At 37.7% G+C, this 72,089-nt stretch overlaps 1 pseudogene; it reads right to left on the bottom strand.

The window, feature by feature from the left end:
* Positions 1-28,054: 28,054 nt before the first annotated feature.
* Positions 28,055-51,205, bottom strand: LOC135230438 (olfactory receptor 14C36-like; annotated as a pseudogene).
* Between the last annotated feature and the right edge of the window lie 20,884 nt (positions 51,206-72,089).

Below are 72,089 nucleotides of genomic sequence, written 5' to 3'. Positions count from 1 at the left end.
ATATTTCACTGAAATGTTAAGGTAGGTGTGTTATGCCAGTACCTACACACAGTTTTATTTTCAATTCCAATTCATAATGTTTTTGAAACAAGACAGGAAGGGAGTGGAAAGTAGTTAGGGGAAGCATCAATGTGGAAGCAAGAAAAGGTGTCAAAATATTAATAATCATAAAAAAATACTCACTAGGTTGTAACCTGAATAGAAGAACACTTTTATAATGGTAGTTTCTCCCAAAGAGGCAGTCAACTGTAGCTTATCCAAATGTGCAAAGTACTGGCTTAAACATCAGTTTTATTGACTACAGTAGGAATATTGTAGTTTAAGCATGGCCATGTGGTTCCCACTTGCATAAATATGGCAATTACCAGGCCAGCACAATCAAGGCTTTTGGGATCTCAGCCCTGAACATGTAGTCATCCCCAGAGTCTTGGGTAGAGCTCAAGAGATCACTAATAAATACAGATCTCAAAAAATACCTTTATGGTAAATGGCCTTTTACCAGTCTAGTATTTTAGTGTATGAAATCCATGGAAATCTTGATTATCTCACCACTCAGAAAGTTTATAAGGACAAAATTTACACATTATGAAGGCTTTGTGGTAAACTGTAGCAAAACTACATCTGCTGCAAATTGGAAAAAATCTAATCTCTTAATCTTTTCTTCTAGAAGCCCAGATTATGCAGAAAAGAGACAGTGAAATGTGTGTATGCTTTTGTTTCTCTTCTTTATCCCTCCCACGTAGCTCCATAACTCATTTTAGGCCACAAAGGAACCCTCAATAAAATTCAAAATATCTCAATAATACAAAGCATTCTCTCTGATCACATTGCCATAAAAGTAAAAATTAACAACAAGAAAAACAAAGAAAAAAATCAAATACATGGAAACTGAATAACACCTTCCTTTAAAATCACTGGGTATTAGAAGAAATCAAAGATGGAGTAAAAAAATTCCTAGAGGTGGAGCCAACATAATGCTATAGACAGAAGCAACAATTCATCCTTCCACAGCAAAGACCCAAAAAGTTAAGTAAAACAGGGACATACGCTGGAGCCGTAAGTGTCAAATAAAGGGATAAAGAACTGAACCAAGCACCGAATGGAATAAGAAACTGACAGAGAAGATTGAGTGAGGAGAGCTATAGAGTGGAGGTCCCCATCAGCTAATGTGGCATGGATTTGCAATCTTGGGCCCCTCAGCCTCCAAGAACTGTGGACAGGGAGTAGGGACAGGCAGCTTTATGGAGCTCCCAGCAGGGTAACCAGCAATACACTTTCCCACACCTCACTCTTCTTCCCCCTGCTTGGCCTTTGCTGCTTTCCAGTGGGCCACAGTCACTAGGCAAAGGAGACGCCAACTGCTTCCCACTTGGATTTGCCCCACTCACACCGGCCAGTTCATTCGGTGCCATCTTGTGTTGCTGTTTTTGCTCCCCCCCCCCTTATTTTGATTTCTTCTCTCTCTCACCTCCTTCCTTTCTTCTCTAGAACACCTGGGTCTGTGTGCCATCTCCACTCCTTTTTCACAGGCTGTGCAGTGCTGCTCGACTGGGGAACCACTTCCTTGTTCTGCGCCACCAAGCCAGAGGGCTCCTTGGGGCATTTTTTTTTTTCCTTTTCTTGTTTCATTGTCTCTCCCTATCTCCCTTCCTTTCCTTTCTCATGGACACCTGGTGCCATATACCATCTTCACTCCTTCTTGAGCTGTGCAGTGCTGCTTGGCTAGGGAGCCCCTTCCCCAGTCCATGCCACCATGCCATTGGGCTCCCTTCAGGCATTTTTGTTTGTTTCCTCTTTTAGGTTTCTCGTCTCTCTCTACCCACCTTCCTTACTTTTCTCCTGAACACCTGGAGTCGTGTGCCATCTCTGCTCCTTCTTGATGGGTTGTGCAGTGCCACTCAGCTGGGGACCTCCTTCTGGTGAGCTCCATTGGGCCATTTTTTCTTGGTTTCTTATCTTTATCTTTCTTCCTTCCTTTCTTTCCTCCCAACTACTTGTCCTCTTTTTTTTTCTCAGTTTCTTGTCTCTCTCTCCCTTCCTTCCTTTCCTTTCTCCCACCACATAACTGCAGGTGCCATATCTGTCCCTTCTTGACTGGCTGTGCCACTCTTTCTGGCTAGAAAGCCACCAGCACACAGCTTCTCCAGGTCTATTCCACTCCAACAGCAGACTCCCTCAGCACTTTTTTTTTGGGCCTTCTGTTTCTCTCTCTTTCTCTTCTTTCCCACGACCACTTAGCTTGACACATCACATACCTACCCTCCCCCACCACCTATGGGTACTGTGTGCTAAGCATCACATCCCCAAGCAGCACAGGCATGGTCTACTGGAAACAGCCTTGCACTTCCCTCTGGCCCAACCCTGTCAGCCCCAATGTGCACTGAAAAAAAAAAAAAACAAAAAACATCACAACCCTTTCCCCTCTGCTGGACTTGCACTGCTGCACCATACCTGAGCAACTGACCGTGCCTATTGGACAAGTTGATGAGAAGTATTGTGCCCACAGACTAGCAAACAACAAAGAATGCCCAGGCTGCCTACTCAGACAACCAAATTAAACAAAAAAGTAGCCCCCCCAAATACAAATCTGCAATCAGAAAGTGAAGAAAGTAATTACTGAATGTCCTGAAGACAGCAGATAGTATCCAAACATATATATGAAAAAGCAGGACAGGATGGTTCCAGGAAATGTCCAAAATAAAACATCAGATGACATTTCAGTAGAAGAACAGGCATTGAAACTACCTGTTATGGAATTCAAATCTCTAATATTCAGGGCTATCCAAGAGAAGAAGGAAAAAGCAGACAAAAAGGAGGAAAAAAATACACAAAATCATGGAAAAGACAGACGAAATCATGAAAAAGAGAGACAAAATGATGGAAGAATTCAGGAAAATAACACAGGAACAAAATGTGAAAATAAACTCAGTACTAGAAATCTATGAAAACAGCAATTAGACATTCAAAATGTAAACAACAAAACTTCAGAAATGGACAATGTCATAGAAGGTTTGAGGAGCAGATTTGAAAAATGGAAGAAAAAATCAGCCAAACTGAAGACAAATCTTTGGATATCGCATTGTTTGAGGGAAACTCAGTGAAAAGAATGAAAAATAATGAAGACACCTTGAGAATGATGTGGGATACAATCCAAAGCAAAAACTTGTGAGTGATTGAAGTTCCAGAAAAAGGGAGAAAACAGGAAATGCAGAGAGTATCATTAAAGAATTGCTGACAGAAAAACTCCCAAGTGTTATGAAAGATGAAAAGCTTACCATCCAAGAAGCTCAAAAACTCCATATAGGATAGACCCAAAAAGAAAATCACCAAGACATATCATAATTACACTCGCTAAAACCAAAGACAAAGAAAGAATCCTGAGAGCAGCTTGAGAAAAACAAAAAGTCACATACAGAGGGGAAACAATACCAGGAAGCTCTGATTACTCAGCAGAAACCATGCAGGCAAGAAAGCAATGTGAGGACATATACAAAACCTTGAAAGAGAAAAAAAATGTTAACGAAGAATAATATATCCTGCAAAACGTTTGCTCAAATATCATGGTGAATATTTGAGGACAGTTCCAGATAGACAGAAATAAAAGGAATATGTAAAAACCAAGTGAAACTTGTGAGGATTATTAAATGATACCCTTTGGTTAGAGAACCAACAATATCAGACAACAACCTGAACCTAGAATGCAAGGCCACATCAGCCAGACTAACCTAGGTAATGAACTCTCAAGGATAAAACAATACTAAAAGATTTACAACAGGGAACCAGAGAGGTTAATCTGTAAAAGACAAAAATGTCAGACAATAAAAAAGGGAATAAATGGTGTAGGTATAGAACTTTCAAATGGGGAGGAAGTCAAGATGATATCAAGTAATAAAAGATTGGTTCAAATTTAGGAAGATAAGGGTAAATTTCAAGATAACCACAAAAATTAACATATCTACTCATCAAAATTAAAAAAAATATATATATATTTTTTTTTTACTCATCAAAATAGAGAGGAAAAACATAAAATCTCAGTAAACACAAAATCTACAAAAACGAAAGAAATGAAAAAAATTCCCCAACAAAAGGAATTCAGCACAGGAGAGTAAAATGAACAAAGAAAAATGTCAGCAAGACAAAAAAAAGAAAAGAAACCTACAAAATGACAGCAATAAACTCACACCTATCAATAATTACACTGAAAGTAAATGGCCTAAATGAACCCACAAAGAGATAGTGACAGATGGATTAAAAAACAGGACCCATCAATATGCTGTCTACAAGAAACACACCTCAGAAACAGAGATATAAATTTATTATAAATCAAAAGATGGAAAAAATATATACCAAGCAAATAGCTATGTAAAAAGAGCGGGAGTGGCAATACTAACCTCAGATAAGACAGATTAAAAAAAAAAAAAAAAGGAACTACCATAGAAGACAAAGAAGGGCATTATATAATGATTAAAAGGAGAATCCATCATGAAGATATAACCTCAGTAAATACCTACACATTCAATGACAGGGCTCCAAAATACATAAAACAAACTCTAACAGCACTGAAAAGAGAAATTGACAGTTCCACAGGAATAGTAGGAGACTTTAATACACCACTCTCGGTAAAGGACAGAACATCTAGAAAGAAACTCAACAAAGGTACAGAAGATCTAAAGGCCACAATCAACCAACTTGATCTCACAGGTATATACAGAACACTCAACCCAACAGCTGCAAAGTACACATTCTCTTTCAACTCACATGGAACATTCTCCAGAATAGACCACATCTTAGGCCAGAAAGCAACCCTAAATAAAATCAAAAACATTGAGATAATGCAAAGTGTATTCTCTGATCACAATGGCATCAAAGTAGAAATTAACAATAAGAAGAGCAAGGGAAAAAAAAATCAAATACATGGAAAATGAATGACACCTGCTTAAAAACACCGGGTAATAGAAAAAATCAAAGACAGAATTGAAAAATTCCTAGAATCAAACAAGAATGAAAACACATCATACCAAAATCTTTGAGACACAGCAAAGGCTGCACTTAGATATCAATTTATAACAATAGATGCACACATCAAAAAAGAAGAAAGGGACAAAATAAAAATATTAGCTACACAACTAGAACAAACTGAAATAGAACAAGCAAAAAAGCCCACAGTCACCAAAAGAAAAGAAATAATAAAGATCAGAGCAGAAATAAGTGAAATGGAGAATAGAAGAACAACAGAAAGAATCAACAAAACCAGAATTTGGTTCTTTGAAAAGATCAACAAAATGGACAAACTATTGGCTGCATTGACAAAAGAAAAACAGGAGAGGGCAAAAATAACCCATATAAGAAATGAAATGGGGGGCATTATGACAGACCCAACTGAAAAAAAAAAAAAAGAATCATAACAGTATTATGAAAAATTGTACTCCCAAATTTGAAAACCTAAAGGAAATGGAAATCCTGGTGACATAGTGGTTAAATGCTACAGCTGCTAACCAAAAGGTTGGCAGTTCAAATCTACCAGGCAATACTTAGAAACTCTATGGGGTGGTTCTACTCTGTCTTATAGGGATGTTATGAGTTAGAATTGACTCAATGGCAATGGGTATTAAAGGAAATGGACAAATTTCTAGAAAAACACTATGTACCCAAACTAACACAACTTGATGTTGAAAATCTGAACAGACCCTTAAAAACAACAAAAAACCCTGGCCCAGACGGCTTCGCTGGAGAATCCTACTGAACATTCAGAGAAAAGGTTGTATCAGTCCTACTCAAATATTTCAGAACATAGAAAATAGATACTTCCTAATTCATTTTATGAAGCCAGTATAACCCTGATATCAAAACCAGGCAAAGACACCACAGAAAAAGAAAATCACAGACTAATCTCTCTCATGAATATACAACAAAATTCTAGCCAATAGATTTTGGCATCATGGCAAAAAATAATACAACCAAATGAGATGCACACCAGGTATGCAAGGATGATTCAACATTAGAAAATCAATCAATATAATCCCCCACATAAATAAAAGAGTCACATGATCATCTCAGTTGATGTAGAAAAAGCATTAAACAAAGTTCAACACCGTTTTCTGATGAAAACTCTCAATGAAATAGCTATAAAAGGGAAGTTCCTCAACATAATAAAGGGCTTCTATCCAAAACCAAAGGCCAATGTCATTCTTAATGAAGAGAAGCTGAAAATATTCCCCTTGAGAATAGGAGCAAGACAAGGATGCCCTTTATCATCACTCCTGTTTAACATTGTGCTAGAAGTCCTACCTACAGCAATAAGGCAAGAAAAAGAAGTAAAGGGAATCCAAATTGGTAAGTAAGAAGTAAAACTGTCCCTATTTGTGGAAGATACGATACTATACATAAATAACCCAAAGGACTTCACAAGAAAACTTCTGGAACTAATAGAAAGATTCAGCAGATTAGCAGGATACAGGATAAACATACAAAAATCTGTTGGATTTCTAAACATCAATAAAAAGAACTACAAAAGGAAATCAGGACAGCAATACCATCTTTAATAGTCCCTAAAAAATAATATGCTTAGGAATAAATAACCAGAGACATAAAAGACTTATACAAAGGAAAGTATAAAAAAACTGCAAGAAACCAAACAAAACCTAAGTAAATGGAAAAAAAAAAAAATCATGCTCATGAATACGTAGATTCAACAACGAGAAAATGTCAATTCTGCCAAAAGTGATCTACAAATACAATGCAATCCCAATCCAAATACCAGCAACATTCCCTAAAGAGATGGAAAAATTAATCTTTAACTTTATATGGAAAGGAAAGAGGCCTGGATAAGTAAAACACTACTGAAGAAGAATAAAGTAGGAGAACTCACACTACCTGATCTCAGAACCTACTATACAGCTACGGTAGCCGAAACAGCCTGGGACTGGCTAAACAGCAGGCACACTGACCCAGAATTGAGAACCCAGATTTAAATCCATCTAACCTGACCTTTGACACAACCTGACCTTTGACAGAGGCTCAAAGTCCATTAAATGGGGAAAAGACTTTTTTTTAAACAAATAGTGCTGGCAAAACTGGATGTCCATCTGTAAAAATTTATAACAGGACCCATACCTTACACCATACACAGACACTAATGCAAAATGGATCAAAGACCTAAACATAAAACCCAAAACTAGAAAGATCATAGAAGAAAAAATAGGATCAAAGCCAGAGGCCCTAATACACTGAATAAATAGAATACAAACCATAACTAACAATACAAACTCCAGAAGATAAACTAGATAACTGGGATCTTCTAAAAATTAAATACTTATCAAAAGACTTCACCAAAAGAGTAAAAAGAGAACTTAGAGGCTGGGAAAAAACTTTTGGCTATGACAAATCTGACAAAGATCTAATCTCCAAAATTTACAAGAAAATCCAACACCTCTACAACAAAAAGGCAAATAATTCTATTAAAAAAAATGGGCAAAGTTCATGAATAGACACTTGACCAAAGATACTCAGGCAGCTAAACAGACACATGAGGAAATGCTCGCTGTAATTAACCATTAGAGAAATGCAAATCAAACCCAAAATGAGATACCATCTCACCCTGACATTGTGGGTGAATCAAAAAAACAGAAAATAGCTAAAGTTGGAGGGGCTGAGGGAAGACTGGATCTCTTATGCTCTGCTGGAGGGAATGTAAAATGATACAACTATTTTGAAAAAGGATATGGCACTTCCTTAAAAAGCTAGAAATAGAAATGCCATAAAATCCAGGTTCAGCAATCCCACTCCCAGGACTACATCCTAGAGAAATAAGAGCCATCAAGTGAATAGACATATGCACACCCATGTTCATTGCAGCACTATTCACAATAACAAAAAGATGAAAACAACCTAAATCCCATCGACAGATGAATGGATAAACAAACTATGCTACATACACACAAGGGAATACTATGCAACCATAAAGAACAATGACGAATCTGTGAAACATCTCAGAACATGGATGAATCTGGAGGACATTATGCTAAGTGAAATCAGTCAATCACCAAAGAACAAATAGTGTATGAGACCACTATTATAAAAACTCATGAAAAGGTTTACACACAGAAAGAAACAATCTTTAATGGTTATGAGGGAGGGGAGGAGAGGGAAAAACACAAACTAGACAATAGAAAAGTGGTAACTTTGGCGAAGGGTAAGTCAATACACAATACTGGGGAAGTCAGCACAATTTAACCAATGCAAGGTCATGTACGCTTTATAGACACATCCAGACTCCCTGAGGGACTGAATTATTGGTCGCTGGGGACATCTAGCTCAATTTGTTTAATATAGTTTATAAAGAAAATGTTCTACATTCTACTTTGGTGAGTAGCATCTGGGGTCTTAAAAGTTTGTGAGCGGCCATGTAGAATACTCCGCTGGTCCCGCTCCATCTGGAGTAAGGAGGAGAATGAAAAAAAGCAAAGACACAAAGAGCTAATAGAACATGATTGTCGCAGTCTCCACTAGACTGAGTCCAGTCCAACTAGATGGTGCCCAGCTAACACCAGTGACTGCTCCGAAAGGGATCTCAATAGAGGGTCCTGGCCAGAGCTGGATAAAAACACACAACAAAATTCTAACTTACAAAAAAGATCCGACTTATAGGTCTGACAGAGACTGGAGAAACTTCAAGAATATGGCCTCTGCACAACCTTTTAACTCAGCACTAAAATCACTCCTGAGGATTACCCTCTAGCCAAAGATTAGGCAGACACATAAAACAAAACACGACTAAACAGACATACCAGCCTGGGGGCAGGGACAAGAAGGCAAGAGGAAACAGAAAAGCTAGTAATGTGAAACTCAAGGTTGAGAAGGGGAGAGTGTTGACATATCATGGGGTTGGCAACCAATGTCACATAATTAATTGTTTAATAAGAAACTAATTTATTCTGTAAACCTTCATGTAAAGCAAAATAAAAAGAATTAATGTTCCAAAAAAAAAAAAAATCAAACCATGCATTGCATTTTGCAAATTTGCTGGAAAAGATCACTTTAAAGTATTAAAAAAGCAAAGATGTCACTTTAAGGACTAATGTGGGCCTGACCCAAGCCATGGTGTTTTCAATCGCCTTATATGCATGTGAAAGCCGGGCAATGAATAAGGAAGACCAAAGAAGAACTGATGCCCTTGAATTATGCTGTAGGTGAAGAATATTGGATACACTATGGACTGCCAAAAGAATGAACAAATGTATCTTAAAGAAATACAGCTGGAATGCTCCTGAGAAGTGAAGATGGCAAGACTTGGTCTCACATACTTTTGACAGGTTGTCAGCTTGGATCAGTCCCTGGAGAACATCATGCTTGGTAGACGGCCAGTGAAAAAGAAGATGATCAATGAGATGGGTTGACACAGTGGCTGCAACAACAGGCTCAAGCATAACAATGAGGATCGTGCAGGACCAGACAGTGTTTCATTCTGTTGAACAGAGGGTTGCTGGGAGCTGGAACCTACTCTACGGCACCTAACGACAATAACATGAGTCGGGGTGACTTGATAGCAACTAACTACGATAATGACAATAATACTACTAATATATCTGTTTGTTTTTCTTTCTCTTTTCATTATCATTTAAGTTCCACAGAGGCAGAGATGTAATGAGTAGTATTCAATAGATTCTTTTTGAATCCAGGCTGTTTATTATAGTGAATTCCTGTGTTTTTTTATTTTGTTGCTCAGATTTCATACTTTCTGCCCTAGCCTCCTCCTGAAAAGCAGAAGGCTGACTTAAGAGCTCTGTACTTGAATGACAGGCTAAGCTTTATGTTGTGGTAATGAGGAGCCAGTTGTTACCTGGTAAGGCCAAGATTCAAAAGATGTAGATTTCAGCACTATTGCCAATTGTTCTTTTTTGAAAAATTGCCATTATGGTTACTCATTTTTGTTCTACTACTAGTTGTCTTGTTACTCATCCTCAAATACTATATACTGTGTTAGTTTTCTGTCCATGAAATTAATTTTTCTCTCAATATATTTAGATATGGCTTTGTCTTTCTATTTGACACATACTTATGATCACTGCATTTGTATATTTTCACTCAATACTTGTTTTTATGGATCTCAGATGCTACCAAATGCCTACCGTTTACATATACATTGATACTCCTTCTTCACCTCATATTCCCTGTGCTCAATTTTTAACCCATTATCGCCCACTGAATATGTCACTGTTAGGTGACCTTGAGTCGTTTCTGACTCAGAGGACCCTGTGTATTACAGACAGAAACATTGCCTGGTCCTGTGCCATTCTTACCCTAATTGTTATGTTTGAGCCCATTGTTCAGTCACTATGTCAGTCCATCTTGTTGAGGATCTCCCTCTTTTTTGCTGACCCTCTACTTTACCAAGCATGATGTCCTCCTTCAGAGACTGGTCCTTCCTGAGCACATGTCCAAAGTACATGAGATGAAGTCTTGCCATCCTTGCTGTGCTTATTCCAAGACAGATTTTTTTCATTCTACTGGCAGTCCATGGTATATTCAGCATTCTTCACTAACGTCATAATTCAAAACTGTCAATTCTTCTTTGGTCTTCTGTCATGGATTGAATTGTGCCCCCCCAAAAAATATGTGTCAACTTGGTTTAGGCCATGATTCCCAGTATTGTGTGGTTGTGCTCCATTTTGTGATATTAATTTTATGTTGAGAGGATTAGGGTGGGTTTGTAATACCACCCTTCCTCAGGTCACCTCCCTGATCCAAGGTAAAGGGAGTTTCCTTGAGGTGTGGTCTGCACCACCTTTTATCTTTCAAGAAAGCAGCACTAGGAGGTGAGCACATCCTTTGGGCCTGGGTTTCCTGTGCTTGAGGAGCTCCTTGACGAGGGGAAGATTGAAGACAAGGAATCCTCCTATAGAGCTGACAGAGAGAGAAAGCCTTTGCCTGGAGCCGACACCTTTAATTTGGACTTGTAACCTACTAGACTGTGAGAGAATAAATTTCTCTTTCTTAAAGCCATCCACTTGTGGTATTTCTGTTATAGCAGCACCAGATATCCAAGACAGAATTTGGTACCAAGAGAGTGGGGTGCTGCTCTAACAGATACCTAAAACGTGAAAGTGGTTTTGAAACTCTGAATGGATAGATGACTCAGAAGGGAGAGATGAGAACTTTTAACACCAGAGAAGGCACAGATGGTGAGAAAGAGCAGCAGAAGACCAGCGACAGCAGCAGTGAACCAGTAGCAGCAGAACCAGGAGACCAGTGCCAGACAGCACTGGAGCCAACCCACAGAGTAAGAGACCGAGTGCCTGTGCTCAGGAGGCTTCCTGGCAGAGCAGAGTGCCTCTGGGCACTTATTGGTGGAGCTACTGAGCTTTAGAATACTTGGCCCAGGAGGGCAGGTGTGGGTGTGAGGTCCAAGGAGTCCAGAAGCTAAGAAACCAGGAAACAGAAGCTGAAGAGACAAGGAACACCAGAAGCTGAGCTGCCTCAGTCTCAAAAGGCAGGGCCATGGTCTCAGGGGTTTCAAAGGGTGGAGTCATGGCCTCTGGTGTTTCTAAGGGTGGAGTGGCCACTCAGATGGACCAGAAGAATGGTGCACCTAAAGCCAAGGGGGCAGAGTTGCTGCCCCAGTGGGCCTGGAAGGTGGAGCTGAAGCCCAGGGCCAAGGGGCCCCACTCAGAATCCAGAGAGTATGGCCAATACCTAGAGGCTGGAGGGTAGGGTTGTTTTGTAAGACTTTTGCTATGATATGATGGGGTGAATATGTTTTGCATGTTACAAGGATGTGATTTTGGGGGAGCCAAAGGGTGGAAGGTCATGGATTGAACTGTGTCCCCCCAAAATATGTGTTAACTTGGTTAGATCATGATTCCCAGTATTATGTGGTTATCCTCCATTTTGTGATTGTAATTTTATGTTGAGAGGATTTAGGGTGGGACTGTCACACCACCCTTCCTCAGGTCACCTCCCTGATCCAAAGTAAAGGGACTTTCCCTGAGGTGTGGTCTGCACCACCTTTTATCTCTCAAGAGATAAAAGGAAAAGGAAGCAAGCAGAGAGGTGGGGACCTCATACCACCAAGAAAGCAGCACCAGGAGGAGAGTGCATCCTTTGGACCTGAGGTTCCTGTGCCTGAGGAGCTCCTTGAACAGGGGAAGATTGATGACAAGGAATCTTCCTCTAGAGCTGACAGAGAGAGAAAGCCTTTGCCTGGAGGTGACACCCTGAATTCAGACTTGTAACCTTCTAGACTGTGAGAGAATAAGTTTCTCTTTGTTAAAGCTCTCCACTTATGGTATTTCAGATGCAGCAGCACTACATAACTCAGACATCTTCCTTATTCACTGTCCAACTTTCACATGCATATGAGGCAACTGAAAATATTACAGCTAGAGTCAGACTTACCTTAGTCCCCAAAGCAACATATTTGCTTTTTAACACTTTAAAGGGGTCCTTTTTTTTGTAGCAGATTTGTCCAATACAATATGTTGTTTGATTTCTTGACTACTGCTTCCATGGGCACTGATTGTAGATTCAAGTAAAATGAAATCCTTGACAACTTCAGTCTTTTCTCTGTTTATCATGACATTGCTTATTGGTCCATTTCGGGGGATTTTTGTTTTTTTTTTATGCTGAGGAGTAATCCATACTGCAAGCTGTAGTCTTTGGTCTTCATCAGTAAGTTTTTCAAGTCCTTCTCACTTTCAGCAAGCTAGGTTATGTCATCTGCATATCACAGGTTGTTAATGAGCCTTCCTCTAGTCCTTATGCTTCATTTTTCTTCATATAGTCCACTTTCTCAGATAATATGCTCAGCATGCAGATTGGATATGTATGGTGAAAGGATACAACCCTGACAAACACCTTTCCACCAAATCTACTGGTTCTTTAATATCTATTTCTGCTTTTAAGTAACTCTCCATCTTGTTAATGATGCTTCCCGTTTAGGCCTTAGGAAGGAAAATGGCTGGGATTCAAAATTACTTCATAATTGCATGCAAGAATGGTTTTGCTGTTTTACATTCTCACTAGGTATGTAAACAGAGAGAGAAATTTCTCTTATCATATTTGAAAAAGCAGTTATTACTGATTTGGTTTTTTTTCTTTCAAATTTTTGAGCTTAATAAGAATATTCTTTACTGATTTTGGGAGCTGTCTCATGTACATATTTGCTGTTCAGATCCCCCTTCAATTAATTTCATTAAAAAATAAACCATTATCAATTTATAGTTTTTGAAAACAAAGATGAAGTAATATTGTTTCATAGTTTTTCCATTTTACTTGTACCATCTCATGGGTCAGACTCTCCTATCATGATTTATAAGGTCTTCTAATACTATTTAGCAGATTGCTATATATGATTTTATATATATATATATATATATATGAAAGTATCTGTTTCAGGATTCCTTAAATCAATTCATGTATTTATTACAGTAATGCCTTTTGTTTTTCTTTCCATGTCTTAAAAATAAATCATGGGGGAGGTGGGGCCAAAATGGCGGAGTAGTCAGATGCTTCTGGTGAAGCCTATTACAACAAAGACCCCCCCCAAAAGTGAAACAATTACATTTATGACAAGCTAGAAGGCCTGAACATCAAAGGCAAAGTTAGAAAATGGACTGAGTGGCAGGGGGAAGGAGAGACAGTTCAGAAGCAGAGAGGAGTTGCTGTACTTAAGTCCCCGGGAACCCTCAGGCTGCAGTGGGCTGGTGGGAGTGTTCAGCTGCAGTTTCCTCAGGGAGATACAGCCAGCTGCATAGCCTACTCACACCTCCAGAAGCAGAGAAGAATGGCACTCTCAGCAAAAGCTAAGTGTTTGCATATATTTTACTGCGCCCCGAGCCCTCAAGTCAGCTTCGGAAGCTGTCAATTTCCCTGGGCTGAGATAGGTCCTTTTGCATGCCCTGAGCCATTCTACTGGACTGGGAGAAGGAATAAATTCACTACTGGGGAGAAGATAATCTGCCAGCTCCACTAAGCTGAGGACCTCAGGACAGAAGCGGCCCCTGTCCAGGCATAAGCAGTCCATGGACTTTGAATACCTTTCCCCCTGCATGGACCTGCATGAGCCTATTTCAGGAGAATAGGCCCTTGTTGGCAGACTGCAACCGTTTCAGCTGTGCAGTGGAGAGATGGGTGTTTGATGTCTGAAACCTCTGCCTATCATGAGCTTATGGACCAGTGGCTCCACTCAGGTCACCCAGCCACCTGTGGCAGGGGTCCAAGGATAACTGGCACCTCCCAGTCCTTACAACCAAAAGCATTGGGAACCCAAGTTCCACCTGCAGAAACCACCCACCTGTGTGCTCTAGGGAACAGGGACATGCTTTCCTCACAGATACTTGGGGTACAGTTGTCAGACCCCTGCCTTGTTCAGAGCATGACCCCCTGCTGAAACCAGATACTGGTACCTACAACAATCATCTCTGCCCCTCTAAGACTGTAGGACAGAACCTGTACCACACACTTGATGACCAATTACCTGGACACCTGAGTTGAATCTATACAAGAAAAGTGAATGGACTCCTAGGCTGATACACCTGATAACAGCTCTACCCATCTGGTTACAGGATGTTAGAGCTTCCAAGGTGAAAATAATAAAGCTAGCTCACTCAAGCAACTTGTTTGGCCATATCAAAACAAAACAAAGCAAGAAGCTAGGATGTAGTAAGCAGACACAAAATAAACTAATACAAAACTTATAGATGACTTGGAAACCCTGGTGGCATAGTGGTTAAGTGCTACAGCTGCTAACCAAGGGGTTGGCAGTTTGAATCCACCAAGCGCTCCTTGGAAACTCTATGGGGCAGTTCTACGCTGTCCTATAGAGTCGCTATGAGTCAGAATCGACTTGATGGCACTGGGTTTGGTTTGTTTTTTTGGTTTATAGATGGCTTGAAGACAACAGTCAATATCAAATCACAAGAAGAAGCAGACCACAATAGCTTCAACAAGCTCTCAGAACAAATAGTCAGGAGATCTTCTGGATGAAGGTGCCTTCCCGGAATTACTGGATGCAGAATACAAAAGATTAATATACAGAACCCTTCAAGATATCAGGAAGGAGATCAGGCAATACACAGAACAAGTCAAGGAACACACAGACAAAGCAGTTGAAGAAATTAAAAAAGTTATTCAAGAACATAATTAAAAATTTAATAAGCTGCAAGAATCCAAAGAGAGACAGCAATCAGAAATTCAGAAGACTAACAATAAAATTACAGAATTAGACAACTCAATAGAAAGTCAGAGGAGCAGAATTGAGAAAATGAAGACAGAATTGGTGAGATTAAAGATAATGCACTTAGCACTAATATATTCAAAGAAAAATCAGAAAAAGAATTTAAAAAACATGAAGAAACCTTAAGAATCACGTGAGACTCTCTCAAGAGAAATAACCTACAACTGATTGGAATACCAGAACAGGGAGGGATAACAGAAAATACAGAGAGAACTTTTGAAAATTTCTTGGAAGAAAACTTCTCTGATATTCTGAAGGATGAGAAGGTATCTATCCAAGGTGCTCAGGGAATGCCACATAAGGTAGATCTTAAAAGAAAGTCACCAAGACATGTTATTGTCAAACTTGCCAAAACCAAAGTTAAAGAGAATTTTAAGAGCAGCTAGGGAGAAACAAAAAGCCACCTACAAAGGAGAGTCCATAAGAATAAGCTCAGACTACTCAGCAGAAACCATGCAGGCAAAAAGGCAGTGAGGTGGCTTATATAAAGCATTGACAGAAAAAAATTGCCAGCCAAGAATCATATATCCAGCAAAACTGCCTCTCAAATATGAAGGCGAAATTTGAATATTTTCAGATAAACAGAAGGCTAGGGAATTCATAAAAACCAAATCAAAACTACAAAAAATGCTAAAGCGAGTTCTCTGGTTAGAAAATCAATAATATCAGATAGCAGCCCAAGAATAGAACACTGGACAGAGCAATCACATGTCAACACAGTTAGGGAAATCACAAAAGTAAAACAAGATAAAACAAAACAAAACAAAGCTATTATGTAAAAGAAGACAATATTAAAAGAATAAAGAGAGACTAAGAAATGTAGTCATAGAACTTTCATATGGAGAGGAAAACAAGGTGATATAAAGAAATAAAAGTTAGTCTTAAACTTAGAAAAATAGGGGTAAATGTGAAGGTAACCACAAAGGAGACTAACAATCTTGCACATCAAGATAAAATACAAGAAAAAAAATAAACACTCAGCAGAAACAAAATAAACAACAATGAATAAGAGGAAAAGACAATATATAAACTACTCAGCACAAAAAATTAAGCAGGAAAATGAAACTGTCAACAACACACACAAAAAGATATCAAAATGACAGCACTAAACTCATACCTATCCATAACTAAGTTGAATTTAAATGGACTAAATGCACCAACCCCTACAAGTCTGTCAGTTTGTCGTACTCTGGGGGCTTGCCTGTTCCTGTGATGCTGGAATCTATGCCACCGGTATTCAGATACCAGCAGGGTCACCCATGGTGCCTAGGTTTCAGCTGAGTTTCCAGACTAAGACAGACCAGGAAGAAGGACCCGGCAGACTACTGGGGAAAAGCATTAGCCAGTGAAAACCTTATGAATAGCAGTGGAACGCTGTCTGATATAGTGCTGGAAGATGAGCCCCCCAGGTTGGAAGACACTCAAAAGATGACTGGAAAAGAGCTGCCTCCTCAAATTAGAGTCGACCTTAATGACATGGATGGAGTAAAGCTTTTAGGATCTCCATTTGCTGATGTAGAATGAGTCCAAATGAGAAGAAATAGTTGCAAACATCCATTAATAATCGGAACCTGGAATGTACGAAGTATGAATCTAGGAAAATTGGAAATTGTCAAAAATGAACTGGTATTGGCCATTTTGAATCAGACAATCATATAGTCTACTATGCTGGGAATGACAACTCAAAGAGGAATGGTGTTGCGTTTATCATCAAAAAGAACCTTTCAAGATGTATCCTGAATTACAACGCTGTCAGTGATAGGATAATATCCATATGCCTACACGGAAGACCAGTTAATATGACTATTATTCAAATTTACATAAAACCACTAGGGCCAAAAATGAAGAAATAGAAGATTTTGATCAGCTGCTGCAGTCTGAAATCCACTGAACATGCAATCAAGATGCATTGATAGTTACTGGCAATTGGAATGCAAACGTTGGAAACAAGGAAGAAAGATTGGTAGTTGGAAAACATGGCCTTGGTGACAGAAAAATGCCAGAGATCAAATGAAAGAATTTTACAAGACCAATGACTTCTTCTTTTCAAACACCTTCTTTCACCAACATAAATGGCGACTCTACACATGGACCTCGTCAGGTGGAACAGACAGAAATCAAATTGACTACATCTATGGAAAGAGAAGATGGAAAAGCTCGATATCATCTGTCAGAAAAAGGCCAGGGGCAAACTGTGGAACAGACCATCAATTGCTCATATGCAAGTTCAAACTGAAACGAAGAAAATCAGAGCAAGTCCACAAGAGCCAAAATATGACCTTAAATATATCCCACCTGAATTCAGGACCATCTAAATAATAAATTTGACGCATTGAACTCTAGTGACCGAAGACCAGACGAGTTATGGAATGACATCAAGGACATTATACAAGATGAAAGCAAAAGGTCATTGAAAAGACAGGAAAGAAAGAAAAGAACAAGATGGATGTCAGAGGAAACTCTGAAACTTGCTCTTGAACGTCAAGCAGCTAAAGCAAAAGGAAGAATTGATGAAGTAAAAGAACAGAACAGAACATTTCAAAGGGTATATTGAGAAGACAAAGTATTACAATGACATGTGCAAAGAGCGGGAGATGGAAAACCAAAAGGGAAGAACACGCTTGGCGTTTCACAAGCTGAAAGAACTGAAGAAAAAATTTGAGCCTCGAATTGCAATACTGAAGGATTCCATGGGGAAAATATTAAGCAACGTAGGATGCATCAAAAGAAGATGGAAGGAATACACAGAGTCATTATATCAAAAAGAATTAGTCAATGTTCAACCAGTTCAAGAGATGGCATATGATCAGGAACTGATGGTACTAAAGGAAGAACTCTAAGCTGCTCTGAAGGCATTGGAAAAAAAAACAAGGCTCCAGGAATTGATGGAATATCAACTGAGATATTTCAACAAACAGATGAAGCACTGGAGGTGCTTACTCGTCTATGCGAAGAAATACGGAAGACAACTTCCTGGCCAACTGACTGGAAGATATCCATATTTATGCCTGTTCCCAAGAAAGGTGATCCAACCGAATTTGGAAATTATAGAACAATATCATTAATATCACATGCAAGCAAAATTTTGCTGAAGGTCATTCAAAAATGGCAGCAGCAAGTATATGAACAGGGAACTTCCAGAAATTCAGGCCAGTTTCTGAAGATTACGGGGAACCAGGGATATCAGTGCTGATGTCAGATGGATCCTGGCTGAAAGCACAGAATACCAGAAGGATGTTTACCTGTGTTTTATTGACTATGAAAAGGCATTTGACTGTGTGGATCATAACAAACTATGGATAACATTGCGAAGAATGGGATTTCCAGAACGCTTAATTATGCTCATAAGGAACCTTTACATAGATCAAGAGGCAGTTCTTTGGACAGAACAAGGGGATACTGATTGGATTAAAGTCAGGAAAGGTGTGTGTCAGGGTTGTATTCTTTCACCATACCTATTCAATCTCTTTGCTGAGCAAATAATCTGAGAAGCTGGACTACATGAAGAAGAACAGGACATCAGGATTGCAGGAAGACTCATTAACAACCTGTGTTATGCAGATGACACAACCTTTCTTGCTGAAAGTGAAGAAGACTTGAAGCACTTACTAACGAAGATCAAAGACCACAGCCTTCAGTATGGATTGTACCTCAATATAAAGAAAACAAAAATCCTCACAACTGGACCAATGAGCAACATCATGATAAACGTAGAAAAGATTGAAGTTGTCAAGGATTTCATTTTACTCGGAACCACAATCAAAAGCCATGGAAGCAGCAGTCAAGGAATCAAAAGACACATCACATTGGGTAAATCTGCTGCAAGGGACCGCTTTAAAGTGTAGAAGAGCAAAGACGTCACCTTGAGTACGAAGGTGCGCCTGACCCAAGCCATAGTATTTTCAATCACATCAGATGCATGTGAAAGCTGGACAGTGAATAAGGAAGACTGAAGAAGAATTGACACCTTTGAATTGTGGTGTTGGCAAAGAATATTTGATATACAATGGACTGCCAAAAGAACGAACAAGTCTGTCTTAGAGAAAGTACAGCTAGAATGATTCTTAGAGGCAAGGATGGCAAAACTGCGTCTTACATACTTTGGACATGTTGTCAGGAGGGATCAATTCCTGGAGAAGGACATCATGCTTGGCAGAGTACAGGGTCAGTGGAAAAGAGGAAGACCCTCAACAAGGTAGATTGACACAGCTGCTGGAACAATGAGCTCAAGCATAACAATGATTGTAAGGATGACTCAGGACTGGGCAGTGCTTTGTTCTGTTGTGCATAGGGTCAGTATGTGACAGAACTGACTTGACAGCACCTAACAACAATGACGACAAATGCACCAATAAAAGACAGAGAGTGACACAATGGATAAAAAAAGATCTGTCTATATGCTGCCTACAAGAGACACACCTTAGACTTAAAGGCACAAATAAACTAAAACTCAAAGGATGGAAAAAATACATATCAAGCAAACAACAATCAAAAAAGAGCAGGAGTGGCAATGCTAATTTCTGACAAAATAGACTTCAAAGTTAAATCTACCACAAAGGATAAGGAAGGACACTATAGAATGATTAAAGGAACAATATACCAGGAGGATATAACCATCTTAAATACTTAGGTTCCCAATGACAGGGCTGCAAGATATATAAAACAAACTCTAACAGGATTGAAAAGGGAGATAACACCAGAATTATATAGTAGGGGACTTCAACATACCACTTTCGGTGAAGGACAGGACATCCAGAAAGAAGCTCAATAAAAACACGGAAGATCTAAATGCTGCGATCAGCCAACTTGACTTCATAGACGTAGACAGGACATTCCACCCAACAGCAGCCAGGTATACTTTGTTTTACAGAGTGTATGGAACATTCTCTAGAATATACCACATAATAGGTCATAAAGCAAGCCTTAGCAGAATCCAAAAAGTTGAAATATTACAAAGTATCTTCTCTAACCCTAAGACCATACAAGTAGAAATTGTTAACAGAAAAAGCAAGGAAAGAAACCAGAAACTGATCAATCCCCTGCTCAAAAATGACTGGATTATAGAGGACATCAAGGATGGATTCAAGAAATTCATAGACTCCAATGAGAATGTAAACACCTCCTATCAGAACCTTTGGGACACAGCGAAAGCAGTGCTCAGAGGTCAATTTATATCAATAAATGCACACATCCAAAAAGAAGAAAGGACTAAAATCAAAGAATTATCCCTACAACTTGAACAAATAGAAAGGCAGCAACAAAAGAAACCGTCAGGCAACACAAGAAAGCAAATAACAAAAATTAGAGCAGAATTAAAAGAAATAGTGTCAGAAAAACAATTGAAACAGTTAACCAAGATCAAAAGCTGGTTGTTTGAAAAAATTAACAAAATTGATAAACCACTGGCGAAACTGGCAACAGAAAAACAGGAGAGGAAGCAAATAATCTGAATAAGAAATGAGATGGGCAATATTACAACAGACCCAACTGAAGTTGAAAGAATCAGATCAGACTCCTACAAAAAACTGTACTCTAACAAATTTGAAAACCTAGAAGAAATGGATGAATTCCTAGAATCACACTATCTACCTAAACTAACACAAACAGAGGTAGAACAACTAAATAAACCCATAACAAAACAAGAGATTGAAAAGGTAACTTAAAAACTTTCCCCTAAAAAAGCTCTGGGCAGGATGGCTTTACTGAGGGGTTCTACCAAACTTTCAGAGAAGAGGTAACACTGCTATTACTAAAGGTATTTCAGAGCATAGAAAAGGGCAGAATACTCCCAAACTCATTCTATGAAGCCAGCATATGCCTGATACCAAAACCAGGTAAAGACACCACAAAAAAAGAAAATTATAGACCTATATTCATCATGGCCTTAGATGCAAAAATCCTCAACAAAATTCTAGCCAATAGAATTCAACAACATATCAAAAAAATAATTTACCGTGACCAAGTGGGATTTATACCAGATATGCAAATCAAAACTACAATGAGATTCCATCTCACTCCAACAAGGCTGGCATTAATCCAAAAAGCACAAAATAATAAATGTTGGAATGGTATGGAGAGACTGGAACACTTATACACTGCTGGCAGGAATGTAAAATGATACAACAAATTTGGAAATCGATTTGGCACTTTCTTAAAAAGCTAGAAACAGAACTACCATACAATCCAGCAATCCCACTCCTTGGAATATATCCTAGAGAAAGAAGATCCTTTACACAAACAGATACATGCACACCCGTGTTCGTTGCAGCATTGTTTACGATAGCAAAAAGATAGAAGCAACCAATGTGCCCGTCAATGGATGAATGGATAAATAAATTATGGTATATTCATTCAATGAATATTATGTATTGAGAAAGAACAATGATGAATCCGTGAGACATTTCGTAATATGGAGAAATCTGGAAGGCATTATTCTGAGTGAAATTAGTCAGTTGCAAAAGGAAAATTATTTCGTGAGACCACTATTATAAGAACTCGAAAAATAATTTAAACATAGAAGAAAATATTCTTTGATAGTTATGATGGGGGGAGGGACAGAGGGAGGGAAAGGGATTTACACTAATTAGGCAGTAGACAGAACTATTTTAGGTGAAAGGAAAGACAAAACACAATACAGGCGAGGTCAGCGCAACCGGACTAAACCAAAAGCAAAGAAGTTTCCTGAGTAAACTGAACTCTTTGAAGGCCAGCGTAGCAGGCATGTGGGTTTGGGGACCATGGTTTCAGGGGACATCTATGTCAATTGGCATAACAAAATCTACTAGGAAAACGTTCTGCACCCCACTTTGGAGAGTGGTGTCTGGCGTCTTAAATGCTAGGAAGCGGCCATCTAAGATGCATCAATGGGTCTCAACCCACCTTGAGCAAAGGAGAATGAAGAACACCGAAGACAAAAGGTGATTATGAGCCTGAGAGACAGAAAGGGCCACATAAACCAGAGACTACATCAGCCTGAGACCAGAAGAACTAGAGGGTGCCTGGCTACAACTGATGACTGCCCTGATGGGGAACACAATAGAAAATCCCTGAGGGATCAGGAGATCAGTGGGATGCAGACCTCAAATTCTCATAAAAAGACCAGACTTAATGTTCTGACTAAGACTAGAGGGACCCCAGAGGTCATGTTCCCCAGACCTTCTGTTAGCCTAAGACAGGAACCATTCCCAAAGCCAACTCTTCAGACAGAGATTGGAGTGGACTTCAGGATAGAAAATGATACTGGTGAAGAGTGAGCTTCTTGGATCAAGTAGACACATGAGACTATGTGGGCAGCTCCTGTGTGGAGAAAAGATGTGAAGGCGGTGGCGGGGGTGGGGTGGTCAGAAGCTGGCTGAATGGACATGAAAACAGAGACTGGAGGGAAGGAGTGTGCTGTCTCATTAGAGGGAGAGCAACTAGGAGTATATAGCAGGATTTGGAAACCCTGGTGGCTTAGTGGTGAAGTGCTACAGCTGCTAACCAAAATGTCAGCAGTTCGAATCCACCAGGAGCTCCTTGGAAACTGTATGGGGCAGTTCTACTCTGTCCTATAGGGTTGCTATGAGTCTATGAGTCGGAATCGACTCAAGGGCAACGGGTTTGGTTTGGTTTGGATATAAGTTTTTGTATGAGAGGCTGACTTGATTTTAAACTTTCACTTAGAGCACAATGAAAATTTATGAAAGAAATCTTAATGTCAATGAAGATGTTAACTCTTGTTTTTATAGTTTTTTTTAAATATTTATTAAGCATTCCTTATACATTATTTTCCATTAAAATTTTGGAATTAGTTTTCCAATTTTTTAAAAGTCTGTTGTGATTTATATTGTAGTTGCAGCATGTCTGATTCTCTGAGGACTTTGAGTGCCATGTTATTTCCAAGCTGCTTAAACTCAGGATTATTTTTTTCACATGTAAACCTGAATAATTTTGTGATGAAGTCACATATTTTAGAGAACTTGTTATTCATAACTAAAAACAATTTCTAAATCAGCTAGAGTTTTTTTCTAATTTGGGATATTTGTGAGAAATTCTTTAGGATAAATAGCCAGGAGCAGAATTCCTGAGTCCTAATTTATATGCAAATGTAAATTAAGGGGATACCATCGAATGGGCCACTGGGATGTCCAAATAAGTCCATATCCCCAAATGCATTTCTGAGAAGTTTCACCTACCCACATTCTTGTCACCACTTAATATTGTCTAGCCTCTGATGTTTTGCTACTTTATTTGGTGCAAAGTAATATTTTATTGTTGTTTTATTGCCATTTCATTGAAAATGAAACTGAGCATCTCTTCAAATGATTAAAAAAAAAATACCTTGTTTAATTTTATGAGCTTTGATGTGCATGAGTTCTTTGAATATTTTAGATATTATTGATTTAATGGTTTTAGTCATCTAATATAACTTCATTCAATCTGTATCAGTGTGTTAGTTTTGGCCATGTTTCCCTTTACTAGTCTTAATTTTCATATAATTTAATTATACATTATTAATCTTTTATTATTAAACTATCCTCTTTTTATCAGAAATAGATTATTTTACATAATCTTCAAGAAATTCTGTAAGTCCAACGTATATGTACATTTAAATAAAAGTCAGATTTTGATTTTCTCTAAGTAACGAGCAAGTTTTTCCACACCAGCCCATAGAAGTTTTTTGTGAATTTGACATGTAATTCCTCCATTATTAGATACTAAGTTTCTGTATAGACTAAGTTGGATTTTGAGATATTAGTACTGTTCCAGTGGTCTATTTGTATTGGAACTGTGTGGTAAAGAATTAACTTGTGCAAATAGAGGTTGGCCTACACTTTTGACTCCTGGAAGGTAACCTCTAAGCGCTTGGAACCTACCTAATAAACCCTTACCTAATAAAAGTGTTTTTGTTTTACCTGGGACCTTAGGTCACACACAGTCTATGCTAAAAATCTGATTTATAGTGGGGGTTTGGGGCCATGTGGTATCAGCCTGACCACTGGAGGGACTGGGAACTAAGCTTGACCACATGAGTACCCACAAAAACTCTGGACAGCATGGCTCCAGTGAGCTTCCCCGGCTGGCAGTACTCCATGGGTTCTGCCACACATCGTTGGTGGAAGAAGCATGACTCTGCTGAGACAGGACAACCAGAGAAGCTCCTGCTGGGAACTCTGCTGAGCCCTGCTTTGATGTGCTTCTTCCCTGGGCGATTTTCATCTGTATCTTTACTCTGTAATAAACAGTGACAATAAGTATAATGACTTTTCTGAATTGTGAGTACTTCAAGTAAAACCCTATTCTCAAATGAGACTATATTCACAGGTAGAGGGGTTAGGATAGCAACACACGTTTTTTGGTTACACATTTCAATCCATAACATTGTGCATTTCTGCTTTGTTCTCTTGGGAATACTTGTTCTTCAATATTTAAGCTACATATAAACAGTTACTGCCTTGAGGTTTCCATGCTGTGGGGAAGCACACCTAGCCACCTGCAGAGATTATGTGGAGAGAGAGAGAGATTCCCAGGCAGCCCCCAACTGCTTCAGAGCCTTGCTATTCCAGCGGCAGCCATCATCTGATCACACAAGGGACTCTGAGCTAGAAACTCCTTGCTGAGCTCTTCTTGAATTTGTGAATCAGAGAAATTATGAGAGATAATAAAATTTTTGTACTGTTTAAAACCACTACATTTGGGGATGATTGTTAATGCAGCTATACACAATTTTAAGAGGACTATGTGCTTGTGGAACCCAGCATCCACAGATGACTCCCATAAAGATTGTCTTTTATTGTTTGTTTATTTTCTAGTTATATTTTATTTAAAAATATTTTGGTTAATATTTTGTCATTTTTAGTCACAATTGAGAAAGCCAAATATCTCCCAAAATGTTTTCATGTAGTTTAGATATAAAAATGTGTCTAGCCTAATAAAGTTACTTGAAGACTATTACCTTTTTAATATTATTTGAAATATTGAGATTATCTGTAGAGTAACTGAGTCTGAATCAACAGCAATGGAGTAGGGGGTGATAGACACATCTTAGCCTGATTTTCTTTTTTTTGTAGCAGATTTTGATGAGCGAATTAATTTATTTCAATGTTATGTGTTGTTATGGATTGAATTGTATCCCCCCAAAATGAGTGTCATTTTAGCTATGCTATATAATTCCCAGTATTGTGTGGTTGTCCTCCATTTTGTGACCTGATGTAATTACCCTATTTGTTGTAAATCCTAACCTCTAAGATGTTAATGAGTCAGAATTAGAGGCAATATGTTAACAAAGCAGGACATAATCTACAGGATTAATTAGTATCTTAAATCAACTTCTTTTGCGATATAAAAGAGAAAAGTGAGTAGAAAGGAGAGGTACATCATACCACCAAGAAAGCAGAACGAGGAGTAGTGCGTATCCTTTGAACCTCAGTTTCTTACACTGAGAAACTCCTAGACCCAAGGGAAGATTGAGGACAAGGACCTTCCATCAGAGCTGCCAGAAAGAGAAAACCATTCCCTGGAGCTGGCTCCCAGAATTGGGACTTTTAGTTTTCTAGACTGTAAGAGAATAAATTTCCATTTGTTAAAGCCATCTACTTGTGGTATTTTTGTCATACCAGCACTAGATACTTAAGATATATATGTATATACATAAATTTCAAACATTTTTATGTATTTTTTTGTAACAAAACCATTTTATCTAAGATTTCAAAATGTCTTAATAAGAGATTTTTTATGATATACTATTTACAATATACTGTTTCTTTTATTATATTGCATTTTCATTTCAGTATACCATTGGGCTTATTCAGTTTATTTAATGGCATTTGCCATGTGTTTGTATTATCTGCATACCTTTTTTTCCTCCTTTGGCCAAGACTGTGACATATTTTATTGGTTGGGATCCACAGCAGTTCATCCAAAACTTAAAAAATAAAAGTGTTTCCACACTTGTCGCGAGAGGAAAAACAATACTCGCTTTTTTTTTTTTTTAGAAGAATAAGAAGGAGTTTCATAAAGCAACCTAAAAAAATCTCTATTAACAAAGTGTAGGATGAAAATAACATGCAGATCTGGAGACTATAATATAAAATTATGGACACCAATGATGTGTGTCCCAATGCATATCCTATCTCCCTGAGTGTTGCCTAGCACCCATTTCCCCATGGTTATACTTCTTGGCATAACCACTTCCACAGCCAAAACTGTCTTTTTCAACTGATTCAACTTCTTTTTTTTTAAACTTCTGACAATAGTGGACACTTCTTTATATACTCTTCCTCTAAGTGACAGACCCTTGACTAGGGAAATCTACATTTTTATACTCAAAATGATTTTTTGTTAAGTTTTCTATGACTTCTTTTCTTTTCTTATATACTTCAGAGCTTCTTTTCACATGGATGATTTGTATTTTTTGTGACTCTTCTTGATGTCACAATGTATACTTTGAATCTCTTCTCCAATATGTATTTTACACTGTTTATTGTTAACACTGGTTTTCAAAATATGAACTTGGATTCTGGTTTGTAGGTTCAAACTGCTGGACATTTAGTTAGCAGCCCCCAAATTAACCCCTGCTCTCCTTCAGATCTATGGATAAAAAAAAAAATGGATAGGCATGTGATAATAACTGGGAATATAAATTGGTGCATTCCCTTAATTAACCTAGAAAATAAAGTTTAAAGCAAATGAACAAGTAAATGTATCCCCAAACCACTTGACCTGAGTATTTTTTAAACTGTTATTGGTATATATATACATATATATACAGACACACACACACAAAAACATTTTACATTTCAACATTTTTTACATATAAAATTCAGTGAAGTAAATTTTACTTATTTTTAACAAAACTTTGGTCTGATTATAACTTATCTATATATTTTCCTTATCATATAAGAGAAGCAGTGTAAAGTGTTTCTGATCCCCTCACACACAAACACTTCCCCAACTAAACCCACATTCTTTTCATAGCATACCTTGTAGTAATATTTTTATGGTCCTCGAAAGAACAAATATTTTCATAATTATTTTGTAAATGAATAAATGACTCATTGTTTTCACTTCTTTTATAACACTAAATGTGTTACCTCAAAATAAATTGACACAGCACTCTTTCTATATTTATTAATATTTTAAGTGTGGATAAATACAAAAGATAAAGTTTAACATAAAATATTGCAAGGATAACATTTTAAGCTTTTTTAAGACTGAAACATTTAGTGAGAGCTTGTAAGTTGCCAAACACTTATGGCTGAGACTTGCTTATCCAGAACACCAGATCTCTTGCTTAACTATTGATTCAAATCATTAAAAATCCTCAGAAAATGAAGATTTTGATAAATCACACAGATTAATGAATTTATATATCAAATTTTATAAAGTCATTGTTGTGTTAACTGTCTTCAAGTCACTTCCGACTCACAGCAACCCTATGTACAACAGAAAAAAAACTCTGCCTCGTACTGTATCATCCTCACAATCTTTGCTATGTTTGAGGCCATTGTTGCAACCACTGTGTTAATCCATCTCATCAAAGGTCTTCCTTTTTTGCTCAGCCTTTACATTAACAAGGCTTATCTCATTCTCCAAGGTTTGGTACCTCCTGATAACATGCCCACAGAGCGCAAAATGAGGTCTCACCATCCTCAAATTCAAGAATCCCTATGGCTGTACTTCTTCCAAGACAGACTTGTTCATTCTTCTGGCTGTCCAAGGTGCAGTCAATATTCTTTGTCAACAATTATATAAAGTATATCTATATAATTCTAATCTATAACCTCATTTATTGCTGAAAACATGAATTTCACCCAATAACTTAGGGTGAGCCTAAGCAATTTCCTATAAATTTCCTGATTAAAATATTTTTTTCATGATTTTCCTGATGGCACATTTTATTTGTTCATTTCTGAGACTGTAGATAATGGGGTTGAGGAGGGGGACAATTACAGAATAGAACACAGAAAGGACCACATCCTGAATGGTTGCAGAGTTTCCAGATGGTCTTAGGTATATGTATACAAGTGAGCTGAGGAAGATAGACAACACGAGGGTATGAGGGATGCAGGTGGAAAAAGCCTTTGCTCTGTCAGTTCTGCTTGGGAACTTGAGCACAGTAAAAAATATGTGAAGGTAAGACCTGATGATGAAAATGAAACAGCCTCCACCAGTCCCCAGACCAGAGGCAAGGATTATCATCTCATTGTTGAAGGTGTCAGAGCAGGAGAGCTTCAGCAGAGAGGGAATGTCACAGAAAAACTGATGAATAACTAGACTGACAAAAAGGGAGCCTGAAAGTGATGCCTGTGTGGAATCCTGAGTAGACCAGACCACTGAGGATGGAAACCAGTGTCATGTGGACACAGACTCGACGGTTCATGATCACAGGGTAGTGGAGAGGCTGGCAGATGACCACGTAGTGGTCATGGGCCATGATGGTGAGGAATAGCAACTCCAGATACACAAAGAAAACCACTAGGAAGGCCTGAGCTACACATCCTGTCTTTGAAATGACACTGCTGTCAAGCAGGTTGTTGACACATGAATTAGGGACCCTTACAGAAATGTTGGTTCCGACTCACAGTGACCCTGTGCACAACAGAACAAAACACTGCCCGGTCCTGTGCCATCTTTACAGTCGTTATGCTTGAGCTCATTGTTGCAGCCACTGTGTCAATCCAACTTGTTGAGGCTCTTGCTCTTTTCAGCTGACTCTGTACTTTGCCAAGCATGATGTCCTTCTCCAGGGGCTGATCCCTCCTGACAACATGTTCAAAATATGTAAGACACAGTCTCGCTACCCTTGCTTCTAAGGAGCATTTTGGTTATACTTCTTCCAAGACAGATTTTGTTTGTTCTTTTGGCCGTCCATGGTATATTCAATATTCTTCGACAACACCACAAATCCAAAGGTGTCAATTCTTCAGTCTTCCTTATTCATTGTCCAGCTTTCACATGCATATGATGTGATCGAAAATACCATGGCTTGGGTCAGGTGCACCTTAGTCTTTAAGGTGACATCTTTGCCTTTCAACACTTTAAAGAGGTCCTTTGCAGCAGATTTACCCAATGCAACACATCTTTTGATTTCTTGACTGCTGCTTCTATGGCTGTTGATTGTGGATCCAAGTAAAATGAAATCCTTGACAACTTCAATCTTTTCTCCATTTATCATGATGCTGCTCGTTGGTACTGTTGCGAGGATTTTTGTTTTCTTTATGTTGAGGTGCAATCCATACTGAAGACTGTGGTCTTTGATCTTCATCAGTAAATACTTCAAGTCCTCTTCACTTTCAGCAAGCAAGGTTGTGTCATCTGCATAACACAGGTTGTTAATGAGCCTTCCTCCAAACCCGATGCCCCATTCTTCTTCATATTGCCCAGCTTCTCTGATTATTTGCTCTGCATACAGATTGAATAGGTACAGTGAAAGAATACAACCCTGATGCACACCTTTCGTGACTTTAAACCAATCAGTATCCCCTTGTTCTGTCCGAACAACTGCCTCTTGATCTATGTAAAGGTTCTCATGAGCACAATCAAGTGTTCTGGAATTCCCATCCTTCGCAATGTTGTCCATAATTTGTTATGATCCACACAGTTAAATGCCTTTGCATAGTCAATAAAACACAGGTAAACATCCTTCTGGTATTCTCTGCTTTCACCAGGATCCATCTGACATCAGCAATGATATCCCTGGTTCCACGTCCTCTTCTGAAACCAGCCTGAATTTCTGGCTGCATCTGTTTTTGAATGATCTTCAGCAAAATATTGCTTGCATGTGATATTGATGATATTGTTCTATAATTTCCCCATTTGGTTGGACCTCCTTTCTTGGGAATAGGCATAAATACAGATCTTTTCCAGTCAGTTGGCCAGGGAGCTGTCTTCCATATTTCTTGTCATAGACAAGTGAGTACCTCCAGTGCTGCATCCGTTTGTTGAAACATCTCAGTTGATATTCCATCAATTCCTGGAGCCTTGTTTTCTGCCAATGCCTTCAGAGCAGCTTGGACTTGTTCCTTCAGTACCATTGGTTCCTATCATATGTACCTCTTGAAATGGTTGAACATCAACTAATTATTTTTGATATAATGACTCTGTGTATTTCTTCCATTCTCTTTTGATGCTTCCTGCATCCTTTAATATTTTCCTCATAGAATCCTTCACTGTTGCAACTCGAGGCTTGAATTTTTTTCTTCAGTTCTTTCAGCTTGAGAAACGTGGAGCGTGTTCCTCCCTTTTTGTTTTCTAACTCCAGCTCTTTGCACATGTCATTATAATATTTTACTTTGTCTTCTTGAGCCGCCCTTTGAAACCTTCTGTTCAGTTCTTTTACTTCATCATTTCCCCCTTTCACTTTAGCTGCTTGACATTCGAAAGCAAGTTTCAGAGTCTCCTCTGGCATCCATCTTCGTCTTTTCTTTCTTTTCAATGATCTCTTGCTTTCTTCATGTTTAATGTCCTTGATGTCATTCCACAACTCGTCTGGTCTTCTGTCATTAGTGTTCAGTGCATCAAATCTATTCTTCAGATGGTCTCTAAAATCAGGTGGGATCTACTCACAGTCATATTTTGGCTCCCGTGGACTTGCTCTGATTTTCTTCAGTTTCAACTTGAATTTGCGTATGAGCAATAGATGAACTGTTCCACAGTTGTCCCCTGGCCTTGTTCTGACTGATGATATTGAGCTTTTCCCCCGTCTCTTTCCACAGATGTAGTCAATTTGATTTCTGTGTGTTCCATCTGGTGAGTTCCATGCATATAGTCACTATTTATGTTGGTGAAAGAAGGTATTAGCAATGAAGAAGCCATTGGTCTTGCAAAATTCTGTCATTCAATCTCTGGCATTGTTTCTATCACTTACGCCATATTTTCCAACTACCGATCCTTCTTTGTTTCCAACTTTTGCATTCTAATCACCAGTGACTGTCAATGCACCCTGATTGTGTGTTTGATCAATTTCAGACTGCAGCAGCTGATAAAAATCTTGTATTTATTCATCTTTGGTCTTAGTGGTCGGTGTGTATATTTGAATAATAGTCGTATTAACTGGTCTTCCTTGTAGGCATATGGATATTGTCCCATCACTGATAGCGCTGTACTTCATGATAGACCTTGAAATGTTCTTCCAGATGATGAATGCAACACCATTCCTCTTCAAGATGTCATCCCCAGCATAGTAGGCTATATGATTGTCCAATTCAAAATGGCCAATACCAGTCCATTTCAGCTCACTAATGCCTAGGATATTGATGTTTATATGTTCCCTTTCATTTTTGACAATTTCCAATTTTCCTAGATTCATACTTCGTACATTCCACGTTCTGATTATCAATGGATGATTGCAGCTGTTTGTTCTCATTTTGAGTTGTGCTTTATCAGCAAATGAAGGTCCCGATAGCTTTACTCCATCCACGTCATTAAGGTTGACTCTACTTTGAGGAGGCAGCTCTTCCCCGTCGTCTTTTGAGTGCCTTCCAGCCTGGGGGCTCATCCTCCAGTACTGTATCAGACAATGTTCTGCTTCCATTCATAAGGTTTTCAATGGCTAATGCTTTTCAGAAGTAGGCTGTTGGGTCCTTTTCCTATTCCGTCTTAGTCTGGAAGCTCAGCTGAAAACCTGTCCACTCATGGTCCACCACCTGCTGGTATCTGCATACCAGTGGCATAGCTTCAAGCATCACAGCAACATGCAAGTCCTCACAGTATGATAAACTAACAGACAGGAATCCCTAGGTGGTACAAATAGTTAAATGGTGGTTGATAACCAAAAGTTTAAATGCTTGAATCTACCCAAAGGTGCCTCATAAGAAATGCCTGGTGATCTAATTCCAAATAATCAGCCATTGAAAATCCTGTGGAGCACAGTTCTACTCTAATACACATGGGGTCACTCTGAGTCAAAGTTGGCTAGTTGGCAACTTTTTTTTTGTTTTTTTTAAGATAGATGTAGAGTATGTTGCTATAGTTACTTTTTAAAGAAACTTTGGAGATAATGTAATGTTGTTGGATAATTGGAATAAAATCTTTTCAATGTTTTCCCAGTCTTACATTATTGTTATTTGGCTATAGACAATACTGGGCAAAATATGCTTTCTAGAAGTAGTACTGTATGCATAACAATGCCAACATTATCTTATCTTCTATCACTATGACATACGAGATTGAAATCATTTGGAACTTTACTTTCTGCAATATCTCAAGCTGATCAAAACCTCCTTCCCTTATGCATTACCCCACACTAAATCTGCTTCTCAGTTCCTGTTAATTTCTTATTCTTCAAATTATTCTTCAGCTTTCCAACTCTACCAACTCTCTTTCATTCTACTTGCTGAAAAACAAAACATTAACAAAATTGGGGCGTGATGTCTTTCAGTACTAATTTAACTTTTTATTTCTTTCATTTTAAATTACTAATTTTGTTTTTCCTCTCCTTTATCTTTAACCTTTTCAACAAAATCTCTGAAAGTTCATCACCAATATCTACATCACTAATCATATTGTTGGTTGTTGCCACCAGATTCTTATCCTAGACTAGTTGCTTAATTCTTTTATCCTTTGATTTACTCACCAACGGACCTGCTTTCACTTTGATTTATCTGTGATACCTGTATTTTTCCGATCTCCTGTATCATTTTTTCAACACTCTCTTCTCACTCACTCATAATAAGAATGACAATAATAATAGTAGCAATAAGAACAACAGCAGCAATCACAATAATAATTAAACTGTACTTCAAACATTTATTTGGAATTAAAGTCTTCCAAATTCTGCTTTCATCTGTCAAATATCTTTTGGCTTATCTCATCTGTGGGAAACTTATCAAACATCTTTTATATGCATTCTTCATGGACAACCGCAGCAAAAGCAGTTGCTTTGTCTTATCGTCTTTTATTTTCTTAGAAGTTCCTCAACGATTGTATCTTGTACAATGTTGTGCCTTTCCAACATCAAGTGAAGTTCTTTCCAAGTATTTGATATTAAATAAAGATTTTAAACAATGAATAAATTTTCATTTCACTGAAATATTAATACTACCTCTTTACCTATATGGCTTTTGATGCGGGGGGGGGGGATTTTTCATGCCAATTATCAAGATATTCTATCTAAATATTTTTAAAAAACGAACTGACAGATGGTATATTCTGGATAGTTTTTTGAGGTTGGTTGAATAGAAGGGAAAACACATAATAATTTGTAGTGATTAAGAGCTCTGATTTCCAGTTATCCGGGTCAGGATAATGGTCAATCACTGTGTAAAACTGGCATTTTAATCATATGTTCAGCCTTCAAATCTTTACCAATCTGGGAAGAATGATCCCTCTCTCATAGCACATGATGAGGATTAGAGGTGGCAGTATGTATAACAAACTTAGGAAAGTATTCAGTACATCATAAATGTTTCTTAAATTGTCCCTTGTTATCTTTAGAAACACTGCTATTATTATTGTTTTGAAGCACTTTTTTAGAGCATATACTACTGTCAGGTACTTTAGAATACATGTAATATGATGTTTTTAGTTGTAGTTGAGTCAGCTCCAACATATGGAGACCTGTGTATAATAAAATGGAACTTTGTCCTGTCCTATGTCATGTCATTTCTAAATCTCTCAGTGATCCTGAAAAGTATTTTTGAGTCCCCTTTTAAAGAGCACAGAAGACCTATTCATTTTTAATAGGTGCTGTTTCTCGTATCAAAAAAGCTGCTTCCCCTTTTGTGATCTTCACGCACTTGCTGTATTCAACAAACGAATAGTTACCGAGAACTTCTGCGTCATTCAATAGTTTCTTCGGTTTTCAAAGAACATCTTCAAACTTTCATGAAGATGAACTAGTTGCAATCTGCTTTAAAATAAGTATCATATATTAGGCATATATAGCGTATATATCTAACATTTTAGGCAAATACATTTTCCTACAGATGAGTTACCAGAACCCTGGCTGGGGAATAAAGAGAGAGAACATTTGGGTCCTATCGCTGTCATTTCTCAGTCCTATACAGTTAACAACAAACTTCTCCAGAACATGTTTCCTATATTTGTAAAATGAGGCAATAACCTTTACTCTTGTAATGAATTTGTATCATATATATTCACTCATTAATTGATTATGCAACAAATTTATACTTAGAGTCGCTAAAGGCTAGGTGTATATTTGAATAAAACAGAAAATCCCTAATTTCATGAAACCTGTACTTTATTAAAGAGATGAAGACTGAACAGTTAATTATTTTAGTAAAAATAAAAACTTCAGATAGCTGTAAGTGCTTTTGAGGAAAATTCAAATGGGTATTAGAGAGGATGGGAGGGATGTGATTGCGAGGGTTGGGGATGGTCACGTAACTGAAAATGCTTTTTCAACAAACTGCTATGGATGTAAAGACACATGTTTTTACTTGTCCTCAACAAACTAATGTTTTCGCTTTTGCCTTGTGTAAAGAAAATCCCAGTGTGTATCTTCTGAATTGATTAAATAAGAATAACAATTTATTTTCCAGTCCAAATAATAATTTATAATTTTTCTTCCCTGATTTGATTTCCCCAAAATTGGTCTGAGTGAGAGAGTGAGCTCTGGAGCTTAAAACCTAGTGCTGCTATAGACATAAAAACAGGCTTGATGTAATAATCTATTGCTGAAAGAAAAACTAAAATCCAACAAACATTTACCCCATAAAAATAGAAAAAAAATTTTTCGTAAGGTTGGGCTTCAAAGAAAAACACTTTTATTATATTGTATCTGAGTTTTACATCTCTAGAAAAAGCTCTCTGGAATACATTGCTAAATATAAAGGAAAGATGGAAAATCATCTTTTTTTATAAAACAGAAAAAATAACTAGAAAGAGATAGATGGAAACTGAAATAGGTGAAAATATATAAAGGATATAAATATAAAAAATGGACAATCACCAAGAAATTCTTCACTATTGAATTAAGAAAAGCGAGGAAAGGGCTTTTATTTCCATTTTCTTAATCCTACTGAATTATTTGCCACTTACACACATTTTTAAATTTTTAAACATGCAAATATAGTTAACTGGAGTATAGGATTTTTTTATTATACTTCTCTTTATCAAAAATGAAATGTATACAGTAATGCTTTTAGAGAATTATCAATGTAATCCCCTTAGTCATTTCAGTTAGGCTACCTTACAGAGTCAACATTCTGAGAGCGTTTTCTAAGTTTTAACTGGAACACTTTTCAATGAAGCCTCAATTTGCTTTTTTTAAACAACATCACCATTATCCTGGTCCTGATTATAGATGTTTACATTTAGAGATTTTAATCTCTGCTCCTTTGGTTTAGGGACTAAAAAGTTACTGTATTGGTGGTTCAGATTAAAAGACAAGGTTGATGGACTGATGATATTCAGTGTGTGCGACTCATGATTAATGAAGAAAATCTGCAGTATATAGAATTCAATTCCTATGTTATGAACAATACTTTCTAATTTACATATGTAAAACATTTGTATCTCTGTTTTTAATAAATTGCATTTTATCCCATATAATCAATCATTCCTACATACCAGACTTAAGTGATTAAAAATTTCTTCTCTTGAAGCACAAAACTTCTTGATAATTAGTCAAAATCTGGAGATTAAAAGAGGTCGTATTTGCACAAGCATGACACATCAGGGTTTTTCATCATCAGTAAACACTGTATTTATTGATAACTTGCTTAAAAGAATTATATGCTTAATTTTATGAAAATAGATCAGCCTCTCTATAAACATAAATGCTGCCAATGTTTTTTGTCTTGTATATTTAGGTGTTTGAGGGCTTCTGAAAATGGAATTAAGATTTCTGCAATAGCATCACCACAAACATTTATTACCATATTAAATTAAAAAAAAAAATTAGGTAAAAAATTTCAGACTGCTGTAGGCTGAATGCATTATCCATTTGAAACATACACTGATTATTCTAATTTTATATTTATCCAACAAACTGTTTTAAACTTGACTTTCTACCTGGTAAAGTAACATACTTCTAAGACAAGAAACTTTGGATTATAAAGTCTGGTTTGTCTCTTGTCTTGAACACTTAGTTATCCTCATTATCTTAATCATAAAACATGATACTAATGTATGTCTTAGATGTTTATTGTACGAAAATATTTCAAAACTAGCAGACGCTTAAAGGAGTAAATACTTTAAAGGAAATTCTTCAGTTTATTAAAGCATTTTTTAGGTACGTATATATGCAGAGAAATAATAATTTCACCATTTCTTCTAATTGGAACGTCTCAAAGAAATATTCTCCACGGCATCATTGGTTGGATTGAATTTTTTTTTAATTAATTTTTATTAAGCTTCAAGTGAGCATTTACCATTCCAATCAGTCTGTCACATGTAGGTTTACATACATCTTACTCCCTTCTCCCACTTGCTCTCCCCCTATTGAGTCAGCCCTTTCAGTCTCTCGTTTCATGCCAATTTTGCCATCTTCCCTCTCTCTCTATCTTCCCATCCCCTCCAGTCAAGAGTTGCCAAAACACTCTCCTGTGTCCACCTGATTTAATTAGCTCACTCTTCATCAGCATCTCTCTCACCCCCACTGACCAGTCCTTTTCATGCCTGATGAGTTGTCTTCGGGGATGGTTCCTGTCCTGTGCCATCAGAAGTTCTGGGAGCATTGTCTCTGGGATTCCTCTAGTCACAGTCATACCATTAGGTATGGTCTTTTCATGAGAATTTGGGGTCTGTATCCCATTGGTCTCCTGCTCCCTCAGGAGTTGTCTGTTGTGCTTCCTGACAGGGCAGACATCCATTGTGGCCGGGCACCAACTAGTTCTTCTGGTCTCAGGATAATGTAGGTCTCTGGTTCATGTGGCCCTTTCTGTCTCTTGGGTTCTTAGTTGTCGTGTGACCTTGGTGTTCTTCCTTTGCCTTTGCTCCAGGTGGGTTGAGACTAATTGATGTATCTTAGATGGCCGCTTGTTGGCATTTAGGACCCCAGGCGCCACAATTCAAAGTGGGATGCAGAATGTTTTCATATTAGAATTATTTTGCCAATTGACTTAGAAGTCCACTCAAACCAAGTTCCCCAGACCTCAGCCCCTGCTCCGCTGACCTTTGAAGCTTTCATTTTATCCCGGAAACCTCTTTGCTTTTAGTCCAGTCCAATTAGGCTGACCTTCCTTGTATTGAGTGTTGTCTTTCCCTTCACCCAAAGCAGTTCTTATTTACTGATTGATCAATAAAAAGCCCTCTCCCTCCCTCCCTCTCTCCCCCCTTTGTAACCACAAAAGTATGTGTTCTTCTCCGTTTTTTCTATTTCTCAAGATCTTATATTAGTGGTCTTATACAATATTTGTCCTTTTGCCTCTGACTCATTTCGCTCAGCATAATGCCTTCCAGATTCCTCAATGTTATGAAATGTTTCAGAGATTCGTCACTGTTCTTTATCAATGCGTAGTATTCCACTGTGTGAATATACCACAATTTATTTACCCATTCATCCATTGACGGACATCTTGGTTGCTTCCAGCTTTTTGCTATTGTGAACAGAGCTGCAATAAACATGGGTGTGCATGTATCTGTTTGTGTGAAGGCTCTTGTATCTCTAGGGTATATTCCGAGGAGTGGGATTTCTGGGTTGTATGGTAGTTCTATTTCTAACTGTTTAAGATATCGCCAGATGGATTTCCAAAGTCGTTGTACCATTTTACAATCCCACCAGCAGTGTATGAGAGTTCCAATCTCTCCGCAGCCTCTCCAACATTTATTATTTTGTGTTTTTTGGATTAATGCCAGTCTAGTTGGTGTGAGATGGAATCTCATCGTAGTTTTAATTTGCATTTCTCTAATGGCTAATGATCGAGAGCATTTTCTCATGTATCTGTTGGCTGCCTGAATATCTTCTTTAGTGAAATGTGTGTTCATATCCTTTGCCCACTTCTTGATTGGGTTGTTTGTCTTTTTGTGGTTGAGTTTTGACAGAATCATGTAGATTTTAGAGATCAGGCGCTGGTCCGAGATGTCATAGCTGAAAATTCTTTCCCAGTCTGTAGGTGGTCTTTTGACTCTTTTGGTGAAGTCTTTAGATGAGCATAGGTGTTTGATTTTTAGGAGCTCCCAGTTATCTGGTTTCTCTTCATCATTTTTGGTAATGTTTTGTATTCTGTTTATGCCCTGTATTAGGGCTCCTAGGGTTGTCCCTATTTTTTCTTCCATGATCTTTATCATTTTAGTCTTTATGTTTAGGTCTTTGATCCACTTGGAGTTAGTTTTTGTGCATGGTGTGAGGTATGGGTCCTGTTTCATTCTTTTGCAAATGGATATCCAGTTATGCCAGCATCATTTGTTAAAAAGACTATCATTTCCCCAATTGACTGACACTGGTCCTTTGTCAAATATCAGCTGCTCATACGTGGATGGATTTATATCTGGGTTCTCAACTCTGTTCCATTGGTCTGTGTGCCTGTTGTTGTAGCAGTACCAGGCTGTTTTGACTACTGTAGCTATATAATAGGTTCTGAAATCTGGTAGAGTGAGGCCTCCCACTTTCTTCTTCTTTTTCAGTAATGCTTTGCTTATCCGGGGTTTCTTTCCCTTCCATATGAAATTAGTGTTTTGTTTCTCTATCCCCTTAAAATACGACATTGGTATTTGGATTGGAAGTGCGTTATATGTATAGATGGCTTTTGGTAGAATAGACATTTTTACTATGTTAAGTCTTCCTATCCATGAGCAGGGTATGTTTTTCCACTTAAGAATGTCCTTTTGAATTTCTTGTAGCAGAGTTTTATAGTTTTCTTTGTATAGGTCTTTTACGTCCTTGGTAAGATTTATTCTTAAGTATTTTATCTTCTTGGGGGCTACTGTGAATGGTATTGATTTGGTTATTTCCTCTTCGGTGTTCTTTTTGTTGATGTAGAGGAATCCAAGTGATTTTTCTATGTTTATTTTATAACCTGAGACTCTTCCAAACTCTTCTATTAGTTTCAGTAGTTTTCTGGAGGATTCCTTAGGGTTTTCCATGTATACGATCATGTCATCTGCAAATAGTGATAGCTTTACTTCCTCCTTACCAATCTGAATACCCTTTATTTCTTTGTCTAGCCTAATTGCCCTGGCTAGGACTTCAAGTACGATGATGAATAAAAAAAAAAAAAAAAAAAATTTTTTTTTTTTTTTTTTCACGATGTTGAATAACAGCAGTGATAAAGGGCATCCTTGTCTGGTTCCCGTTCTCAAGGGAAATGCTTTCAGGTTCTCTCCATTTGGAGTGATATTGTCTGTTGGCTTTGCATAAAGTTGGCTTTGCATAGATGCCCTTTATTATGTTGAGGAATTTTCCTTCAATTCCTATTTTGGTAAGAGTTTTTATCATAAATGGGTGTTGAACTTTGTCAAATGCCTTTTCTGCATCTATTGATAAGATCATGTGGTTTTTATCTTTTGTTTTATTTATGTGATGGATTACATGAATGGTTTTTCTAATATTAAAGCAGCCTTGCATACCTGGTATAAATCCCACTTGATCATGGTGAATTATTTTTTTGATGTGTTGTTGGATTCTATTGGCTAGAATTTTGTTGAGGATTTTTGCATCTATGTTCATGAGGGATATAGGTCTATAATTTTTTTTTTTTGTAATGTCTTTACCTGGTTTTGGTATCAGGGAGATGGTAGCTTCATAGAATGAGTTGGGTAGTATTCCGTCTTTTCCTATGCTTTGAAATACCTTCAGTAGTAATGGTGTTAAGTCTTCTCTGAAGGTTTGGTAGAACTCTGCAGTGAAGCCGTCTGGGCCAGGGCTTTTTTTTGTTGGAAGTTTTTAGATTACCGTTTCAATCTCTTTTTTTGTTATGGGTCTATTTAGTTTTTCTACTTCTGAATGTGTTAGTTTAGGTAGGCAGTATTGTTCCAAGAATTTATCCCTTTCTTCTAGGTTTTCATATTTGTTAGAGTACAATTTTACGTAGTAATCTGAAATGATTCTTTTGATTTCGTTTGGTTCTGTTGTGATGTGGTCCTTCTCGTTTCTTATTCGTGTTATTTGTTTCCTTTCCTGTATTTCTTTAGTCAGTCTAGCCAATGGTTTATCAATTTTGTTAATTTTTTCAAAGAACCAGCTTTTGGCTTTGTTAATTCTTTCAATTGTTTTTCTGTTCTCTAATTCATTTAGTTCAGCTCTAATTTTTATTATTTGTTTTCTTCTGGTGCCTGATGGGTTCTTTTGTTGCTCACTTTCTATTTGTTCAAGTTGTCGGGACAGTTCTCTGATTTTGGCTCTTTCTTCTTTTTGTATGTGTGCATTTATCAATATAAATTGGCCTCTGAGCAGTGCTTTTGCTGTGTCCCAGAGGTTTTGATAGGAAGTATTTTCATTCTCGTTGCTTTCTATGAATTTCCTTATTCCCTCCTTGATGTCCTCTATAACCCAGTCTTTTTTCAGGAGGGTATTGTTCCGTTTCCAAGTATTTGATTTCTTTTCCCTAGTTTTTCTGTTATTGATTTCTAGCTTCATTGCCTTGTGGTCTGAGAAGATGCTTTGTAATATTTCGATGTTTTGGATTCTGGAAAGATTTGTTTTATGACCTAATATGTGGTCTATTCTAGAGAATGTTCCATGTGCACTAGAAAAAAAAGTATATTTTGCAGCAGTTGGGTGGAGAGTTCCTTATAAGTCAATGAGGTCAAGTTGGTTGATTGTTCTTAAGTAGGACTTCTGCGTCTCTATTGAGCTTCTTACTGGATGTCCTGTCCTTCTCCAAAAGTGGTGTGTTGAAGTCCCTACTATAAATGTGGAGGTGTCTATCTCACTTTTCAATTCTTTTAAAATTTGATTTATGTATCTTGCAGCCCTGTCATTGGGTGCGTAAATATTTAATATGGTTATGTCTTCCTGCTCAATTGTCCCTTTTATCATTATGTAGTGTCCTTCTTTATCCTTTGTGGCGGATTTAAGTCTAAAGTCTATTTTGTCAGAAATTAATATTGCTACTCCTCTTCTTTTTTACTTATTATTTGCTTGATATATTTTTTTCCATCCTTTGAGTTTTAGTTTGTTTGTGTCTCTAAGTCTAAAGTGTGTCTCTTGTAGGCAGCATATAGATGGATCGTGTTTCTTTATCCAGTCCGTGACTCTCTGTCTCTTTATTGGTGCATTTAGTCCATTTACATTCAGCGTAATTATGGATAAATAAGTTTTTAGTGCTGTCATTTTGATGCCTTTTCATGTGTGTTGTTGGCCAATCCATTTTTCCACATGCTTTTTTGTGCTGAGACGTTTTTCTTAGTAGCTTGTGAGATCCTCATTTTCATAATGTTTAACTTTATGTTTGTTGAGTCTTTACGTTTTTCTTGGCTTTTTTCTTGAGTTATGGAACTGATATTCCTTTTTGTGGTTACCTTATTATTACCCCTATTTTTCTAAGTAAAAACCTAACTTGTATTCTTCTATATTGCCTTGTGTCACTCTCCATCTGGCAGTTCAATACCTCCTATATTTAGTCCCTCTTTTTGATTATTGTGATCGTTTATCTATTGATTTCCAGTTATGTGTATTATTTTGTTTATTTATTTATTTTTTAGAATTAGTCTTAATTTGTTTGTTTTTGTGCCTTCCCTATTTGAGTTGCGTTGATATCAGGACATTCTGTTTTGTGACCTTGTATTGTGCTGGTAGCTGATATTATTGGTCATCAGGCCAAACAATCTCCTTTAGCATTTCTTGCAGTCTTGGTTTAGTTTTTGCAAATTCTCTAAGCTTGTGTTTATCTGTAAATATCTTAATTTCTCCTTCATATTTCAGAGAGAGTTTTGCTGGATATATGATCCTTGGTTGGCAGTTTTTCTCCTTCAGTGCTCTGTATACGTCGTCCCTTTCCCTTCTTGCCTGCATGGTTTCTGCTGAGTAGTCTGAACTTATTCTTATTGATTCTCCCTTGAAGGAAACCTTTCTTTTTTCCCTGGCTGCTTTTAAAATTTTCTGTTTGTCTTTGGTTTTGGCAAGTTTGATGATAATATGTCTTGGTGTTTTTCTTTTTGGATCAATCTTAAATGGGGTTCGATGAGCATCTTGGATAGATATCCTTTCATCTTTCATAATGTCAGGGAAGTTTTGTGTCAGGAGTTCTTCAACTATTTTCTCTGTGTTTTCTGTCCCCCCTCCCTGTTCTGAGACTCCAATCACTCGCAAGTTATCCTTCTTGATAGAGTCCCACATGATTCTTAGGGTTTCTTCATTTTTTTTAATTCTTTTATCTGTTTTTTTTTCAGCTATGTTGGTGTTGTTTCCCTGGTCCTCCAGAAGTCCCAGTCTACATTCTCATTGCTCGAGTCTGCTCCTCTGACTTTCTATTGCGTTGTCAAATTCTGTAATTTTATTGTTAATCTTTTGGATTTCTACATGCTGTCTCTCTATGGATTCTTGTAACTTATTAATTTTTCCACTATGTTCTTGAATAATCTTTTTGAGTTCTTCAACAGTTTTATCAGTGTGTTCCTTGGCTTTTTCTGCATTTATCCTAATTTCATTTGTGATATCTTTAAGCACTCTGTAAATTAGTTTTTTATATTCTGTATCTGATAATTCCAGGATTGTATCTTCATTTGGGAAAGATTTTGATTCTTTTGTTTGGGGGGTTGGAGAAGCTGTCATGGTCTGTTTCTTTATGTGGTTTGATATGGACTGCTGTCTCCGAGCTATCACTGGGAAACTAGATTTTCCAGGTAGTCAGCTAAAAAAAAATGCAGTCAGATCCCTATCTGAATTCTCCCTCTGGCTCCGGGTATTCAGATGTTAATGGGGCCGCCTGGGGAGGGTGGGGGAGGGATCAGAGAGCTAGGAGTGTAGCACCACAGAATATAGAGCTGAACACCGCGTTCACGCTCCGCCCCCATTCGCCAAAATCTGGGCGGGACGGGTCCCTGGCTAGGACGCTGCTTTCTTTGCTCGGAGACCAATCACTTCTTCCCGGGGACTTCTCCCTCCGGTGCGCGGCACCGCTCGCGTTCACTGGGTGGGCGTTTCCCACACGAACGGGTGGGCCCGCCCCCAGGGTCTATTCAGGTGAGTATAATTGGGCCCCGCGGTCACGCCCCGCCCGTGCACGCGCCCAAATCCCAGCGGGACGACTTCCGGGCTGGGACGCTGCTTTTCCCGTTCCAGGACCAGTCACTTCCTCCCGGGGACTTCTCCTTCCGGTGTGCCACACCTCTCGTGCGAACTGGGTGGGCGTCACCCGCACGGCCAGGTGGGCCCGCCCCCGGGTCAATTCAGGGGAATAAAAATGGACCCCGCCCTCATGCCCCACCCGCACGCGCGCCCAAATCCCAGCGGAATGGCTCCCTGTCTGGGACGCTGTTTTCCCCGCTCCGAGACCAGTCACTTCCGGGGATTTCTCCCTCCGGTGTGCTGCGCCACATGTACGGACTGGGTGTGCGTCCTCCCACACAAATGTGCGGGCCCCGCCCGGGGGTCACTTTAGGGAAATATAGCTGACCCCCCCCCACTCACGCCCCGTCTGCTTCTCGCCTAACTCCTGGTCGGATGGCTCCCCAGCTGGGACGCTGTTCTCCCCACTCCCAGATCAGTCACTGCCTCCTGGGTGCTTCTCCCTCCGGCTGCACCGTTACGCCGCCCGCGCCAACCAGCTAGACTTCCTCCCGGGATGGGTTCGGGGGGGAAGGGGTGGGCCCCCCTTCTGTGCCGTCTGCCCCCCGGGCTCTGCCCCAGATCGGGCTCCGAAGGTCACCGGCCTGGTATGCTGGCTCCTGGTTCTGAAAACTGTCGCTGTCTGCCCATATTTGTTCATTTTCCGTCTCTAAGTCTGTGCTTGTTGTGCAGAGTTCGTAGATTGTTATGTATGTGATCGATTCCCTTGTTTTTCCGAGTCTTTGTTGCAAGAGGGATCTGCGATAGCGTCCACTTAGTCCGCCATCTTGGCCCCCCTGTTTTCAAAGTTTTAACTGAAACACTTTCTAATAACGCCACAATGTGTTTTTTGAAATATCATCACTATCCTTGTCCAGATTATAGATGTTTACATCTAGAGAATTTAACCTATACTCCTTTGGTATAAACCAAAGGGGAAAAAAAAAAAAAACAGAAAAATACTGCCATCAAGGCGATTTCAACTCATGGCGATCCCGTAGAATTTCCAAGGCTGCAAACCTCTATGGAAACTGACCGCCACATCTTTATCCCACGGAGCCTCTGGTGGTTTCGAACCAGTGACCTTTCTGTTAGCAGATTGCTTTAACCAGGGTTCCCTTCCCTTGGTTTAGGGACTAAAAAGTTACTGTGTTGGTGGCTCAGATTAAAAGACAAGGTTATTCAGTGTGTGCAACTCATGATTAGTGAAGAAAATTTGCAGCGTATAGAATTCGTATGTTAATAATACCGTTTTTCTAATTTACGTATATAAACTATTTGTATCTCTATTTTGAATGAATTAAATTTTACCCCATATAAATCATTCCTATATACCAGACTAAAAAAAAAAAAAAAAAAACTATATACCAGACTAAGTGACCAAAAATTCCTTGTCCTGAAGCATAAAACTTCTTGATTAGTCAAAATCTGGAAATTTAAGAGGTTGTATTTACATGAGCAAAACACATCAGGATTTTTCATTATTAGTCATTCAGCAACAGTAAACAGCATATTTATTGATAACTTACTTGTAATAATTACATGCTTAATGAATGACCTATGAGAATAGATTAACCTCTCTATAAACATAAATGCTGTCTTTGTTTCTTGTTTATTTAGATGTGTGAAGCCTTCTGAAAATGGATTTATGGTTTCTGCAATAGCATCACCTAAATCTTTATTATTGTATTAAATTAGGTAAAAAGTTTCAGACCTCCATATGTTGAAAGCACTGTACATTTGAAACATATATTGATTATCCTAATTTTATATTTATTCAACAAACTGTTTGAGACTTGACCTTCTATCTGGTAAAGTAACATGCTTCCAAGAACAGAAAATTTTGGACTGTAAAACCTGGTGTCTCTTGTCTGCAACACTTAATTATCCTCAATTATTTTAATCATAAAATACAGTAGTAATGCATGCCTTAGATGTTTATAATGTGGAAACATTTTCAAAATAGGCAGACACTTAAAAGAGTAGGTATATTAAAGGAAATTCTTCAATTTATTGGAACTTATTTTCCAGATAAGTAAATTTGCCCCTCTATATAATCTTTTGAAAACCCTGGTGGCCTAGTGGTTAAGTCCTACGGCTGCTAACTAAAGGGACAGCAGTTCGAATCCTCCAGGTGCTCCTTGGAAACTCTATGGGGCAGTCCTATTCTGTCCTGTAGGGTCACTATGAGTCGGAATCGACTCAACGGCACTGGTTATATAATCTTTTAATCCTTTAAAAAAACAGAAGTAAGAATTTAATCCCTTTTTCTAATGGGAAATTGTCAAAGGAATATTCTCCACACCATTGTTGCTTGGACTGCATTTTCCTAAAGAGAAAATAAAGAAATAGTGCATAACTTTTGTGCGGAAATATGACAGATACGTTTTTGTACTTTGTAGAACTAAAAGGACACGTTGATTAATGGTTTAATTGAATTAGTCTTGGAATCATTCATTTATTTATATATTCACTTGTTGATTCAGTCATTCAAGAATTTATGACTGAAAGCCTAACATTTCTCAGTACTTGATTACTGCTTAACCCTTTTCTGTCAATTCTATTGACTCATAGCAACCGTTTAGGACAGAGTAAAACTGCCCCCCAGAGTTTCCAAGGCTGTACTCTTCATAGAAGCAGACTTCTATGTCTTTCTGTCTAAGGCTGGTGGGTTGGAACCACAGATTTTTTTCTTGGCAGCCAAGTGCTTAACCACTGTGACACCACAGCTCCTTTGATTAAAGAGTAAAACCTAGCTTTTAATATGGTGTTTAAATTCTGCAGGTATACATATAATGTAGTCCATTTTAATTTTATTTTTTTTAAATAAAATATTCTCTTTTGTGTTATATTTATGTACTTTTATCTTCCTGCCTTATAATTTTTCTTTAGGGACAGGCTTAGGCCTACCCGCCCCCCCAACATTGCTGAGATACTTGCATAGAGTTATTAAATGATTTTTATTTCGGTGGGGGTGAATTTTCAATTGGTAGGTGCCTTAAAAAAAAAAAAAAACACTCATTTATTTTTGATGGTTTAAATCACCTGAAGTCCCATAGTACTTGACATGATGGGCATGGTGTTAGCATACTGATCGCTGGTTCGTTGCTTTGTATCAGGTCATGACTAACAGTTGAAATTCTTATTTATTTTGAGTGAATCAGTGTTATGAAATATTTGGTTTGACTAACATTCTACTGAAATGTGCTATACCAGCACCTATACACAGTTTTGTTTTCAATTCCAATTAATTGTGTCTTCCCAAACAAGATAGGAAAGAAGTGCAAAAGAGTGAGAGGAAGCATCAAAGTGAAAATAATATACTGGGTCAAAATAATAATAATCTTGAAAAAAATACTATATTGTACACTGGATAGAGGAACACTTTCTTTAATGGCAATTTCTCCCAAACAGGCGATCAGTTGTACCTTATCCAAATGTGCAAACTACTGGCTAAAACGTCAGTGTGTATTTATGCTTTGAACATCTAGTAGACACCAGAGTCTTGGAAGGAACTCAGGAGATCATTGCCTCTTGGCAGTGAATTAATAAGACCCAATTAAATTACATGTGTAGGCACTAGCATTATACATCTGGAAATACTGATAAATAAAAACCTCATAAACTACCTTTCAGAGAAATTGTCTTTCGCCACTCTAGTAGTACGAAAACAAACAAGAAAATATGTCATTGAGTCAATTCCAACTCATAGCAACCCTATGAGAGAGAGCAGAACTGCCCCATAGGGTTTCCAAGGAGTGGCTGGTGGATCTGAACTGCTGACCTTTTGATTAGCAGCCATAGCTCTTAACTACTTTGCTACCAGGGCTCCTCTAGTACTATAAATAGTATGAAAATCATGGAACTTTGATTATCTCATCACTCAGAAAGTTTATAAGGACGGAACGTATACATTATGGATGTTTTATACTCTAGAAAAAGCTCTGTGGTACACTTCAGCAAATATATCTCAGCTGCAAATTGGGCAAATATCTAATCTCTTAATTTTTTCTTCTAGAACCTTAGGTTACACAGATATGAGTCACTAAAATGTGTGCCTGCAGGAGTAAACAAGCAATTATATATTAAGGTAAATAATACTTTCAAGTAGCTAATAAAAAGTGTTGTCTATTGAGAAGGGGGCAGTGGTGGTTCAATGGTAAAATTCTTCCCTTCCATGCATGAGACCTGGCTCTAATTCCCAGCCAGTGCATGTCATGCTCAGCTGTCACCTGTCTGTCAGTGAAGGCTTGCTTTTTGCTATGATGTTGAACAGGTTTCAGTGGAGTTTACAGGCTAAGATGAGCTAGGAAGAAAGGCCTGGCAATTTACTTCTGAAAATCAACTTTGGAAAATCCTCTGGATCACAACTGTCCTATTTGCAAATGGTTATGGAATGGCATGGGCATTTTGCTCTGTTGTGCATGGATCCCCCGAGTCAGAGGTTGATGTGGTGGCAGCTAACTGCAACAACCATTGTGAAGGGTGTGCATATAACAGCCCAGTGCTCACACCAACCCTGACCGTGGCTCCCTTAAGGTCATAGGCTTATAAAGCTACAATGTGGGAGTCCTCTGGATTGGAGGAACTTCCAGTCTCTTCACGGTGCAACTTATATCGTTTATCCATTATGGGGTTGTCTGTCTATTCAACTAATGCCTATTGTGCACCAATTTTTACGCACTTTTTTAGAGACAGTAAATAAATCAGACATCAAAATAACAACAACAACAACCACAAAAAGCCCTGCCATGATGGAACCTTAAATTTTATTGTGGGGGGAGAGGTGAATATAGGCTTTAAATAAATACATTACATATATTATCGTTGTTGATAGTTGAATTACAAGAAGATAAATGTAATGTAAAGAAAATGGGATGGTGTCTTGGTCTTCTAGGGCTATTATAAAAGAAATACCACAAGTAGATGGCTTTAACAAAGAGAAATTTATTCTCTCACAGTCTAGTAGTCTACAAGTCCAAATTCAGGGCACCGGCTCCTGGGGAAGGCTTTCTCTCTCTGTCAGCTCTAGAGGGAGGTCCTCTTAGTGCAGGAACCTCAGGTTCAAAGGATGCACTCTGCTCCTGGCACTGCTTTCTTGGTGGTATGAGGTCCCCTTGTCTCTCTGCTTGCTTCTCTTTCATATCTCAAAGAGATTGCCTTAAGACAACATCTAATCTTGTATATCTAATCCATATAACTGCCACTAATCCATCTCATTTCATCATAGTGATAGGATTTACAACACACAGGAAAATCACATAAAATGGTGGACAATCACACAATCTGGGACTCCGGGCCCAGCTAAGTTGACAGATATTTTGAGAGGACACAATCCAATCCATGACAGATGGCACAGGGGAGATGCAATTATTAAATGGGTGATCAAAGAAGACTTGATTGGGTGCTATTTGGGCAAAAACATGATGTTTAAGGGAGCAAACCATGCAGATGAATAAGGGAAGAGCATTCCAGGGACAGCAACAGCCTGATATAAGATCATAACTGGTTTGCTTAAGAAATAGGAAAAGATAATTGTGGTTAGGAGAAGGTGAGAAATTAACCAGTGAGATTACAATGTTTCTGCCTCTTCACTGTCCTTCAGACATACTGCCTATGTTTCTTAGGAAAGAATTCCCACTCATACTATGTGTACACATATTTGCTCATATTTTAAAAATGGAAAGAGACTTTAGAAAATGTTTACACAAATGAAAAGAAAGGGAGAGAGTGGTGAGGACAGAACCAGAAGTAAGACTCCTTAAAATATACATCATTTTGTAGTTTTGACTTTGAGCCATGTGATTTTTTACGTGATTAAAAGCAGAAACATTATAACTCAGAACTTGCTAATCAACCTAGAGGTTTCCAAATACCTGGCTTCCCATGTACACCTTCTGCAGAATACAGTTATTCTATCAGTTATCTTCGTGTCACTGAGTTATTAAGACATTTGAGTAAGTTAACGGCCCTTTGAAAACTCTAAAATTAAATGATTTTCATTGGTCAATTTTGTTCAGAAGTAGACCACTGGGTCCTTCTTCCTAGTCTATCTTAGCCTGGTAGCTCCACTGTAACCTCTCCACCATGTGTGATCCTGCTGGTATTTGCAATACCAGTGGCATAGCTTCCAGCATCACAGCAACACGCAAGCCACCACAGTACAACAAACTGACAGATGAGTGGTGGCCTAACTCTAGACCCTACCGTTTTTTAAACTAATTATCACAATTAAAGAAATTCATTCACAACAATGCATGTGATAGATACACACATGTAAAGATATATACTTATATACATAGAAACAAAACAAATACATAGAAATGTCCTAAATATACATCAAATTGAGGAAATTTTTTATAGTATATATAAAACAAATATTAAGCAATGCTCAAAATAATGACAAGAGCCTATACTTTATCCCCATGTAATAGGGGAAATAGTATTCTTTTAATATATATTGAAATTAAACTTCTCATATATGGTCATTTTTTTATCTGGCTTACTTGCTCACAGCCTTTGACTTACTTTTTTACACTCTGTATCTTTTATTTATGGAGCATTAAATAGTAAAATTTTATCATTTCCATTTCATAATTTTATAAAAATTTTGTCACAGTTGCTTTCAAATTTTCCAGCATTGATTTGGTGATTTTGATACCCATATGTTATTTTAATAGCCTAAGGTATTATTGTTTTTATGTATTATCTTAGACATGATATCTTGAAAACTTTTAAAAATATATATACGTTTTACATATAAAACAAATTTGTGATATTTCCTGGTAGAAAGGTAAATTTATTAATCTATCTTGACTGAGTGAAAATCTCCTGGGATTTTTTAATACCATAGGTTACAGGTAAGATAGGATTGACCTTGGCATAGGCTTCCTAGTCCCACTCTTTTATTCCCTTTACTCCCTCTGCTGGTGCAGCCACTAAAATAAATGAATTATTTTAGTCTATACTTCTACATTGCTGTTACATAGCAATACATATTAATTAAAGCATAATTTTAATTATGCTTTAAAATTTTATTTTAATTATGTATTTCATGATTTCACCACAATAAAGTGATATTGACCTGATTTTCTTTCTTTCTTAAAAAAAACTTCTCTATCTTGTAGTTGTAAAAACATGTTACTGTATTGTCTTCCAAGAGCTTTTATTTTGTAACATTTGTTTCAAAAATTAAAATATAGAAATGATATATGACCAAAATTCTAACTGATAGAAACCTAATCTAGTTATACTGATGAAAGAGAAATTAAACTTTAAAGCAAAGATCATTATTAAAGGAAAAGAAAAATATGTCATAATGATAAAAATGTCCATCCACTCATATAACACTTCCACAGATGTGTGAATCTAATAGCATAAAGTTCAAAATATGTAAAGCAGAGGAGGCTGGCCAAGATGGTAGAGTAGTCAGACACTTCCTGTGGTCTCTCTTACAACAAAGACCAAAAAAACAACTGAGCTGATTATATATGACAATATAGGAGTCCTGAACACGAAAGGCAAAGTTGAGAAACCGTACTGAGCTGCAGGAGGAGGGAGAAATGGCTCAGAAGCAGAAAAGAGTTGCCAGACCTGACCCAGTGGGAACTGGCACCCCGCAGGCCAGTTCCAGTGGCACAAGCACAGTGAGGAAAGCAATAGCATTTAGGAGGTGTTTTCCATATCTGGAAAGAACAAGTGATGGAGAGTCTACTCACACCCCCAGAATCAGCAAATAGCAGCCCTCAACTGACAAAAAAATACATGCCTTTAACCTACCATGCAGATCAAAAAATACCCCTTTAGGAAAAAACTCTCTCTAACTTACCTTTTTCCCTTATCACCCTGCACTGGGTCACAGCCAGCTTCAGAGACTGCCTCATCCCCTAGCACTCACCCTGAACCACTCTCCTGGCCTTAGAGAAGGGATATTTTAACAAACAGGGAAAAAATAATCTGCCAGCTCCCCTAAGTTGGGTACTCAGGGCAGAAACAGCTCCTTCCCTAGGCACAGGCATTAGGGGACCATGGATGTTGATTGCCTTTCACCCCTGCATAGACCTGTGTGAGCCCATTTCAACAGCATAGGCCCTCAGTGGCACAGTACAACAGGGTATATACTTGAAGTCTAACTTCAGCTGTTTCAGCTATGTGAAGGAGAGGCAGGTTCGTGACATATGATACCACTCTGCCTATTAAACAGAGTCCTCACCTACACACATCAGGGGCCTGAGGATTAGTGGCTTCACCCATGCCACCTAGCAACCCATGACAGAGGTCCAAGAATAAGTGGTGCCTTCCAGTTCTTACAGCCAACAGCATTGGGTGCCCAAAATCCAGCAAAAAAACCCACCCACCTATGTGCTCTAGGGAACAGGAACAAGCTTTCCTCACAGACACTCAGGGGCAGGGTCGGCTCCCTGCCTTACTCAAATCATGACCCCCTAGATACTTGTTCCTACAGCAATCACCTCTGCTCATCTAGGACTATAGGTGAGAGCTTACACCACACACTTGGTGACTGACTACCTAGACACCTGAGTTGAACCCATACAAGAAAAGTGAACAGATTCCTGGTCTCACATACCTACTAACAGGTCTAACCACCTGGTGACAGGAAATTAGAGCTTCAAAGGTGCAAAAAATCAAACTAGATCACTCGAGCAGCCTACTTGGACATATCAAAAAAAGTAGCTAAGACACAATAAGTAAACATAAAATAAATAAATACAATAATTTATTGATGGCTTAGAGACAACGGTCAATATGAAATCACTTAAACAGGCAGACCATGGTGGCTTCAGCAAGCTCCCAAAACAAAGAATCAAGAAATTTTCCTAATGAAGAGAAATCCCTGGAATTTCCAGAGGTAGAATACAAAAGATTAATATATAGAACTCTTCAAGAGATCAGGAAGCAGACGGGCAAAACATAGAACAAGGCAAGCAGCACAAAAACAAAGCAATAGAGGAACTGAAGAAGATGAGAGAAGAGCATAATGACAAATTTAATAGGCTGTAAGAATCCATAGAGAGAAAGCAGACAGAAATCCAGAAATTTAACAATAAAATTTCAGAACTAGACAACTCTATAGAAAGTCATAGGAGTAGAATTGAGGAAAGGCAAGTCATAATTAGAGAGATTGAAGATAAAGCACTTGACACCAACATATCTGAGGAAAAATCAGATAAGAGAATTTTAAAAATGAAGGAACTCTATGATTAATATGGGACTCTATCAAAAGCACTAACTTGGAGTACCAGAACAGGGGGAGATAACAAAAAATACAGAGAGAATTGTTGAAGATTTGTTGGCAGAAACCTTCCCCAATATTGTAAAATATAAGATGATATCAATCCAAGATGCTCACTGAACCCCACACAAGGTATATCCCAAAAGAAAGTCACCAAGACATATTATAACCAAACTTGCCAAAACCACAGATAAAGAGAATTTTAAGAGCGGCTAAGGATACATGAAAAGTCACCTACAAAGGAGAGTCAGTAAGAATAAGCTCAAACTACTCAGCAGAAACCATGCATGCAAGAAGGCAATGGGATGACACATGTAAAGCCTTGAAGGAAAAAAATTGCCAGCCAAGAATTTATATCCAGCAAAGCTGTCTCTCAAATATGATGGTGAAATTAGGACTTTTCCAGATAAACAGTAGTTTAGGGGATTTGCAAGAACCAAACCAAAATTATGAGAAATAAACGAGAGTCCTCCAGTTAGAAAATCAATAACCTCAGATAACAACCCAAGACTACAACACAGGACAGAACAACCAGATACCAACCCAGACAGGAAAACCAAAAAAATAAATCAAAGCTAAAATGCTCAAAACAGGGAAACAGCAATGTCCTTACGTAAAAGAAGACAATATTAAAACAAAAAAGGAATTAAAAAATGCAGTCATAGGCCTTTCTTTTGGAGAGGAAGTCAAGGCGTTATACATACATTAAAAAAAAACAGTTGTTTAAATGTAGAAAAATAGTGGTAAATATTAAGGTAAATACAAAGGAAACTAACAATCCTACACAACAAAATAAAAAACAAGAAAAACATAAAGACTCAACAAATAAAAAATCAACAACAATGAAAAAGGGGAAGAGAAAATATATAAAGACAAACGACTCAGCACAGAAAATTAAGTGGAAAAAGAAACTCAACAACACACAAAAAAAGACATCACTAAACTCATGCCTATCAAATATTACACTGAATGTAAATGGATTAAATGCACCATTAAAGAGACAGAGAATGACAGAATGGATAAAAAAACACAATCCATCTATATGCTGCCTACAAGAGACACACTTTAGCCTTAAAGACACAAACTAAAACTCAAAGAATGAAAAAAAATAAATCAAGCAAACAACAGTCAAAAAAGAGTAGGAGTGACAATATTAATTTCTGGAAAAATAGACTTTAAAGTGAAATCACCACAAAGGATAAGGAAGGACACTATATGATTAAAGGGTCAATACACTAGAAGGACATAACCACAATAAATACTTACCCACCAAATGACAGGGATCCAAAAAACATAAAACAAGCTGTAAAAACATTGAAAAGAGAGATAAACACCTCCACAATAATAGTAGGAGACTTCAACACAAAACTTTTAGGTGAAGGACAGAACATCCAGAAAGAAGCTCAATAAAGACACAGAAGATCTAAATGCCACAATCAACCAACTTGACCTCATAGACATATGAGGAACATTCCACCAAACAGCGGCCAGGTATACAATGCACAGGGAGCATTCTCCAGAATAGACCACATATTAGACCATAAACTAAGCCTTAACAGAGTCCAAAACATTGAAATATTACAAAGCATCTTTTCTGACCATAAAGCCATAAAAGTAGAAATCAATAATAGAAAAAGCAAGGAAAATAAAATCAAACACATGGAAACTGAACAACACCTTGCTCAAAAAATATTGGGTTATAGAAGAACTGAAGGATGGTAATGAATTGAATTATATCCCCCCCCAAAAATGTATATCAATTTGGCTGGGCCATGATTTCCAGTATTGTGTGATTGTCCTCCCTTTTGCAATTGTAATTTTATGTTAAAGAGGATTGAAGTGGGATTGTAAGGCTCTTAACTAGGTCACATTCGCGATCCAATGTAAAGGGAGTTTCCCTGGGGTGTGGCCTGTACCATCTTTTATCTCTCAAGAGATAAAAAGGAAAGGGAAGTATGCAGAGACTTGGGAACTTCATACCACCATGAAAGCAGCACTGGGAAAAGAACATGTCCTTAGACCTGAGGTTCTTGTGCTGAGATGCTTCCAGACCAAGGGAAGACTGATAACAAGGACCTCCCTCCAGAGCCAACAGAGAGAGCCTTCTCCTGGTGCCAGCGACCTGAATTCAGACTTCCAGCCTACTGACTGACAGAATAAACTTCTCTTTGTTAATACAGTCCAGTTATGCTATTTCTGTTACAGCAGCATTAGTTGACTAAGACAAATGGAACAAAGAAATTCATGGAATCAAATGAGAATGAAAACACATCCTACCAGAACCTTTAGGACACAACCAAAGCAGTGCTCAGAGGTCAAGTTATAGAAAAAAATGCAGACATGGAAAAAGAAGAAAGAGCCAAATTAAAGACTTAACCCAAGAATTCCAACAAATAGAAAAAGAATAGCAAAAGAAACTCTTGGGCACCAGAAGAAAGCAGATAATAAAATTAGAGCAGAATTAAAAGAAATAGACAATTGAAAGAGTTAACAAGACCAAAAGCTGATTCTTTGAAAAGATCAATAAAATTGAAAAACCATTGACCGAACTAACAAAGGAAAAATAGGAGAGGAAGCAAATAACCTGAATAAGAAATGAGATGGGCAATATCACAACAGACCCAACTGAAATTAAAAGAAATCATAAGAGAATACTATGAAAAATTGTACTCAAACAAATTTGAAAACCTAGAGGAAATGGACAAATTTCTAGAAACACACTACCTATCTATACCAACACAAACGGAGGTAGAACAACTAAATAAACCTATAACAAAAGAAGAGATTGAAAAGGTAATTAAAAAACTCCCATCAAAAAAAAAAGCCCTGTGCCTGACGGCTTCACTAGGGAATTCTACCAAACATTCAGAGCAGAATTAACACCACTACTACTAAAGGTATTTTAGAGCATTGAACAAGACGGAATACCCCAAACTCATTCTATGAAGCCAGCATAACCCTGATACCAAAACACACCACAAAAAAAAGAAAATTACAGACCAAAACCCCTCATGAACTTAGATGCAAAAATCCTTAACAAAATTCTAGCCAATAAAATTCAAAAACATATCAAAAAAATAATTTACCATAACCACGTGAGATTCATACCAGGTATGCAGGGATGGTTCAACATTAGAAAAACAATCAATGTAATCAATCACATAAATAAAACAAAAGACAATGGACAAAAGCCAGAAGTGAAACTAGATAACTGGGAGCTCCTAAAAATCAAACACTTATGCTCATCCAAAGACTTCATCAAGAGAGTAAAATGACAACCTACAGACTAAGAAAAAACTTTTGGCTATGACAAATCTAGTCAGCATCTAATCTCTAAAATCTACAAGATACTGCACAATCTAAACAATGAAAAACAAATAACCCAATCAAAAAATGGACAAAAGATATGAACAGCCACTTCACCAAAGAAGACATTCAGGCCCCTAACAGATACATGAGGAAATGCTCAAAATCATAAGACATTACAGAAGTGCAAATCATAACTACAATGAGATACCATCTCACCCTAAACAAGGCTGGCATTAGTCCAAAAAAAAAACACAAAATAATAAATGTTGGAGAGGTGTGGAGAGACTGGAACACTTATACACTGCTGGTGGGAATTTGAAATGGTACAATCACTTTGGAAATTGATTTAGCCCTTTCTTAGAAAGCTAGAAATAGAATTACCATGCGACCCAGCAATCCCACTCCTTGGAATATACCCTAGAGAAATAAGAGCCCTCACACGAACAGATACATGCACATCCATGTTTATTGCAGCACTGTTTACAATAGCAAAGAGATGGCAACAACCAAGGTGCTTAGCAACAGATGAATGGATAAACAAATTATGGTATGTTTACACAATGGAATACTATGCGACGATAAAGAACAATGACAAATCCGTGAAACATCTCATAACATGGAGGAATCTGGAAGGCATTATGCTGATTGAAATTAGTCAGTTGCAAAAGGACAAAATGTTGAATGAGACTACTACTGTAAGAACTCAAGAAAAGACCTAAACATAGATCTAAACACAGAAGAAAACATTCTTTGATGGTTACAAGGGTGAGGAGGGAGGGAAAGAGAGGGATATTCATTAATTAGATAGTAGACAAGAATTATTTTATGTGAAGGAAAAAACACACACAAACACACGATACAGGGGAAGTGAGTACAACTGGAGTAATCCAAAACCTAAGATGTTTCCTGAATACAACCGAACACTTTGAGGGATAGAGTAGCAGGGGCAGAGGTCTGGGGACCATGGTTTCAGGGGACATCTAGGTCAATTGGCATAAAAAGTGTACTAAGAAAACATTCTGCATCTCACTTTGGTGAGCAACATCTGAGGCCTTAATAGCTAGCAAGCAGCCATCTAAAATGCATCAATTGGTCTCAACCCACCTGGACCAAAGAAGAATGAAGAACATCAAAGACACTAGGAAAATATGAGCCCAAGAGAAAGAAAGGGCCACATAAACCAGAGACTCCATCAGACTGAGACAGGAAAAACTAGACAGTCCCCACCTACCATCAATGAGTTCCCTGACAGGGAACACAACAGAGAATCCCTGATGGACAGAAGAAAAGTGGGATGCAGACCTCTAATTCTAGTAAAAAGACCAGACTTAATGGTCTGATTGAGACTGTAGGGACCCCAGAAGACATGGTCCCCTGACTCTCTTAGTCCAAAGTTGAAACCATTCCCAAAGCTAACTTTTCAGAAAAAATTTAGACTGGACTATAAGACATAGAATTGTACTGGTGAGGAGTATGCTTCTTGGGTCAATAGACACATGAGACTAAGTGGTCAGCTCCTGTCTGAAGGCAAATTGAAAAAGCAGAGGGGGACTGGAGCTGGTTGAATGGACGCAGGAAATACTGTGGGAGAGAAGGAATGAGCTGTCACATTACAGGGAAAGCAACTAGGGTCACATAACCATGTGTGTATGAGTTTTTGTATGAGAAACTGATGTGAATTGTAAATTTTCACTTAAAGCACAATAAAAAGAATAATAAAATAAAAAATGTTTAAAGCAAAAATGTCAAGTATAGGGAGCAATATCCACAATCTTTGGGAAATATTTTAGGTACATTTCTCAATAACTGACAGAAAAAAGAAAAAAATAAATAAAGTGCTATAGATTACTAGAAAAATACAATTAACAAAGACATAATGGACATATGTAGAAGACTTTACCTAACAACTGTAAACCATACATTCATTACAAAGTCATCCAAATATATTTTGGTCATGTGTGCTACCATAAAAGAAACCTGGGCAAATTTGAAAGTATTAAAATCCTTTAGAGCACCGTCTCTGAACATTGCTCAGTTAAGCTGGAAATTAAGAGATAAAATGATCTATTTCTCCTGCAAATATAGAATTCAAATATTTAATATATTATTTGAAATTTCCCTTGAGTCAAAGTAAACATCATCATAAAATACTTTTGGATAAGAAACATGGAGGAAAATGTATTTCTTCAACTGCATATATATATATTGAGAGAGAGAATGATTAAAAACAAATAAGGCAAATATCCCATCTTGAGAACCTAAAAAAAAGAATAACACTCAGCAAAATGTCAGCTTAGTTAGACATACCACACCTTCCTTCTACAGCAAAGACCAAAAAAATCAAGTGAAACAGATGCACGTAACAATGCTAGAACCCTCAAAGTCATAAAGAAGGATAAAAAATTGAAGCAAACACCAACTGAAAGGAAAAATTGAGCAAATGTAACGAACAAGGAGGGACATGGAGCAGAGGAACTCTGCCAGCTGTCCCAGCTCAAAGGAACTCTGCCAGCCATTCTGATTGATTGTGGTCATCTTAAGACAAAGCCAGTAGTGATCCGGATGAGGAACACAGGAAGGCAACTTCACGGTATCAACAAAAAAGCAACTGAGTAGATACACCCGAAGGGAAGCTAGGTGACCAGAACATGATCTGAATCTACAGTGGGAAAGCGCAAGAAGGAAGGTAGGAATTACGGGGATCCTGGTATACACAGAATTTGGGGGGAGCTGGAATCCAGCGATAGGTTTACTCAAGAGCGTCAGTCCCTAATCATAAGGGTGGGTGGCACCTACGAAGCAATAGATTCCCCACCCAATCAGATTACAGGCAGCCCCATGCCCCCTACTATCACTTGAATGGGTCCAGGTCCCGATTGCTGACTGCACCCAACTGGAAATGCCTGGACAACCTTGTGCAACAACTTGAGGAGTGCATTCCCCCTCGCCCTCACACTCCTGATGACTAGAGGCATGAATCCCCCTATATTGAAGACAAGACCCTAGGGGCCACAGTTTGAGCCCCTTCTTCTGTCCCCATCACAGTCCCGTTTGCCTTCCCCCCCTTGGCATCTCACCAAGCAGTGGCAGCTACAGTGCTCCCAGCCACCTGATCCCACCTCCTACTCAGCAACAGGCCCCGCCAAGCAACTTTGAGCTGCTCAGGAGATTTGGCCCCCTGACCCCACCACTGACCCACTGACCTCTCCAAATGGCATGAGAAATCTCGGACTCCCCAGGCTGCCTGACACTGCACCCACCTGGCAAGTAGCAAGAGGAGAGCACACTCCCAAGCCCCGTCTCTCCCTACACACCCTATGCACTGACCACACTTACCACCCTACCTAATCAACAAGTGTCTTCACCCATTCCCATGCCACTGAACAGATGAGAGATGACAGCCAACTCTTACCCAGCCCGCCCTCAGCCACCATTGAAGACCAGGGAACAGAGAACCCACTCACACCATTACCCACTGCCCTGACCACCTAGTACAGGTGGTGAGAGCCCCAGAGCTGCCGGACTACTGACCAGCATAGCATATGTGTTCCTTCTGCCCATATACATAAAACAAAACAAAAAATCATGACAAAGCAAACATATAGTTAATTAACACTATGTAGGTATATAGATATAAAAAATTAACATATAAATATATGAATAAAAAAAACCTTAATGCCTTAGAGACAATAGACAATATCAAATCACATAAAGAAGCAGGACAAGATGGCTCCAGAAAGTGACTAAACAGAGTGCCAGAAAACCTTCCTGAGGAAGATATAGTAATGGAACTACCCAATAAGGAATTCAGAAGACTTACATATGGGATCCTCAAAGACAAGAAAGAGATGGAGAAAACACAGACAAAACCAAGGAAAACAGACAAAACTCTAGAAGAATTCAGGAAAGAAATTAAAGAACAGAATAACAAAAAAAATAGACAATTGAAAACCTTACAAAAAGAGCAACTGCAAATCCGGAAGTAAAACAATAAAATATCAGAAATAGATAAAATAAAAAAGAACATAGAAGTAGAATTGAATCGATGGAAGAAAGAATCAGTGAAATAGAGGGGAAAAAATCCCTTGATACTAATTTGACTCAGGAACAACCAAAAAAAGAAAAAGAATGAAGAAACCCTAAGAGTTCTGTGGGACATTATCAAAAGGAATAATCTACGCCTGATTGGAATTCCAGAGCAGGAGGAGACAAATAAAAAAAGCGCAGAGAGACTCTTTGAAGATTTAGTTGTAGAAAACTTCCCTAATATCGTGAAAGACAAGATTTCCATCTCAGAAGCCCAGTGAACAACATACAAGATAGACTCCAAACAAAAGTTGCCAAGATACATCATAATCAAACTTTCCAAAAATACTCAAAAGGAATTCAGAGAGCAGTTAATGAGAAACAAAATATCACCTTAAAAGGAACAACAATAAAACTAAGCTCTGACCTCTTGGCAGAAACCATGCAGGCAGAAGGCAATGAGATGACTTTTTTTTTTTTTTAAGCCCTGAAAAATAAGAATTGCCAACCAAGAATCATATACCCAGTAAAATTGTCTCTCAAATATCATAATGAAATTAGAACATTCCCATATAAACAGAAATTAAGGGAATTTGTCAAAATCAGACCAAACCTACAAGGAATATTAAAGGGAGTCCTTCGGACAGAGAACCAGCAACACCAGCCTACAACTTGACATTAAAATACATGACAGCATCAGCCAGATACCAATCCAGATAAAAGACTTTCAGAATAAAATAAAGCAACAAAAATAAAAACAGGGAAATACAGATGTTAATCTGTAACTGAAGACAACTTCAAAACAAAAAGGGGGAGCAAATGATATAGTGATAGAACTTCCACATAGAAAGGAAGTCGAGGCAATATCAAGAAATAACAGGCTGTTTTAAACTTAGGAAGGCAAAGATAAATCTTAGAACAACTGCAGAGAAAATTAATAAATCTTCTCATCAAAATAAAAAGGAGGAGAAAAAAAAGAGTAAACACAAAATGAACAAAAACAAAGGAAATGAGAGGACAGTTCATAAATAAAAAGAACTCAGCACAGAGAATTAAGCAAAAGAAAAAAAAATCATCAGTACCACACACACACAAGTAAATAACCAAAGACAGCAGCAATTCATATCTACTGATAATCACTCTGTATATAAATGGTTTGAATGTACCAGTCAAGAGACAGAGAGTGACAGAATGGATTAAAAAAAAAAAAGTATGACCCATCAATATTACCTAGAAGAAATACACCTTAGACACAAAGGTATAAATAGGTTAAAAACCAAATGACAGAAAAAATATATCAAGCTATAAGTAATAAAAAAAAAAAAAACAGAAGTGGCAATATTAATCTCTGATAAAATAAACTTTAAATCAAATGCCTTCATAAGAGTCAAAGAAGGGCACTATATACTGATTAAAGTATCAATTCAACAAGAAGACGTAACCATATTATATATTTACGGATCCAATGGCAGAGCTCCAAAATACATAAGAAAGCTCTAACAAAATTGAAAAGAGAAAAAGGCAGTTCTAAAATAATAGTAGGAAACTTTAACATACTATTTTGGACAATGGACAGAACAACTAGAAAGAAACCCAGCAAAGATAGAGAAGATCTGAATAACACTATCAGTCGACACGACATATACAGAATGCTCCACCCAACAACAACACAGTACACACTCGTCTCCAGCACACATGGGTCATTTTCCAGAATAGACCATATTTTAGACAAAAAAAGCAAGCCTCGATAAATTAAAAAAATAAAATCAAAGCATCTTCTCTGATCACAACACTATAAAATTAGAAATCAGTAACTGGAAGAACAAGGAAAAAATCAAATACATGGAAATTGAATAACGCTTTGCTTAAAAACCACTGAGTAATAGAAGAAATAAAAAACAAAATTAAAAAAAAAATCCTAGAATCAAATGAGAATGAAAACACAACATACAAAAATCACTGCGATACAACAAAAGCAGTGCTCAGAAGAGGCTTCATAGCAATACATTCACACATCAAAAAAGAAGAAAAGGCCAAAATCAATACCTTAACCCTAAAACTTGAACAAATAGAAAAAGAGCAGCAAAAATAGCGTACAGTCACACACACAAGGAAAAAAAAAACAATGATTAGACAGAAATAAATGAAACAGAAACTAGAAAAACAATAGAGTCCACAATACTAGAGGTTGGTTTTTTGAGAGGATCAATAAAATAGACAAACCATTGTCCAAACTGACAAAGACAAAGAATGAGAAGATGCAAATAATGAGAATAACAAATGAGCTGGGTGACATTACAATAGAACCAACTGAGATAAAAAGAATCATAAGAGAATATTATGAAAAACTATACTCCAACAAATTCGAAAGCCTAGCAAAAACAGGCAAATTCCTAGAAAAACACTACCAACCTAAACTAACACAAACTGGTATAGAAAATTTGAATAGACCAATAACAAAAGAAGAAATTGAAGAGGTGACAAAAAATTCTCAACAACAACAAAAGACCCCAGCCCAGGCAACTTCATTGGAGAATCCCCAACATTCAGAGAAGAGTTGACACCAATTCTATTCAAACATAGAAAAGGAAGGAATAATCCCAAATTCATTTTATGAATCCAGAAAAACCCTGATACCAAAGTCAAAGATACCACTAAAAAAGAAAATTATACACCAGTATTCCTCATGAATACAGACACAAAAATTCTCAAAAAATCCTAGCCAAAATAATTCACCAGTATATCAAAAAAAAAAAAAAAAAACAAACACATCTTGACCAAGTGAGATTCATACAAAAGTGTGCAAGACAATAGAGGGTCCTGGACAGAGCTGGAAAAAAATGTAGAACACAATTCTAACTCAACAAGAAAAGACCAGACTTACTGGCCTGACTGAGACTGGAGAAACTCTGAGAGTATGGCCCACAGGCACCCTTTTAGCTCAACACTGAAGTCACTCCTGAGATTCACCCTTCAGCCAAAGATTAGACAGGCCCATAAAATAAAACAAGACTAAAGGGACACACCAGCTCATGCGCAAGGACTAGAAGGCAGGAGGGGACAGGAAAGCTGGTAATATGTAAACCAAGGTCGAAAAGGGAGAGTGTTGACACGTCATGGGGTTGGTAACCAGTGTCACAAAACAATATGTGTACTAATTGTTTAATAAGAAGCTAGTTCTGTAAACCTTCATCTAAAGTACAATTAAAAAAAAAAAGATAAAATCATCTTGAAGACAAAAAAAGTGTGCAAGAATGGTTCACCATTACAAAATCAATCAATTTAATCAACCACATAACTAAAATAAAGGAAAATAATCACATGATCATTTCAGTTGATGCAGAAAAGGTATTTAATAAAATCTAGCACTCATTCTGGATAAAAACTCTCTGCAAAATAAAAATAGAAGGGGAATTACTCAACATAATTAAGGGTATATATGCAAAACCAACAGCCAATATTATTCTCAATGGAGATATACTGGAAGCATTCCACTTGAGAACGGGAACCAGACAAGGATGTCCTTTATCACCACTTTTATTAGATATTTACTGGAAGCCTAGATAGAGCAATAAGTCAAGAAAGGGAAATAAAAGACATCCAAATCGGTAAGGATGACGTAAAACTATCCCCATTTGCAGGTGTCATGACCCTATACATAGAAAATCCCATAGACTCTACAAGAAAGCTATCGGAATTAATAGAAGGATATAGTAGAGTGGCAGGGTATAAGACCAACATATAAATACCAGCTGGATTCCAGCACACTAACAAAGAGAACTCTGAAACAGAAATAAGGAAAACAATATCATTTATAATAGCCCAAAGAAAGATCAAATACTTAGGAATAAACCTAACTAGGGAAGTAAAAGACTTATACAAAGAAAACTACAAAACACTACTTCATGGAACCAAAATAGACTTATGTAAATGGAAAACGATACCATGTTCATGGACAGGAAGACTTAACATTGTGAAAACATCAATACTACCCAAGGTAATCTGTAGATATGGTGCAATCCCTATCCAAATCCAAAAAGATTCTTTAACAACATGGAAAAATTAATCACCTACTTTTTTATGGAAAGAAAAGAGCTCTCAGATAAATCAACAATCACTTAAGAACAAAGTAGGAGGCCTTACACTTCCCAATCTCAGAACCTACTATCCAGCCATAGTAGTCAAAACAGCCTGGGAGAATAGAAAAAGAAGGAATACTACCAAGCTCATTCTATGAAGCCACCGTATCCCCGGTACTAAAAGCAGGTAAAGAGACCACAAAAATAGAAAATTTCAGACCTGTACACCTCATGAATGTAGATACAAAAATCCTCAACAAAATTCTAGCTAATAGAATTCAACAACATATCAAAAAAAAATAATAATTCACCAAGACCAAGTGGGATTCATACCAGGTATACAGGCATGGTTCAGTATTAGAAAATTAATTAATGTAATCCATCACGTAAATAAAACATAAGACGAGAATCACATGATTTTATCAATTGATGCAGAAAAGGCATTTGACAAAGTTCATCATCCATTCATGATAAAAACTCTTAGCAAAATAGGAATAGAAGGAAAATTCCTCAAGATAATAAAGGACATTTATAGAAAGCCAGGAAACGCTGGTGGCATAGTGGTTAAGTGCTATGGCTGCTTACCAAGAGGTTGGCAGTTCAAATCTGCCAGGTGCTCCTTGGAAACTCTATGGGGCAATTTTACTCTGTCCAATACAGTTGCTATGAGTTGGAATCGACTCATCAGCAGTGGGTTTGGTTTTTTTGGATACAAAGCCAACAGCCAATATCCTGCTAAATGGAGAGAGCCTGAAAGCATTCCCCTTGAGATCAGGAACCAGACAAGGATACCCTTTATCACCACTCTTATTCAACATTGCCCTGGAGGTCCTAGCCAGAGCAATTAGGATAGATAAAAAATAAAGGGCAGCCAGATTGGCAAGGAAGAAGTAAAATTATCTCTATTTGCAGATGACATGATCTTATACACAGAAAACCCTAAGGAATCTTCAACAAAACTACTGAAACTAACAGAAGAGCTCAGCAGAATATCGGGATACAAGATAAACATACAAAAATCACTTGGATTCCTCTACAGCAATAAAAAGAACATTGAAGAGGAAATCACCAAATCAATGCCATTTATAGTAGCCCCCAAGAAGATAAAAAACAGTAATAAATCTTACCAGAGATGTGAAAGACTCATACAAAGGAAACTACAAAACACTTCTTCAAGAAACCAAAAGAGACCTACGTAAGTGGAAAAACATACCTTGCTCATGGACAGGAACACTTATTCTATCAAAAGCTATTCTATCAAAAGCTATTCTACCAAAAGCGATCTATAGATTTAATGCAATTCGGATCCAAATTCCAACGACATTCTTTAATGAGATAGAGAAACAAATCAACAACATCATATGGAAGGACAAGAGGCCCTGGATAAGTAAAGCATTACTGAAAAAGAACAAAAAACTGCGAGGCCTTACTCTACCTGGTTTTAGAACCTATTATACCACCACAATAGTCAAAACAGCCTGGTACAGGTACAACAACAGATACATAGACCAACGGAACAGAATTGAGAATCCAGATGTAAATACATCCACATATGAGCAGTTAATATTTGACAAAGGCCCAAGGCAGTTAAATGGGGAAAAAACAGTCTTTTTAACAAATGGTGCTGGCATAACTGGATATCCACCTGCAAATAAATGAAACAAGACCCATACCTCATTCCATGCACAAAAATGAGCTCAAAATGGATCAAAGACCTAAATATAAAATGTAAAACTGTAAAGATCATGGAAGACAAAATAGGGACAACGTTAGGAGCCCTAATACATGGCATAAACAGTATACAAAACATTACTAACAATGCAGAAGAGCAACCAGATAACTGGGAGCTCCTAAAAATCAAACACCTATGCTAGTCCAAAGACTTCACCAAAAGAGTAAAAAGACCACCTACAGACTGGGAAAAAGTTTTCAGCTATGACATCTCCGACCAGCGCCTGATCTCTAAAATCTACATGATTCTGCTAAAACTCAACCACAAAAGGACAAACAACTCAATTAAAAAATGGGCAAAGGATATGAACAGACATTTCACTAAAGAAGACATTCCAGTAGCTACCAGATATATGAGGAAATGCTCACGATCATTAGCCATTACAGAAATGCAGTTCAAAACTACAAGGAGATTTCATCTCACTCCAACAAGGCTGGCATTAATCCAAAAAAACACAAAAGAATAAATGTTGGCGAGGCTGTGGAGAGACTGAAACACTTCTACACTGCTGGTGGGAACGTAGAATGGTAAAAACACTTTGGAAATCGATTTGGCACTTCCTTAAAAAGCTAGAAATAGAATTACCATAGAATCCAGCAATCCCACTCCTTGGAAAATATCCTAGAGAAATAAGAGCCCTCACATGAACAGATTTATGCACACCAATGTTCATTGCAGCACTGTTTACAATAGCAAAAAGATGAAAGCAACGAAGGTGCCCATCAACAGATGGATGGATAAATAAATTATGGTATATTCACACAATGGAATACTACTCATTGATAAAGAACAGTGATAAATCTGTGAAACATTTCACAACATGGAGAAATCTGGAAGGCATTATGCTGAGTGAAATTAGTCAGTTGCAAAAGGGCAAATATTGCATAAGACAACTAGTATAAGAACTTGAGAAATAGTTTAAACAGAGAAGAAAATATTTTTTGATAGTTACGAGAGGGGGGAGGGAGGGATGGTGGGAGAGGAGTATTCACTAATTAGATAGTAGATAAGAACCACTTTAGGTGATGGGAAAGAGAACACACAATACAGGCAAAGTCAGCACAACTAGACTAAACCAAAAGCAAAGAAGTTGCCTGAATAAACTGAATGCTTTGAAGGTCAGCGTAGCAGAGGTGGGGGTTGGGGATCGTGGTTTCAGGGGACATCTAAGTCAATTGGCGTAATAAAATCTATTAAGAAAACATTCTGCATCCCATTTTGGAGAGTGGCGACTGGGGTCTTAAACACTAGGAAGCGACCATCTAAGGTGCATCAATTGGTCTCAACCCACATGGATCAAAGGAGAATGAAGAACATCAAGGACACAAGGTAATTACGAGCCCAGGAGACAGAAAGGGCCACATGAACCAGGGACTACATCAGCCTGAGACCAGAAGAAGTAGATGGTGCCAGGTTACAACCGATGACTGCCCTGACAGGGAACACAGCAGAGAACCCCTGAGGAAGCAGGAGAGCAGTGGGATGCAGACTCCAAATTCTCGTAAAAAGACCAGACTTAATGGTCTGACTAAGACTAGAAGGACCCTGTTAGTCATGGTCCCCAGATCTCCTGTTGGCCCAGGACAGGAATCATTCCCAAAGCAAATTCTTCAGACAGGGATTGGACTGGACGATGGGTTGGAAAGGGATGCTGGTGAGGTGTGAGCTTCTTGGATCAGGTGGACACTTGGGAGTATGCTGGTATCTCCTGCCTGGAGAGGAGATAAGAGGGTAAAGGGGGTTAGAAGCTGGTGAAACTGACATGAGAAGAGAGAATGGAGGGAGGAAGCATGCTGTCTCATTAAGGGGAGAGCAATTGGGAGTATGTAGCAAGGTGTATATAAGTTTTTGTGTGAGAGACTGACTTGATATGTAAACTTTCGCTTAAAGCACAATAAAAATTAAAAAACAAAACAAAACGAAAAAAACCTGTGGTTGCCGGAGGATCAAGGGAAGGGAGGGAGTGATGAAAAGTTGGAGCCCAGAGAATTTTTAGGGTAATAAAACTGTTCTTTATATTACAATAATAGTGGACACATGACATCATGTCTTTATCAAAACCCACAGAACTATACAACACAGAGTGAACCCTAATGTAAACTATGGACTTTAGTTGATAATAATGTCTCAATATTGGTTCATCAATTGTAATAAATGTACCACACTAATACAAAATGTAAATAATAGTAGAAACTGGGGTTGGAGAGGGAGTATATGGAAAGCCTCTAAGTTTCCAGTTATTTTTCTGTAAATTTAAAACTTTTCTGAAAATAAGATCCATTAAATTTTAAAGAAAGAATGTCTGCCTTGAAAATTGTGTTCTATTAAGATTGACCGATCTATTTGTGTATCTATGTATGTTTGTATGCATGCACCTATCTATCTATCTTATCTATTAATCTATCATACACTGTCACTATGAGTTGGAATTGACCAGACAGCACACCATAATAACAGGATCTATATGGGATCAAATTAAAAACTGCTTCTTGAATGATTAGATAGGAAACTTTAGGGGCAGTGATTTTAAGCCAATAAGTGAGGAACAATTTGGAAAAGGGGAGTGAGAAAGGTTGCATAACTTGATGAATGTAATAAATGTCACCGAGTTGTACATATTGAAATTGCTTAATTGGTGCATATTCTGCTGTGTATATATTGAAGTGGATTGGAATTGTAGGTGTGAGGTGTAAACTCATGGTTTTTAACATGGATAGATATAAAAATAAATACACATGAAAACATATATGTACATAAATATTTATAGAAACTTGAACGTATATTATACAAGGAATATATAACACCATATATAAAAGCATATACATTACTAAGAGTTGAATTTTTGGCCCCTGTAAAAGAATTTCTCTGTTTATCATGATGTTGCTTATTGGTCCAGTTGTGAAGATTTTGGTTTTCTTTATGTTGAGGTGCAATCCATACCAAAGTTTGTGATCTTTGATCTTCATTGGTAAGTGTTTCAAGTCCTCTTCACTTTCAGCAAGCAAGGCTATGTCATTTGTATATGGCAGGTTGTTAATTAGTCTTCCTGCAATCCTGATGCCATACTTTTTATCATGTGTTTTAATGAAACAAATGAGTTAAGAAAAAAATGCATGTAAGAAATGGAAAGGTAGAGTCAAGCTTTTCATCAAGTATGCAATATTATTCCCATCAGAAAAGAATACAGAAGTAAAAAAAAAAAAAAGACATTCTTGGATTCAAGTTGAAGATACAGTATTCAACAGTTTTTATATACCAGCAAAATCCATGTAGAAATTGTAAAGGAAAACATTTATTCCAGTATTAAAATATAAAACACCTACAACACTTCCATTCAAGGATGTCCACAACTTTAAGAGAAATTATACAATATTTTTGAAGGATATATAGCACATAAGGAAAACATAAATAGATTGAGAAGTATGTGGGAATCTTCAATACACTAAAAATGTCAATTCTGCCCAAGTTACAACATGCTTTGATATAAGAGGAAGGATCGGAAGGAAGAAAGATGATGTGATGTGGAAGCCTCGTGAGACTGGTATTGACAGGCCACGTTTGCCATTTACTGGCTTCTTGACCTTGAGCAATTTACTTCAGCCCTGTCTTTAGTTTCATTATTTAAGAAAATAACAATAGTGTAATAAGAGTGATAATAAGAGTCGAGTACCCACCATATACAATGTCTGTGAGTGTTATATGAGTTTACATGGATGCTCACCACAGTGTTTACTACACAGGAAGTATTCAGTGTGCTTTCCTGTCATTATCATGCAAGTGAGAAGGAGGAGAAGGTTTTAGGAAGTTCACACTATTACACAAGGTTGGAGGCATAGTTACCTTCCGTGCACTTAGTGTTTCCTAGAAAAGAAAGCTAATTCTGCCTCGTCCTTGTCCTAGAAGAGGAGGTGGAAAACAAAATAAACTATTATAATTAAAGACAAGGGAATGGATTCTCTGGAGTGTTAAAATGTTAAGTTCCTGTCTTGACTGTGGGGAAGCTGAGTAGGGAGTGTCCAGGAATGAAAACCCTTTCAATCTGTACAGCCACTTAGTATTTTCCTGTGAAGCTACATAAGGTAAATTTTAAATAAAATCACTGTTCAGAGCAGGTATGAATTCCATATTCTGTGAGTGCTTCTAGAATTTAGTTGGAAATAAATTAATAAATTGAATGCACAAAAATACCTCAGAAAAGAAACATTTATTTTCTTGTCCATGAATATATATTCATGTTCACAGGTATCTTGTAAAATAGAGTGATGTGGTTAAACTATGTAATATGCTTTAAAATTATGTTAAAATGAGTGATGGGGTTCAATAATATAACATATTGGAAAATTATGTTAAAATGAAAGGTGTTATGGTGACTCTGAGCCACTGTCATGGATGCTGTTGTATAACCATCCCTAGATGGGACCCTTAACTCTAGTTTATTTCATATTTCCATTCATTTATCAATAATGATAAGGGTTCCAACTGTGTTAGGTGCTGCTCTTTATTGATGATAGAGATTAATATATATTGTTGTGTTGTTGTTGTTAAGCGCCATTTAGTTGGTTCCAACTCACAGCGACCCTATATGCACAACAGAAGGAAGCACTGCCCGGTCCCGAACCATCCTCACAGTCATTGGTATGCTTGAGTGCACTGTTGTAGTCACTGTGACCATCCATCTCAATGAGGGTCTTCCTCTCTTTTGCTGACCCTCTACTTTATCAAGCATGATGTCCTTTTCCAGGGACTGATCCCTCCTGACAACATATCCAAAGTAGGTGAGACATAGTCTCTCCATCCTTGCTTCTAAGGAGCATTCTTGTTATGTGTACATATACATGTATATATAATTCAAATTGAATTAAACTCTCTACATATTGATATACCATGGACTGCCAGAAGAAGATACATCTTGGAAGAAGTACAGCCAGAAGCCTCCTTAGGAGCAGTTATGGCAAGACTCATCTCACATACTTGGACGTGTTATCAGGAGGGACCAGCCCTTGGAGAAGGACATCATGCTTGGTAAAGTTGATGGTCAGGGAAAAAGAAGACCCTCAATGAGATGGATTGACACAGTGGCTACAACAATGGGCTCAAGCATGACAACGATTGTGAGGATGGCACAGGACCCAGCAGTGTCTCCTTGTGTTGTACATAGGGTCATTATGAGTCAGAACCGACTCTACAGCACATAACAACACAGGTTAAAAAGCAAAAAAGGCAATACATGTATTTTGTCTTCCCAGGAACCTGCAATCTCAATGAAAATACAAAACACTCAGACTCATACTAAGTGATAAGTAAGATAAATAATCAGGTGAGACCGTGTAAGCTAATGCCAGTCATCTTGCTGAACATGGTGATAACTGACTCCATTCTCAAGTGATTTTTGCACTAAGCATTTTATAAACATTCTTTCATGTCATCCTTACAGTATTCCTTGGAAAAAGATGATACCTTTAGGGATAAGAAAACTGAGGCAGGAGTGGTTATGTTACATGCTACTTCTCAGAGATGGGAAATATTGGGCATGAATCTGTTGTTGTGGTTATTTTATACCACACTACTACATCAGCTGTGAGAAAGACATTGGTGGTGAATACGAGTTAGAAGAAGAAAGGCAGGTGAGAATAAGACCTTAACCGACTGATTTGAGAGGCATGACAGGCCACATTCTCTTTTCTTCTAGTAACCACAGCTCATTTGCTGAGGCTTTACATTTGGCATGTACTCTTCTAAGCCCTCTACATGATTTATTTATTTTTTTTAGTGGATGATATTTGTGCACCTGATTTTTTTTTTTAATTATTGTGGTAAAATATACACAACATAAAATTTGCCATTTCAACCATTTTCAAGTACACAGTCCAGTGGCATTAATCACACAGTGCTGTGTAGCCATCACTGCTGTGTGCTCCCAAAATGTTTTCATCACCCCAAACAGAAGCTCCGTGCCCATTAAGCAAAATTATTTTAAAATTATTTTATTAAACTTCTAATAAACCCCAAAGTTTACTTACAACATGTATGTTAGATATAAAGAATTTTTGTAAAAATGCTTTAAAAAACATTGCCAGTGCTTTTGAAAATCATGGAGTCCCTCTGATTGCATAACCGTCCTGGGCCACTGCGGAGATAATCATTATCCCAATACTTTGTTTATCGTTCTCTTCTTTTCTTTTCTTCTCTTTTTCACCACACTTCTTATATGATACATTGTTTGTTTGTTTAAATTCATACAAACAGATTTATGAAGTTGTTTCCCTGTGGCCTTCTCTGTCCATTCAGCATTCTGTTCCTGAGACTCGTCAATGTTATTACCTTTAGCTTTGGTTTTCAACCCCCTTATCTGTTGTCCACACACATTT

The sequence above is a fragment of the Loxodonta africana genome, chromosome 2, assembly GCF_030014295.1.
Source record: "Loxodonta africana isolate mLoxAfr1 chromosome 2, mLoxAfr1.hap2, whole genome shotgun sequence".
NCBI lineage: Eukaryota > Metazoa > Chordata > Mammalia > Proboscidea > Elephantidae > Loxodonta > Loxodonta africana.
Note: the sequence above shows the minus strand (reverse complement) of the source record. Positions and strands in the feature narration are given on the sequence as shown.